Source organism: Hibiscus syriacus, unplaced genomic scaffold (assembly GCF_006381635.1).
Source record: "Hibiscus syriacus cultivar Baekdansim isolate YM2019G1 unplaced genomic scaffold, ASM638163v2 tig00113724_pilon, whole genome shotgun sequence".
Classification (NCBI taxonomy): Eukaryota; Viridiplantae; Streptophyta; class Magnoliopsida; order Malvales; family Malvaceae; genus Hibiscus; species Hibiscus syriacus.
This window is the reverse complement of record NW_024063470.1, coordinates 2,273,937-2,346,025: the sequence shown is the minus strand read 5'-3', so window position 1 is coordinate 2,346,025 and position 72,089 is coordinate 2,273,937. Positions and strand designations below refer to the sequence as shown.

General features: G+C 36.3%; 3 protein-coding genes and 1 pseudogene across 3 annotated transcripts in view; 1 reads left to right on the top strand and 3 right to left on the bottom strand.

The window, feature by feature from the left end:
• The first annotated feature begins 31,684 nt into the window (after positions 1–31,684).
• On the top strand, positions 31,685–38,823 carry LOC120187243 (annotated as a pseudogene).
• A 5,730-nt stretch (positions 38,824–44,553) lies between these two features.
• LOC120187250 (mitochondrial outer membrane protein porin 1-like) lies at positions 44,554–45,969 on the bottom strand. The gene is made up of 5 exons (XM_039191012.1): positions 45,885–45,969; positions 45,706–45,801; positions 45,565–45,626; positions 45,201–45,427; positions 44,554–45,107 (listed from the first exon to the last, which is right to left on the bottom strand). Exons 1-5 carry the CDS (start codon positions 45,925–45,927, stop codon positions 44,801–44,803), a joined length of 735 nt encoding a protein of 244 aa, XP_039046943.1. The 5' UTR covers positions 45,928–45,969; the 3' UTR covers positions 44,554–44,800.
• Positions 45,970–47,009: 1,040 nt separating this feature from the next.
• LOC120187242 lies at positions 47,010–47,732 on the bottom strand. The gene is made up of 2 exons (XM_039191004.1): positions 47,611–47,732; positions 47,010–47,524 (listed from the first exon to the last, which is right to left on the bottom strand). Exons 1-2 carry the CDS (start codon positions 47,708–47,710, stop codon positions 47,010–47,012), a joined length of 615 nt encoding a protein of 204 aa, XP_039046935.1. The 5' UTR covers positions 47,711–47,732.
• Positions 47,733–63,260: 15,528 nt separating this feature from the next.
• Positions 63,261–72,089, bottom strand: part of LOC120187241 (YLP motif-containing protein 1) — a 17,493-nt gene continuing 8,664 nt past the window's right edge. The window contains 9 exon segments of the mRNA XM_039191003.1: positions 63,261–63,444; positions 63,914–64,029; positions 64,849–64,874; positions 64,926–64,957; positions 64,960–65,055; positions 67,478–67,540; positions 67,959–68,003; positions 68,179–68,283; positions 68,452–68,502. Coding sequence (XP_039046934.1) covers positions 63,277–63,444; positions 63,914–64,029; positions 64,849–64,874; positions 64,926–64,957; positions 64,960–65,055; positions 67,478–67,540; positions 67,959–68,003; positions 68,179–68,283; positions 68,452–68,502 — 702 coding nt within the window. The 3' untranslated portion in view covers positions 63,261–63,276.

Sequence of the window (72,089 nt, the reverse complement as noted above, 5' to 3'; positions counted from 1 at the left end):
ACAATAGCAGATTTTAGGTCATCTAAGGTGGGAGCTAAGTGATCTAATAGTTTGTGGTCGAGCAGCATTCCCAGTATTTGGAATTGTCGTGACATTTAGAACTGTAGGATCATTCACCTAATATTGAACAACATGAGCCTCAAGTTCAATATACAATAATGGTTCTTTGGGTCTATTAGGGGCGACAACGTAACACCTGAGAAAGGTAAACACAAAAACAAGTAACTATGTACAAAGAAAAGAAATAAACGATGCAACAACTAACTCAACATCATCAATTGACAATCCCCGACAAAGACGCCAAAAACTTGTCTGCTATTGTGAGTACTAAATATGACGAAATATATGCAAGTATACACAATCAAATAAGTAATATAGTGTGAGTGAGTATCGTATCCACAAGGATTGGAGGGATCTTGAGTAAAGTTTATGAACTATTCTAAAGTAACTAAGTATAACTAATGGTATTCACAAATGAGAATGCTATGGCAAAATGAAATGGATGTTAGTGAATGGGATGATGGTAATATGGAGCAAATGGAGATGCGTGGCAAATTATTGTGTTCAGTGCAAACAAATGAAAATGTAAGGTAAAACAAAATGTAAATACTAAATTTGATTATCAGGACTTTAGACTCCTCACCCGACAAGCTACTATGGGAATGAGTGATAGGAGTCACTTAGGAAAATCTAAGTCTACTTCTCAAAATGGTCTTACTTCTAAGCCTTATCTGCCCGACAGAGTCTACTAGGTGCCCTATGCTATCTCTAGTAAGGGACTCGACAGATTGAATATGCCATGGCAAAACCGGTTGGCGTAAACCCTACAGTGATCCTATTGGTCCAGATAACATGATATATCTCGACAATACCTTTTTGCGGCAACATTAACATCTAACCTATCGCTCATGCAAAACTCCTTTTAGTCGAATGAAATCCTAGCCTTATCTCTAAGGTGGATTAGACCTATTTACTATCTAGAACCCCTTGCTTATGTGGTTTCCCTAGTTTCTCTCGAACACGAAGGATGTGCTACCTAGACATTCTCTTGAACACTAAATAATCTCCTAAGGAACGACTACTCTCGTAGCTCCTACAACCTTAAGGCACTAAGCTTCATAAACAAACAGAATATAACATAGAAAAAACAACCATTATTAAAGCAAATCAATATCCATAGGAACTCCCACCAAATAGGATTAGTTCATGGTGGGTTCGAAATAAGCAAGCACAAAGCAAGTTAATTCGTTCCTTACAACCCAAATAATAATAACGAAAACAAAGAATAAATGGAATGAGGAAAAGCCTTTGACGTGCACTGTCAGAGCTTCCCTTGGCCCCCACGAACTGTCCTAGTGATCTAGCTCCTCTCGGACGCCTAGTTCACCACTCCCTCTAGCTTGTCAACGGAGGAATGCCACGACAAATAGGATTGACGAAGAACTCTTTCTCCGAATTTTAGGCTCTTGGCGGCTGTCAAAAGTTAAAAAGTCTCCTAAGTGTGTTTTCTTCATTGTGGCTTCATCTTCTAATTATAGGGAGAGAATGAACCTAGGGTTTGTGTTAAAATTACCCTAGTAACCTAAAGTTCATTCCTTTTTGTGAAAGACGGTGCATAGATGGTAATGGGCCTCTCCTATATGACTGATTATAGAAATCACGCATAGTCAATGACAGCTGCCTCTTACTAAAATATTTCTTTATTTTTTTTCTGCCTAGAAATATTGTCTGAGTTGTTACGGCAATCGTGTTTTGCTCAGTAGTCTCATCATGTCATGGAAATTCCTTTTGCTTATCCTTGCTCCCAAATCCTACACATCATCAAACAAAACACCCTCCCCATAAAGTAGCACCGATTACAAATAAAATTCCCCGGCAAACAGAATTCCACCACAGCAACTATATGCTCCTAAATGCATCTATATGATCCTATATGAGCTCTTAGACAGTCAATACTTAAGTGAAAATGTCTCAAATATGACCTTTTACGGAGTTATCACAGGACGTACCCAGTAACTATTCTTCTGAGTGCTCTTTTATCCATCTTCGATGCATGTCAGGGATAAACTTGATACTTGATATACTCTAGAATATCATAGTACCATGGGTGTTCATCTGCCTCTTCTTCTATACTTTAACATGTGCTTGGATTTCATACATTTGCATTCTGAATGGTATCATATCAACTTTTTATTTGCTTTGAACATTGCAGCGAGTGTGGACAAGGTACCAACCATTTGATTATCCTTATGGGGAGATAAGAAAAAGTAATCTCTTCAAAATTATTTATTAGTTCAATGACCAAATTTTGATATTCAACTAATTTTGGATACTTTGTCTCCCATTCTCCGTAGTTGATAAACCACTAATGAGAATCTTCATACACCTTGAACACTTTAATTTTTCTCCAAAGTTGCTCTCAACCCCATGATACACACCTCATATTCTATCATATTGTTGGTGCAAAAGAATTCCAATCTACTTGTAAAAGTGTAATAGATATCCTCTAGTAAGATTAGCACTGCCCCAATTCCTTGTCCTAAAACATTAGAGGCTCAATCAAAATAAAGTTTCTAGGATTTATCATTCAAAACACTTTCTTCTTCAGCTAAGATGCACTTCAAATCCTCATCTAGAAAATTAAAGTTCAGGGACTCGTAATATTCTGAGGCACGACTTGCAAGAAAGTATGCTATGACACTTCCTTTTATTACTTTTTGGTTAACATACACCATGTCAAATTCATATAATAACATATGTCATCTTGCAATTCTGTCATTTAGAGTCGGTGACTCCATCAAGAACTTCAGGGGATCGAGTCTAGATATTAACCACGAAGTATGGTATAACATGTACTACATGAGCCTCTTGGTAACCCATAACAAAACACAACACAATTTCTAAATTGGCGGGTATCAGATTTCAAAATCAGTGAACTTCTTGCTTAGATAATAAATGGCTCTGTCATTTCTTCTAAAGTCATCATGCTTCCCCAATACACATCCCATTGAGTTCTTAAAGATTGGCATATATATAATTAACGGTCTATCAAAAACTAGTGCCATTAGGATTGAAGCGTTAGATAAATATTTATTAATAACTTCCAAAGTTTTATGGCACTCATCATTCCATACTTCGAGGTTGTTCTTTCAAAGTAGTATGAAAATTGGATCACATTTATCGGTTAACTGAGAAATGTCTCTCTAGGAAACCTCAAACCTCTTTTTATGTACGAGGTGGTAGGAATTCTTGAATTACCTTCACTTTATCCGGACTATCTTGATTCCCTTTTTATAACCACAAAACCTAAGATTTTCCCTAATATTACCCCAAAAGTGCACATAGTTGGGTTAAGCTTCAACTAATACTTCCTTAATCTTTGGAAAAGTTTTCTCATATTTAGAACATGCTCCTCTTCAGTTCAGGATTTGGCAATCATGTCATCCACAGAGACTTTAATTTATTTATGCATCATAAGGTCATCATTGTTCTTTGATAAGTTGCCCCAATATTTTTAATCTAAATTGCATTATTTTATAGCAGAAGGTGCCCCACATGGTCACAAATGTCGTCTTATCTATGTCTTTGGGACTCATTCTTATTTGGTTATACCCCAAGAAACCATCCATGAATGACCTGTAGTGTTATCTACTAACGAGTCTATGTGAGGCAGGGGAAAATTGTCCTTCGAGCTGGCTCTATTGAGATCTCTATAATCCACACACATACAAACTTTCATATATTTCTTTGGCATAGGGACTATATTAGCCACCCATTCTGAGTATTTGGCTACTTGGAGAAACTCTGTGTCGATTTGTTTCATTACTTCCTCTTTGATATTTAGTAATATTTGTAGCCTCATTTTCATGAGTTTTTGTTGGATAGGATTACACTCATGCCTAATCGATAGCTCATACACCAATATATATGTGCTTAACCCAGACATATCTTGGTAAGACCATGCAACTATGTCCCTAAACTCTTGGAGTAAACCTATCAAATCATGTCTTATTCATGTAGACAGTGCCAATCCTTATCTCTCTTCTTTCTTCTTAAGTCCCCAAATTCACAATCTCGATTTATTCCTTGTGAGGTAGAATATGTTTATCTTACTTTTTCCACAATCCTAAGTAATTCGTTAGGAACATCATATTCCACCTCGTCCACGCATTCATTAACTTTTTCCAAACATATAGGCTGCTCGAAATTTATCTCATTATTGGATTCAGAAATATTCTTGCTATTGATATTGTGACATTTGCACAAGAAAATTTGATTAGAATATATATTTGTTAGAGGCCAAAGTTTATGAAATGAATGTAAATAAAGGAGATTAAGGAATATGTTGAAAAAATGCTAAAAATGTAAAGAATGATTGCCATTTGAGAAATAAAAAGCATCTTTCATTAAGAATTAAGTAGTCTTAACATAATTACCCTTTATAAAAGATACCTTAATGCTTTCAGGAATGAGCATAAGGTTGGTTTTGAGTATTACTCTGAATTAGGTTTAAAAACTACAGGAAGATCCTATGCAGTTCATTTTTTGATTTTTTCACCAGGGACACAATGATGAATTCCAGCCAAAAACTTTCCAGGTTTGTTACCCTCATCGATCATGTTGATGAACAGTCCCTCCATTGCTTCATCAAACATGTCATGATCTTTCATCTGCTCTCTGGCTCGGATGGTATTGATCAATTGCTGCTCCACATCATACACCCCTCCAAAATTGAAAGATTGTTTTAGATGGGGGAAAGACATACGTTCCCAAGTAATATCTTCCCCTTTTAGCTTGGCCTTTTTTGCTTCGACTTTCTTTTTCATACCTCAGCTTCACTGTTGAAAAGTAGGCTTAAAACCGAACCCAAGACAGTCTCTTTTCATCTTAACCCTCCACGGGGCATATGATTCTCTGTAGGTTTTTACCTAAGCTTTTCCCGGTCCTGGCTCCTCTTTCCAAGTTTGCCTCTCCAACATCTTGGTAGAGTTGGATAACCTAGGGAGAGAAATTCCACTTCCCTTGGAAATGTAGGTTGTATTCATGAATTTTAGGGCCCTAAAAGGACACTCCAAGGAATCCTTATTGGTATCAATATACAGGGCATCAGTTGTTAAGAAAGCAATAATCTATTCTTTGACCCAAAGGCTGACTAGTTTTCCATCAATGAAAAATTTCACCTTCTAGTGCAGGGACGAGGGGTAAATGGTCCCATCATACTTCTCAGAGTCAAGAGATTGGAACTTCAGTGAAAGGACCAAGTCAGGGACCAGACTCAACTCTTTGGCTTCAAACCCATAAAATGACTTAATCACTTCCCTAGATTTTATCATCTCCTCTAAATTCTTCAACCATTGAGTGAATGTTTCCTTCTTAGCTAATTCATTTAAATTAGGGACCTCATTGTCAACAAGAAACTTTCTTAACTTCATCCCAAATGCAATACGATAGTTAGTGTGGAGCTAAGTTTCATCCTGATATTGTGGAAGGTTCTCAGCGACAAAGAAAGTTTAAGGTCGAGATTCTTGGTGTATAGGGGCATCCACAGTAATTTGAATGGGTGTACAACCCAAAGGATGCATGGGGTTTTAGTGAGATGATATAGGGATTTTAGTAAGAACTTTCTCAATAGCCGTGTGTTTCTTGAATATACCCTCTATCTTCTTCAGCATATTGAGATGTGAGTTTGCAATGTCGGCCTCGATCTTATCCAGCCTACCTCTCATATACTCTTGTATGTCTTTTTACTCTTGCTCAACTTTCCCTATAGTATGTCTTCCATTTCCTTATTCATCTTTCTTGTATTGTGAGGGCTTGAAGTATTCTTACTACTAGTAGAGGCCATGATCACTACGATCAAAAATCTTATCTTATTATTTAGGTGTTTTATTGAATGCATGAATGTTATAATGCTTCAATAAATGTAATTGCATATAAATGCAAATACATAGATGTAATGATATGAATTCAAATGCAAATACAAACACAAAATGGTATTGATCCCAACGATGAATATCATAGAAAAGGTTTCATTGGAGATCAAAGACTTCACTTTACAAAGTAGTCCATTTTAAAGACATGTTTTTGCTTAGTTGTTAGATCTAAAATAAGTTGATGTTTCAGCTTCTTCCCTAAAAATCATGTCCATCAAGTGCTTTATGATGTCTTGGACTTGTGTAGGGGCTCCATTCAACATATGGTCTATATCAGATAATGCTCGTGTGATGCTCTCGAATTTAGAATATCATTCTATCGATCCACTATGATGCATGATTCTTCAAGCGAGCTTCCTCCTTGTTCTCTTTGAGCTTCTCATAACCATCGATGTATATATGTGCATGTGACTACTTGATTAAAAACTTTTTACTCTCTTTGAAACATTTTCACTTAGATATTCAATTGTGAATCAACATCTTTGCATTATGTAATGTTGATATGATGTAAAAAGATAAAAAAAAAAGAAGAGGAAATGAGTTAGTATATGTAAGATACTTGATAAAAATAAAAAAAATGATATTCAGAGATGATTTAGCACCTACCCATCATAGTATCTACCCAACATGATTTATTAATATGAGTCATACCCATACATGATTTATTTCAAGAAATTGATCATAACCGCATGATATCTAGTTCACAAGCTTTCATTTGGAGAGAAATTTATTCTATGAATTTAAAGTAAAGTGTGAAGGTTTAAAGTCATTCGTCTTTTGTAAAGACGTATTTTGATACCTACTAACAGACAGAGGTTTGGCATGGCTCTACCTAAGGTGGCCAGTCTATGATTAACTACATGCATGGTTTTGGCTATATGGGAAAAGGTACTTGAATTGTCCTTGATGTCAGTGCCCCTTGGGCTGTCAAATCATCGATCTTCACCCATTATAGGCTTTAAACGGAACAAGTTCAATTTGAGGAGATCCACTTCCCTATACCTATACGAGGAAATAAATTGCTACATAGGTATAGGGCGTGTATCTCAGAGGTTAGTAACTATAACTCACACGGGGAATAAATTCACCATGAAAACATAGCGTTCACCCTTACTTAATTCGAAATGAGCTCAAGTATAGAGTTTATGTCATGTAATGGAAGTAATGTGTGTGAGGAGGAATTCACAAACCTTTGACAAAGACAAATTTTAGATAAAAACATTTTTGACAAAGTGAAATTCTGTAACGCCCCGAATCCGGGGTTAAAAGTATTGGGCCAACCCAAAATGGGCCTTGGTTTAATTTCTTAGCTTGTAGGAAGCCTTGACCAAAATTAAAGAGGATTTGGGCTTGAGGTCAGCCCAATAGTAAATAAAAAAAAGGTGCTTTTAATATGCAGTCAGAATTAGATAGACCAAAGAAGTAAGTATACCCTTATTTAAAAATAAAGCTAATTTCCATTAAAATTTAGAGATATCACCGTTTGAATTCCAACTTCTCTTTTTCTTTACATTTGCCTTATTCGTCCAAGTTTTCTTACTCTTCTTCATCATTCTATTAAGCAAATGTGGAGGCTTTAGTTTAGTTTCAGTCTATTTCATCAAACCAAGTGCAAGAGGTTAGAGCAGGCTCCAAAGCTAATGGGAAGGAAAATCTACTTTGCCTAGACGCTTCCAGTAGTATAGCATTAAAGGTAACTCACTCTTGACTCAATTATACCATATGTAAGTCATTTAGATGAAATGTGGTAGATTGCTGATAACTCCGTAAAAGGTCACATTTTGGGACCTTTTCACTTAAGTTATTGAATGTCTAAGAGCTCATTTAGGACCATGTAGAAGCATTTAGAATCATTTAGTTTCATGTGGTAGAACTCGGTTTGCCACGACATTTTATTTTTAAAGCGGCGATGCCTTATAGGAAAGGTGCTTGTCTAATGATGTGTAGGAATTGAGAGTAAGGAAAAGAGGAAAGGAAATGCCGTGACATAAGGAGATTGCTGAGCAGAATGAAAATGTCGAGTTAGACTGTCATTTCGAGAGCAAACAAAGTGAAAGAAGATATTTTTGAAGCCAGCTGTCCCCTACTTTCACGCGACCTCTGCCAAAGAAATCTGCCTCGAAGATCTGCCTGGAGGGATCAGCGTTGCTACAACCAATCTTGCTGACCACACCGCCTACTCTGCAGATCTTGTTTGTCCTTAGGCTCCTGCAGTGGGATCATACCGGGTACTTAGCCAGCAACCCAAGCTGGATCATAGCTAGCTCTGCCCGATCCCCAAGTGATTTAACCATAGTTTGGGGTGTTCTAGGAATTTCAACACCAAGCTGGGTTAATTTTCCCCTATAAATAGAGGATGAAGCCACAATGAAGAGAACTTTTGGTTCCACATCGTTTTGAGCTAAAACGTTAGAGAGAGAAGGTCTCACCTTTCTCCGTCAATCCTACTTTCCGTGCATTTCTCCGTGACAAGCTTGAGGGAGTGGCGTTCTAGGCATCCGAGAGGAGCTAGTTCGCTGGGGGCAGTTCGTGGTGGCCGAGGGAAGCTCCGACAGTTCACGTCGAAGGCCTTTCATCATTCCCTTTGTTCTTTGCTTTAATATTTTATTACTTGGGTTGTAAGGAACAGATAAAACTTGCTTTGTGCTTGTTTATTTCGAACCCCACCATGAACTAATCCTATTTGGTGGGAGTTCATTTAGGATGTTTAAGTGTTATTTCAATGAATGGTTGTTTTTATATACTATAATCTATTTTGTTTATGAAACTTAACAACTTAAGGTTGTAGGAGCTACGAGAGTAGCCTTTCCTTAGGAGGTTCTTAGGGGTAACACATCCTTAGTGTTCAAGAGAAACTTGGGAGAAACCACATAAGATAGGGGTTCTAGATAGTAACTAGGCCTAATCCACCTTAGAGATAAGGCTAGAATTTCATTCGACTAAAAATAGTTGTGCATGAAAGATTGGTTAGGTGTTAATGCTGCCACAAAAAGGTATTATCGAGACATATCCTATTATCTGGACCAATAAGATCACTGCAGGGGTTTACAACAATCGGTTTTGCCAGGGCATCTTCAATCTGTCGAGTCCCTTACTAGAGATAGAATAGGGAACCTCAGTAGACTCTATCAAGAAGACTAGGCATAAAAGTAAGACCATTCTGAGAATTAGGCTTAGATTTTCCGTAGTGTCTCCCTACCACTCATTCCCGTAGTAGCTTGTCGTGTGAGAAAGACAGTCCTATTAATCAAATCGTATATTTACATTTCATTTTACCTCAACATTTCCATTTGTTTGCACTCAACACAATTCAATTTACCACGACATATCCATTTACTACCATACTACCATCATTCTATTTCCACAACACCATCTCAGTTTGCCACATCATTCTCATTTGTACATACTATCACTAATTTTACTTAGGTGACAGAGTAAAGTGCTTTGTCAAAATTGTTTAATTTCCTCCAATCCCTATGGAGACGATACTCACTTATCACTGTATTACTTGTTCGATTGTGTATACTTGCACATATATCCACACCCATATTTAGTACTCACACAAAGCAAACAAGTTTTTGGAGCCGTTGCCGGGGATTGGTAACTGGAAGTTAATTTGTTTTATCATAGCATTTTTATTTTACTTGTTTATATTTCTTATATATATAGTTTTACTCTTTAGTTTTCTTTATCTTTTTCAGATTTTTCTTGGTGTATGACCAAAGGGCATCCTGACAAGCCATTAGAACCGGTTGAACTTGAGATCGAGAGGCTCTTTAGGAGAAGAAGATGTACTCAATGTGCAAATATGTATCAAATCGGATATCAAGGCATTGGTCATGAGGATGATCAGGATACCGAGGTAAATCCAAATACTGGGAATACAGCCAGACCTCGTGCCATTCGTGATCACTTAAACCCGATCTTAGATGACTTAAATCCTGGAATTATGGCACCAGAAATTCAGGCAGCCCACTTTGAGCTCAAACCTGTCTTGCTCAATATGCTTAATTCTATAGGGCAGTTTGGGGGCATGCCAAATGAAAATGCCATGCAGCATATTCGTAACTTCTTGGAGGTGTGTGATTCTTTTCGCCAACAAGGAGTGCACAAAGATGTTTTGAAATTAAAGTTATTTCCATATTGTTTGTGTGACCGAGCAAGGGCTTGGTTGAGTGGCGTTCCAGCGGGTTCAATAGAGTCGTGGGCTGATCTGTGAAAAAAACTTTTCATCAGGCTGATGACGAATCGATGTATGAGTGATGGGATCGTTACAAAGGATTACTTCGCAAATGTTAGAATAATGGTTTTCAAGATTGGACACAAGTGGTGATGTTCTATAATGGAGTAAATGCACCTACGAGGATGATGCTAGATGCCTCGGCAACTGGGACATTACTTGACAAATCACCAGCAGAGGTATTTGACATTCTGGATAAGATTACCACCAACGATTATCAATTTCCATCTATAAGGCTTGGCCTTGGGCAAAATTCACATGGAGCTTTCGAGCTAGATTCTAAGGATTCGGTGTCCGCCCAACTTACTGGTATCACCAATATGTTGAAGAATTTACAAAGGCCAAGTGAGGTGAGAGAAGTGAACTCAACATGTTTATTATGCCACGCCAATCATAATGAGAGTGACTGCTCAACCAATCAAGAATACATCAATTATGTAGACAACTTCAACCGAGGTAATAACAACCCCTATTCTAATACATTTAATCTTAGATGGCGTCAACATCCAAACTTTTCGTGGGAAAATCAAGGAACTGGCAATTCTCATCAACCAGCTCGTTAGCAGAATTTTAATGACTCCCATGGTTTTTAATCGAATATTCCATGGTATAATTCTATTAAGGGAGGGACATCTTCATCTAACACCAGTTCTTTAGAGGCCACAATGCAAGAATTCATAGCAACAATAAAGACAATGCTGCAAGACCATGCGACCTCCATCAAAAACCAAGGGGCCCTGATTAAGAGCTACAGTTCGTCATTAAGGGCGTTGGAGAGTCAGGTTGGTCAAATTGCCGCAGCATTACAAGAATACAGACCAAGACATTTACCGAGTGACACTAAAGTCACCAAACATCATGTCAAAGAGCAATGCAGTGTGCTAACTCTCCGAAGTGGTACACAAATTAATGTTGAAGACAAGTTTGGGAAAAGACTGAATGATAGTTCACCCCTTTGACTGTGCAAGCTGATCAAGAAATGCTAGAAGAAGCACTAGTGAAAGAGGATAAAGATGAGGGTTCATCAAGTAAAGTGATTGATGGGGCAAACAAAAATGCCAAGGCAACTTTTGTTCACACTCCGTTAGTACAGGAAGTCAGATCCCCACCTCCTTTTTCCGCAAAGACTAAAGTAACACAACGAAGATATTCAGTTTAAAAAGTTTGTTGACATTCTGAGTCAACTTCAAATCAATGTTTCTTTTCTGGAGGCTATGGAACAAATGGCTACATATGTTAAATTCCTCAAGGAAATTGTTACCAAGAAGAGAAATGTTGAGCCGTACAAGACAATTACCACGACAAAAGAATTTTGATCTTCTTTAAGCAAGCTGCCACTAAAGAGACATGATCTGGGCATTTTTTATCATCCCATGTTCGATATGAGACAAATTTGTTGGGAAGGCACTATGTGACCTTGGCTCAAGTGTGAACTTAATGCCTAAGTCAATTTTCATGAAGGTTGGGACAGGAAATGCGAGACCCACCTCTGTCATCTTGCAATTAGTCGATCGTTCACATGTTCATCCCAAAGGGCGAATCAAAGATGTCATTGTGCGGGTTGGAAAATTCGTTTTTCCAGTCGATTTTCTAATTCTGGACTGTGAGGTCGATGCCACAACACCCATAATCTTGGGGAGACCCTTCCTAGCTACCGGTCGTATCCTTATCGACTGCGAGAGGGGTGAGCTGACCATGAGAGTGGCCGACCAACATGTCACTGTGAATGTTTTCCGATCTCTCAAATATATGGATGATTCTGAATAATACCAGAGCATTTTCGAAGTGGAAACAGTGATTGCAAGAGAAGCATATCAATTTTACCAAGACAACTTCATTCAGCTAGAAACTGATGAGGTGTTATTCGATGACTTAAAGGCTGAAGGGCCTAATGATTTTTCCTCTGAGGAACAGTATGCTAGCTTCCTCAAAGCTAGCCTAGGTACGTGTTTTGAACCTTTGAATTTTGATGAGTTTGTTCCTCCTAAGCACTCATTACAACATGCTCCTACCCTAGAACTTAAAAATTTGCCACAACATCTTAAATATGCTTATCTGGGTAGTAATGAAACTTTGCATGTGATTATTTCCTCTGCCCTTACCCCTAACCAAGAATCTAGTTTGTTAAGTATTTTGTCACAGTATAAAAAAACGTTAGGATGGACGACGGTAGATCTGAAGGGAATTAGTCCAACAATCTGCATGCACAAAATCCAGCTGGAATAATGCCATGGCAAATCCATAGAACCACAGCGAAGATTAAACTCAATCATGAAGCAAGTTGTGATGAAAGAGATTCTCAAATGGCTTGATGCTGGAGTGATTTACCCCATTTCTGATAGTTCTTGGGTGAGTCTCATTCAATGTGTGCCAAAGAAGGGAGGTACAATCATGGTGACAAGTGAAGACAACGAGTTGTTACCTATACGTACTATCACTGGTGGCAAATCTGTATGGACTACCGCAAGCTCAATAAGGCCACCAAGAAGGATCATTTCCCTTTGTCGTTCATCGATCAAATGCTGGATCAACTTGCTGGCAAGGCATTTTATTGTTTCTTGGACGGATACTTGGGGTATAATCAAATTGCCATCACACCAGAGGACCAAGAGAATACAACATTTACGTGTCCCTATGGCACTTATGCTTTTCGAAGAATGCCTTTTGGACTCTGTAATGCCCCGACAACTTTCAGCGCCGTATGCAAGCCATATTTTAAGACATGGTTGAGGATTTTTTTGGAAATTTTTATAGATGATTTCTCTATTTCCGGCGATGACTTTCAAAAATGCCTCGGCAATTTGGCAAAGGTACTGAAGCGATGTGAGGAGGCCAATCTCGTGCTGAATTGGGAAAAATGCCACTTCATGGTAATCGAAGGCATTATTATAGGCCATAAAATTTCTGCAAAGGGCATTGAGGTAGACAAAGCCAAGATCGAGGTGATCGAGAAACTACCCCCACCAACTTCTGTCAAGGGCATTCAGAGTTTCCTTGGTTATGCTGGGTTTTATAGATGATTCATCAAGGACTTCTCCACGATATCCAAGCCCTTGTGCACCCTGCTTCAATAGAACCAACCATTCGTGTTCGATCAGAAATGTCATGGCCCATTCAAAGAGCTTAAGCAAATACTTATCTCTGTACCGATCGTAGTTCCCACAGATTGGAATGTACCGTTCGAGTTAATGTGCGATGCAAGTGATTTTGCCGTGGGAGCTATGGTTGGGCAACGGAGAGGTAAAATTTTTCATGTTATATATTATGCTAGTCGTACCTTGAAAGAGGCACAACTGAACTATACTACCACTAAGAAAGAAATAATTGTCGTGGTATTTGCATTTGACAAGTTTAGGCCATACTTGATAGGCACCAAAGTCATAGTTCACACCGATCACTCGGCCATAAAATACTTAGTGAACAAGAAAGATGTCAAGCCTAGACTGATTAGGTGGATATTACTACTACGGGAGTTCGACTTAGAGGTAATCGATAGGAAATATATTGAAAACCAGGTTGCAGATCATTTATCTAGGCTATAATACATTTCAGAATGCCATAATTTTTTTATATTAAAGAAGAATTCACTGATGAGAAAATTTTATATGCCACGACAATCCCGTGGTACGCTGACCTTGTTAATTTTCTTGTTAGTGGTGGTGTTTTTCCTTATGAATTGAACAGTCAGGGTAAGAAGAAGTTATATCATGATGCCAAGTTCTATTTTTGGGACGAGTCGTACCTGTTTAAATAATGTGCCGATCAAATGATTCGACGATGTGTCCTTGAAGAGGAGCAACGAGACATCCTACACCATTGCCACATCGCACCCTGTGGAGGGCATTTTGGAGGTACGAGGAATGCTGCAAAGGTCCTTCAATCAGGCTTTTACTGGCCATCACTATTTAAGGATGCCCACAAGTTTTGCAAAGCATGCGACAGATGCCAGCGCACTGGGAACATTTCCAGATGACACGAAATGCCGTTGCAAAATATTTTTGGAGATAGAGCTCTTTGACGTTTGGGGCATTGATTTCATGGGACCGTTCCCATATTCTTTTGGAGACTTGTATATTTTGCTTGCGGTGGACTACGTATCTAAGTGGGTTAAAGTGATTTCCATACCGAGGAATGACTCTAAGACGGTGCTCTAGTTCCTTCACAAGAACATCTTTACTTGATTTGGAGTACCAAGAGCCATCATCAGTGACGAGGGCACCCACTTTGATAACAAGCTAAATGTCATGGCATTACAAAAGTATGGAGTGCGACATAAAATTTCCACGACATATCACCCACAAACTAATGGGCAAGTTGAAGTGTCCAATCGAGAAATCAAGCAAATCCTTGAGAAGGTGGTAAACCCTATAAGGAAAGATTGGTCCCCAAATCTAGATGAAGCACTCTGGGCCTACCAGACGACATTCAAAACACCTCTGGGAATGTCGCCCTTCAAGATAGTATATGGAAAAGCCTGCCACCTGCTAGTTGAACTAGAACATAAGGCATATTGGGCGATCAAGAAGCTGAACTTTGACGCACAACTAGCTAGGGAAAAACGGTTGCTCGATCTAAATAAAATGGAAGAGTTTTGAGTGCAAGCATATGAAAATGCCAAGATTTACAAAGAAAAAACCAAGAAGTGTCATGACAGAATGTTTTTGCCACGACATTTTCATGTTGGTTAGAAAGTGCTATTGTTTAACTCTCGGCTCAAACTCTTCCCGGGCAAATTGAAGTCACGATGGTCAAGACCATTTGAATTCCACCATGTTTACCCTTATGGAACTGTGGATATCAAGAACATGTACGATGGGTCCATCTTTAAAGTCAATGGCCAGCGCCTGAAGGCTTACCAAGGAGTCCCACCATTACGTGACAAGTTTGTGCTTCTCTTGCACGATGTTGACACTGGCAAAGCATCTTAAGGATGTCGTGACATTTTATATTTCCTCCTGTGCATAAATAACTTTACTTTGCTATTATTTTATTATATTTTCTTTTTAAGTAATTGTTTTTATTTTGTTTTATTGCAAGAACTATCCACGCAGCCAGTACTGAGGCGTACGGTAGAATCTAATAAAATTTGGGCGGCAACAAGAACAATAAAAGGAGGGAAATTTTTTTACTTTTTCAATATTTACTTTTACATTAGGATTAAAATTTTTCACTTTTTGTTTTTTTTTCTTCCTTCCCATACCCCACCATCTTATTTAATACTTCCCCCCAAAATATTTCTTTTGTTCTTATCTCCTTTTCTTTTTTCGTTTTACTTCTAACTTTACTTTCTTTCATGTTCTTCTTCCCTCCTTTTTGCGCCTTCACTTATTCTTTGTTTTGTGCTATCATAATGGTGCAATCCCGTCCCTCCACTTCCGTTGTTACCTCTTCATCACGCTTCGTGGATGAGGTCGCCCGAGACCGGTTCCAAAACATCAAGAACCGACGGATATTTTTTGAGTTGGGATTTGTCTTCTCTATTGAGGAGGATGCCGATTTAGGCAGTGATGTGCTCGCAATCGTCAACACGCACAAGTGGCAAAAATTTGCCAAGCACCCTGCAAATGTCAACGAGTCTTTGGTGAAGGAATTTTACACCAACATCACTGAGCCAAACTAACATGTTGTTGTGGTTCGTGGCATTTTCATACGATTTACTGCCTCTGCTATTAATCGCTAGTTTAAATTATAGGCTGTTGAAGACCGTCATACGACTTTCGAGCAAGAAGCAGACGACGAAACATACCAAGGCATTCTGGAATACCTCTATCTTCCTAACACCCAATGGAATGGCCAGCAACTTAGCCGCAGGACGGTGGACCGAGAGAGGCTGCTTGCACAAGTCAAGTTATGGAATCACTTTATAAAGCATAAGCTTCTCCCCACTTCCCACAATACCACTGTCTCCTGTCAGCGGATGCTTCTCTAGCACTCAATTATATTTGGGCATCCCATTGACGTAGGGAAAATCATTGTGGAGCAAGCTCACTTATACCTGAAGCGACCTGCGAGTGCCCTGGTATTTCCAAATCTCATCACGGCTTTATGCCGTAAAAAGAAGGTGCCTGAAGAATAGTTTGACGAGATTTTACCTGGCATCGCTGGTGTTACCAAGGTTTAAATCCCTATGTTGTTGGGCTTGAAAGAAGCCAAAGGTAAAGAGAATGAGGCAACCACGTCTCGCGCTGCTACACCTTCACTTGCCAGGGCAAAACCAGTTGCCCTCGAGAAGGCTATTCGTTGTACTCAAGAGCAAGTCGGGTAGTTGGCTGACAAACTGATGACCTACTTTGCCTACGCTAAGCGTCGAGACGAGTTCCTCACCAATTCTTTCTTGGAGATTCTCCTGCATACCAATGTCAGCATCCTAGTCTTCCCTGAATCGCTCGTACCACTAACTCAGAATGCCAAAGCATCTGCAGATGCTCCCCATCCAGCCATTGAAGATGCTCACCAATCTGCCAATGAAGAAGTTACCCAGCCCGTCGAAAAAGAAGAGCCCACTAACCCTGATCTATTCCATATTGTGTCACCAGCTGAAGATCGAGAAGCCAATCTCCAACTCGTAAATGTTCCAGAATCCCCGCAATTTGTTGAACTCTTAGTGGCGGAACATCCTGAGATACCATAACCTATCGTGCCAATAAAAGAGGAGCACCCTGACATGCCGCAGCCCACTAAGTCCATGGAGGAGGCACAATCTAAGATACAACGGCAAGTTCCTTTGCGAAGGAGCAGACGTCGCCTGAAGAAGGAATCTAAGCACAAGGAGCCCCAGCTCTCAACCTTCCCAGAAAGTCTCAGTACTCCTCCAAATGCATCAGCTTCTGACTCTGAACACTCTAACCCTGCAAAATTGAGAAAATGCACCCGTCGTGCGACTAGTGCACCCGTCGTGCGACTGCTGCACCACCACCCTCATGAAGTCAAGGTACCTTGCATTGCATTGCATTCATAACATATAGTTTCATTTTCCTTAGTTTTAGTAATCACTGAGGAAAATGCTTCTCACAAGTTTGGGGGAGGTATTGTTATCAAATCATTCCATGATAGTATTAGTAAAATAAATATGCCATGACATTAGTAAGTGTTTGAATAGTTTTCTGGAATTAGTTAATGATGCCCAATGATGATGAATTCTTTTTGTCTAGGTTAGAATGTACATGACTGGTTGAGGAAGATAGAACTAACTTTAGGACTTACTTCTTTGAAACCCTTGAATACACGATTGTATGTTTTCCATGTTTGAGAAACTTAATTTTTTTTATAGAGAATTCTTAAATATCATGGCATAAAACTTTGAATGATGAAAACCCCACATAAAAAAATTGAATGAAGTTATGAATAAATGCCTTGGCATATCTGTAGAGGGACACTCTGCTATGCCATTGCATATGAGTAAATGAAAGTAGTCACGGGATGACTCTACCTGACTAGCTCGGGGGTATGCTCCCTTTTACCTAGAGTGTGGGATGGTAAAGTGATGGGTTGACTCCCCTCGTAGTAGAAGTAATGAAAGAAAAGAAAACAAGGTGGAAGTAAAATTTATAAATGTCATGGGAAATTAAGAAAGCTTTCTTAGAAATGTTTTAGGTTTGTCAAGCATGGACTGTATATAAATACGTACACAGCCACACAAAGAATCTTGCTCTAGGGGGAAGTACTTGAATTCTCAAACTAGCCTAGCATGTTGAAGCCAATTGCTGAGGGCTGAAATTTTATCCCTTAAAACTATTCTGCTTCTGAACTTGTCATGGTATTTTTTTTTACTTCATACTATCCATTGCTTGAGGACAAGCAATAGCTTAAGTTTGGGGGTGTGATAACTCCGTAAAAGGTCATATTTTGGGACCCTTTTCACTTAAGTTATTGAATGTCTAAGAGCTCATTTAAGACCATATACATGCATTTATAAGCATTTAGTTACATGTGGTGGAATTCAGTTTGTTGCGACATTTTATTTTTAAAGTGGTGCTGCCTTATGGAAAGGTGTTTGTCTAATGATGTGCAAGAATTGAGAGCAAGGAAAAGAGGAAAGGAAATGACGTGACATAAGGAGATTGCTGAGTATAATGAAAATGTCGAGTTGGACTGGCATTTCGAGAGAGAAAAAAGTGAAAGAAGATATTTTTGAAGCCAGTTGTCCTCTACTTTCAAGTGACCTCTGCCCAAGAAATCTGCCTCGAAGATTCGCCTGGAGGGATCAGCGCTGCTACAGCCGATCTTGCTGACCACGCCGCCTGCTCTACAGATCTTGTCTATCCTTGGGCTTCTGCAGCGAGATCATGTTGAGTACTCAGCCAGCAACCCAAGCTGGATCACAGTCAGCTATGCCCGATCCTTAAGTGATTTAACCATAGTTTGGGGTTTTTTAGGAATTTTAACACCAAGCCCTTGGGTTAATTTTCCCATATAAATAAAAAATGACGCCACAATGAAGAGGAGCTAAAAAGTTAGAGAGAGAAGGTCTCACCTTTCTACGTTAATCCTACTTGTCGTGGCATTTCTCCGTAACAAGCTTGAGGGAGTGGCGTTCTAGGCATCCGAGAGGAGCTAGTTTACTGCGGGCAATTCGTGGTGGCCGAGGGAAGCTCCGGCAGTGCACGTCGAAGGCTTTTCCTCTTTCCTTTTGTTTTTTTCTTTAATATTTTATCACTTGGGTTGTAAGGAACGGGTAAAACTTGCTTTGTGCTTGTTTATTTCGTACCCCACCTTAAACTAATCCTATTTGGTAGGAGTTCATTTTGGATGCTTAAGTGTTATTTCAATGAATGGTTGTTTTTATATGGTATAATTTGTTTTGTTTATGAAACTTAACGCCTTAAGGTTGTAGGAGCTACAAGTGTAGCCTTTCCTTAGGATGTTCTTAGGGTTCGACAGAATACCTAGGTAACACATCCTTAGTGTTCAAGAGAAACTTGGGAAGAACCACATAAGTAAGGGGTTCTAGATAGTAACTAGGCCTAATCCACCTTAGAGATAAGGCTAGGATTTTATTCGACTAAAAGGAGTTGTGCATGAACGATAGGTTAGGCATTAATGTTACCGTAAAAAGGTATTACCGAGACATATCCTGTTATCTGGACCAATAGGATCACTGTAGTGGTTTACGCCAATCGGGTTTGCCAGGGCATCTTCAATCTGTCGAGTCCCTTACTAGAGATAGCATAGGGCACCTCAGTAGACTCTGTCGGGCAGACTAGGCATAGAAGTAAGACCATTATGAGAAGTAGGCTTAGATTTTCCTTAGTGACTCCCTACCACTCATTCCCATAGTAGCTTGTCGTGTGAGAAAGATAAAGTCCTATTAATCAAATTGTATATTTACATTTCATTTTGCCTTGACATTTCTATTTGTTTGCACTCAACACAATTCAATTTGCCACGACATATCCATTTGCTACCATACTACCGTCATTACATTTCCACAACACCCATCTCAGTTTGCCACAACATTCTCATTTGTACATACCATCACTAACTTTACATTTCATTTTGCCTTGACATTTCCATTTGTTTGCACTCAACACAATTCAATTTGCCACGACATATCCATTTGCTACCATACTACCGTCATTCCATTTCCACAACACCCATCTCAGTTTGCCACAACATTCTCATTTGTACATACCATCACTAACTTTACTTAGGTGACAGAGTAAACTGCTTTGACAAACTTGTTTAATTTCCTCCAATCCCTATGGAGACGATACTGACTTATAACTGTATTACTTGTTCGATTGTGTATTACTTGTTCGATTGTGTATACTTGTACATATATCCGCACCCATATTTAGTACTCACACAGAGCGTACAATTGCATAAGCTTAAAGCATCCCCATGGTATATTTCATGTTTTAGAGTTATAAATATGTTTAAAGCCCTATTTATGTTCCTTTGTATCTTCATGAAACATTAATAATGTTTGGGGACCTCACTAAGGTCTTTGGGATAATATAATATAAGTTTGTGCACCTATTTTATGCTCTCTACAAGTTGAGTTTTGATACTATAGGGATAGTATCGAAACTTGTTCTTCTTCTCGGGCAAACTTGTGAGTTTCTGGGCAAGAGTATCGATACTCTTTTAAGAGTATCAGTACTTTGGGTCATAGTTTCGAAACTCTGAGAAAGTTTCAGAACTGGGTAGAACATAATTTTTAAAAGTATCAGTACTTATATAAAGTATCCAAAGTTTTGCAAGAGTATCGATACTCTTGGGCTAGTATCGATACTTTCAGTCTATTTTGAACAAAAAGACCAGTTTTTAAGGGAATTAGACTTGATGTACCCCAATATTTCAGTATATCCTCAAATAAGACTTCAAACGAGAATAATAGTTAATATCATAACAGTAGAAACAAAAATAGCTAGGTTTACATAAAACTAGCATTATTTGACGCTCGAGAAACGATCAAAACACCCGAGTTCCTTTTAGCAAAAATATGGCAGTAAGTGGATCCAAGTCAGTGCCACAACACTACAATAACTGACTGGGCACCAGATGCCCCAAGACTTGACGGAGTAAGTCGGTTGGTGTAAGTTCCGATGTAAAATTCAGGATCTCACCCCAGAATACCCGATAGTGCTTCAGTAGTGTTAGAGGGGTGCGTGAGCTCTGAGATACAGAATCCCTTAGTCACACCATGATGCTAGCTATAGATTAGTAGTCTAGTAGTTGTATACTCAGACCTGTGCCACTTGCCATTTCAATTAGTGAATGCATATAGTATAGTACAGTTTTTAGTGAGGCACTGAGCTTGTAAGCTCAACAATCAGAATGTGTTTCCGTACGCAGTTCATAGGGGCAGATTGTGGGGAGCCATAGTCATCAGATATTCAAGTGCAACAGAGCAAATTTCCAGAGACCTTTTAGAGTACGTGTCGAGTAATCTTTAAAGGGTGTGAATTATTATGGACCTTGTTATGTATTCGGTCATAACTCTTTTGAAACTCAATATTTTGTATTATTTTGTGGATGTATTTTGGGAGCTCCCCATTAATTTTAAAACCAATTTATTTCTATGTTTTTATATTACATTATTAATGCTTAAAATTCATAGATTTACAAGCAGTTTTAAAGAAATTGTTTAGGTCACTATTTTGGTAGTCCCATGTAACATTGTAATCTGTAGATCTTCGGGTCTAATTGGACTAGGGTGTTACAAATTCAATAAAGCTATAAACATGAATTCAAACATTAGTACAACTATTTACATAAATAAATGTTCAACAAAAAGGATCGTAATATTTTTTTTACTTGATTCCATAATTTCCACCACTAAGACAACATATAAGCGACTGATGGTCTGACTCTCTAATCATGTCCCCAGCAGAGTCGTCAAGCTATCGTAACATTTTTAAAATAAAAATAGTACGTACGACTTTCGGGAAATGATGAGGTTTCGAAATCGATTTGAATTTGGAGTCGCCATCGACTTTTGGATTAGGTAGGTCAAATACCTAAAAGCGTTTTTTTAAAACAAGTTTAAGAAAAATCATTTTAAAGCAAAAAATAGTATACGTTAACCAAAGATTCATTTTTAAGGGTTCGATAGTCGGTTAGAGTAGGGAATGACTAACACCCCCACAATGCCCAAAATTGATACGTGATTGCTTATATATTATCGTAGTAGTGGAACTTGTAGATTCGAGTTGAAATTTAAAATATAATCTTTTTGTTGAAAATTTGTCAATTTATTTTGAATTCTTTATTTAAAACCCCACATTCAACAAAACTAAATTCAACAACATACCAACAAGCACATTGTTATTATTAAAACAAAATGATGATTTCATTTTTATTATTTCATTTTTTTATCAAAGCATACTCGATTATTTTCAAGTTCACTTTTCATCCGTATGTCATATTGAATTGTGCTACTTTTAACAAGTTGCACTTTTCATACCCATTCCACAAAAGGCATTCTTGAAAATTCATACGAGTACGGAATAAGCTTAACAATGATTATTATCAAATCTTAATGGTATTCTACCATTTTAAACAACAATAGGTGGTGTTATACTATACATATAAGGATGGCCATGGGTCAGGTTGGGTTTTTGGTCCACCCAACCGAGAATAAAGGAACTTCCACCGGAGACCTGACCCGACCAAAACAAGGTTTCACTAGACCCGACCCGAATATATGAATTAAAAACCTGACCTGACCCGAAATAATAAAAAATATTTGTATTCAATAAAAACAATGACTTAATTGAAAAAATTATATATAGAGGGGTATTATTGTAATTATTCCTAAATATATAAGGTAAAATTATATTTTTTTCGGGTCGGGTATTTTTCACCCTAAACCCAAACCCGACCTGACCCGAATATCACACTTAAAAAACCCGACCCGGCCCCGATTTTGTTTTTTTAAATCCAACCCGATCAGGTTGGGTCGAAACCCATCGAGTTCAGGTTGAGTGGCCATCCCTATATACATATAATAGTACGAGGGCCAAAATAAAATAAAATAAAATAAGAAAACATGGGCCGATTCATAAAAGTCAAAAAATCTAAATTAAAGGTCGGATCTTCATTGTTGAGAAATTACAGGGGTTGTCATGGATTAAAATAATTAATTTGATCAAACAATCCATCCAACTATCTAAATGTTTTAATCAAGCCACCCATCGTTAAAAATTAATGGAACATGTGACGTGCAGTTAAAAATATTTAGGTATAATTAAACAATTGGTATAGGTTACTTATATATTCCTTCGATTTGGTCCTCATTTTAATAAATTAAAATAATCTGGTTGAAAAAAATAAACCAACACTATCCACCTGTCGTTAACAATTAACGGAACATGTGACGTGACAGTTAAAAACATTTAGGTATAATTACACAATTGGTATATGTTACTTGTATATTCTTTCAATTTGGTCCTCATTTTAATAAATTAAAATAATCAGGTTGAAAGAAAATAAACCAACACTAAAAGGGGGCCGGAAGGATTTGAACCGAAGAACCCTTAGCTAGGGTAGAAAGCACCAAACCATCAGGAAAATGCATCCACTTACCTTTGTACAACAAATAATATATATTTTGTATTTTAGTAATTTTTTCTTTATACAATAAATAATATAATTAATAAATAAAAATTAAGAATATTTTTCCATAAATGAAAAAATACAGATGTAAAAATAATATTTTATTTTAACAAAAATTTACTATTCATATTATATTAATAAATATATGAATATCATATTTTATATTATATATTCATATTATATTAATAAATATATAATATTAAATATTAACAAAAAATATTAATATGTTTTATATATTTGTATTTTTTTATTAATGAAAAAAATATTCTTAATATTTATTCATTAATTATATTATTTGTTGTATAAAGAACAATTTACTAAGATACAAAATATATATTATTTGTTATACAAAGGTAATCAAGTGGATGTTTTGGCTTAATGATTTGGTGCTTACTACCCCAACCAAGGGGTCTTTGGTTTGAATCCCTTAAGCCCCTTTTAGTGTTGGTTTATTTTCTTTCAACCAGAGGATAACACATGTCATCCTTTGATTGGAGGAAAGTAAATTTATTAAATTTATTCCTCCAATTGAATGAAGACACATACCATTATTTTAATTTATTAAAATGAGGATCAAATTGAAAGAATATATAAGTAACATGTACCAATTGTATAATTATGTCAAAATGTTTTTAACTGTCACGTCACCTATTCCTTTAATTGTTAACGGTGGGCGGGTGACTTAATTGAAATATTTAAATAGTTAGATGATCGGTTTGATCAAATTAAAATATCAATGGTCAAAATAATTTTTGATCATAGTTAAGTAGCCACTCATATAATTTACCCATCAATTTATATGTGCGAGGGTAATACGCGGAAACATGCATTTCCACCATATATGGCCATAACGCTCGCTCAAATCCACAACGAAAGGCGCAAAATAGAAATGACTTCTCTTGGGAAGTTCTGCGGTGCGCGATTAAAAAATGGTTAAAAAATAGTGTGATCGGTTAAATAAGTGATCGGTTAAAATTTAGACCAATTATGTTATATCATTTAATCGAAAATATTATCAAATACAATAACATATTAGGTACCGCTTATATAATGTAATAGGTAACGCTTATATAATAAAATAGATTAATTACTAGAAATATTATCAAGCATAATAATATAATAGGTAGCGCTTATATAATGTAATAGGTAACGCTTATATAATAAAATATGTTAATTACTGGAAACATTATCAAGCACAATAACATATTAGGTAGCGCTTATAAAACGTAATAGGTAGCGTTTATATATTAAAATAGGTTAATTACTTAATTTGTTATTACAACATATTATGTAAACGCCTAAAATGTTACCAAGAATAACATAATCGGTTAATTATTGGAAACATTATCAAGTATAATAACATATTAAGTAACGCTTATGTGACAAAATATGTAATTACTTACTTAATTTGTTATCAGTTATAATAAAGTTACCTTATGAATAAATGTTAATAAAATTTAAAATATCTATTACATTAAAATACCTACCATTTGTTTAAGGTAGTTAATAATGTAAACGGTAAAAAAATAGGTGCTACCTATTATATTAAACTACCTACAAGGTATGTTGAAAGTATCGATTTCATTTAAATAAGTATCGACACTTTTGGAATTTAAAAGAAAGCAGTAATAGCGCCTATAAAGTATCGATACTTTATAAAAATCTATCGATATTTTACAATATAACAGGTAAAAATATGATAAAAACAATTTCATTATGAAAAAACCGGTAAAATTTACTTGATATGTTGAAAGTATCGATCCTTTTATAAAAAGGATAAATACTTTACAATGTAACAGGTAAAAATATGACAAAACCAGTTTCATTATGACAAAAACGGTAAAATTTACCTGATATGTTGAAAGTATCGATCATTTTATAAAAAAGATAGATACTTTATAATATAAAAGGTAAAAATATGACAAAAACAGTTTCATTATGACAAAAACAGTAAAATTTACCTGATATGTAGAGAGTATCGATCCTTTTATAAAAAAGATAGATACTTTACAATATAACAGGTAAAATATGACAAAACCAGTTTCATTATGACAAAACCGATAACATTTACCTAATATGTTGAAAGTATAGATACTTTTATAAAAATTATCGATACTTTTTTGAAAGTTATGTAATTTATGTTTCAAAATTTTTTAATAGTGTTTCATGTTTTCTACCTACAATATTAATTTAATAATTTCATTTACATAAAAAATTATTTGATTGTTTTGATATTTTATAAAATATTATTTAGAATTTAAATTTAACAATTTTAACCAAAGATAATAATAAATATGTAATATCTATGTTTATTATTTTTAATTTAATAATAATATATATCGTAACATAAAATAAATCATTAGACGTGTATAATTACTAAATTAATATCTTAAATCTCACTCAAAAGATAACCTTAAATTAATGTTTTTCACAGTGAATACCTACTTATTACATTAAACTACCTACCGAATATGTTGAAAGTATCGATTCCATTTAAATAAGTATCGAAACTTTTGGAATTTAAAAGAAAAACAGTAATAGCGCCTATAAAGTATCGATACTTTATAAAACTATATCGATGTTTTACAATATAACAGGTAAAAATATGAAAACACCAATTTTATTATGATAAAATCGGTAAAATTTACTTGATATGTTGAAAGTATCGATCATTTTATAAAAAGGATAGATACTTTACAATATAACAGGTAAAAATATGACAAAACCAGTTTCATTATGACAAAAACGGTAAAATTTACTTGATATATTGAAAGTATCGATCCTTTTATAAAAATGATAGATACTTTACAATATAACAGGTAAAAATATGACAAAACCAGTTTCATTATGACAAAAACGGTAAAATTTACCTGATATGTTGAAAGTATCGATCTTTTTATAAAAAGAATAGATATTTTACAATATAACAGGTAAAAATATGACAAAACCAGTTTGATTATGACAAAATCGGTAAAATTTACCTGATATGTTGAAAATATATATATATTTTTATAAAAAGGATTTATACTTTTTTGAAAGTTATATAATTTATGTTTCAAAAGTTTTTAATAGTATTTCATGTTTTCCACCTACAATATTAATTTAATAATTTCATTTACACAAACATTTATTTGATTGTTTTGATATTTTATAAAATATTATTTAGAATTTAAATTTAATAATTTTAACCAATGATAATAATAAATATGTAATATCTATGTTTATTGTTTTTAATTTAATAATAATATATACCGTAACATAAAAAATAAATCACTAGACGCATATAATTACTAAATTAATATCTTAAAACTCACTCAAAAGATAATCTTAAATTAATATTTTTTACAGTCAAATACCTACCTATTACATTAAACTACCTACCGAATATGTTGAAAGTATCGATTCCATTTAAATAAGTATTGCAACTTTTGGAATTTAAAAGAAAAGAAGTAATAGTGCCTATAAAGTATCGATACTTTATAAAAATGTATCGATATTTTTACAATATAACAGGTAAAAATATGACAAAACTAGTTTCATTATAACAAAAACGGTAAAATTTACCTGATATATTGAAAGTATTGATCCTTTTATAAAAAGGATAGATACTTTACAATATAACAAGTAAAAATATGACAAAACCAGTTTCATTATGACAAAAACAGTAAAATTTACCTGATATGTTGAAAGTATCGATCCTTTTATAAAAATGATAGATACTTTATAATATAACAGGTAAAAATATGACAAAACCAGTTTCATTATGACAAAACCAGTAACATTTACCTAATATGTTGAAAGTATAGATATTTTTTATAAAAATGATCGATAATTTTTTGAAAGTTATGTAATTTATGTTTCAAAAAATTTTAATAGTGTTTCATGTTTTCCACCTACAATGTTTATTTAATAATTTCATTTACACAAAAAATTATTTAATTGTTTTGATATTTTATAAAATATTATTTAGGATTTAAATTTAACAATTTTAACCAAAGATAATAATAAATATGTAATATCTATGTTTATTATTTTTAATTTAATAATAATATATACCGTAACTTAAAAAATAAATCATTACACACATATAATTACTAAATTAATATCTTAAAACTCACTTTAAAGATAACCTTAAATTAATGTTTTCCACAGTGAAATAAGTATGAACACTTATATATATGTATCGATACTTACCGATAAACAAAGTTTACCGGTTACTAAATTTTTTAATAGTTTTTCATGTTTTCTACCTAAAACATTATTAGTCTGTCAACATAATAAGTAGCGTTAAATCGAATTTATTAAATATCTTTTAATATATCCGGTAACGCAGTATATTAATAGTATATTAGTATGCCTTTACGCAACCATTTGTTATGTTTTGGCAACCATATGCTGTTTTCCCATACCCATATTTGTATCGTATTTTTATGTTATCGTGATATCTATATTACTTTATATTTATATAATTTTATAAGTAGACTAATTAGATAATTAATGAAATATATCTGTAATTTTATTTTGAGCATCGAACTAAACAATTAAACTATTCGGTTGTTAAATTAATATCAATTAAGTCACCAACCTTTAATAAATTAACGACATAATTAATGTGACTTTTCCTATTATTTTTTGTCACGTTGGAGATGGATATTTCAATCAGGGATTCAAATAACAATCAAGTAATATTATAACGGTCGTTATATCACGGTCGCGACGATGTCCAAAATCGTTATATCATAAAAGAGCATTGTGAAGCGAAATCACACCAATAGCGGTGGGTTGCGGACGTAATTTAGCGGATAACGGTCAATCATACTACGATACCCGTGATGATCGCAATACAATCTGTCATATTCGTAACCGCGTTAAATGCAACGTGGCCAAAAATACAATCACAACCGCAATTTAAATCCTTTATTCTAATATCATTATGCCACACAAGCACACAAAAAATGGTAAAGTTATTTTATTATTATTAATATGGAGTAAGTACAAAGTAATATTTGTTCAAAAATCCTGCATCCATTCCTGCATCTAACTATCCTTTATTGAGACAACTCATACAATCTGTTAAAGTTTAACTCAAATTTATTGTGACACATGAATCGTATAGTCAACAACCTGTTTTCAATCTCATTTTCATTGGCTTTTATTATTGCCTTTAATGCTAATTTACCTCATCTTTCCTTCATACCCGATTGCTTATTTTAGTTTAATAAAAAGAACTTCATAGATTTTATATATTTATCATACTCGTTTTCTCTGAATTTTTGCAATGTGAGTTAGACAACTATCAAAGGGTGGCAATGTATGAATGTAAATAAATGCCACAAAGTAAATGGTCCCAATTTTATAGGTTATAAGCCACACAATTTGGAGATTTTCGAAAGGCACATCGGTTTTCGTGTCCACATAATCAGCCGAGCAAAGTGAACTTTCAGTTGGCCTACAGAGGAAACCGGTGGAAAAGGTAACACCTCCATTGGATTAAAATATATACCTTTCACTCGAATACGGCCTAATTCGAGAATCATATACACTCCACTGGATTCGAGAATTATATGCTCACCACTTGACATGAAGAGCATATTCTTTCTACCTAAATCCGATCCGATCCAACTAGATCTAACGTAAAATTAGGACCTAATAGGAAAAAAAACTATAGAAAAAGGAGGTATTATAACAATTATCCCTAAATTTATAGAAAAAATATAATATTACCTCTTGGTTGGGTTGGGTCAAAAAAATTTCACCCTCTACTTAAACCGACCTAATCCTACATAAAATCCTACTTGAACCTGAATTAAAAAATGATCTAATAGGTCGGATAGAATCAAAGTCTGTCAATTTCAAGTTAAATTGTCATCCTAAGTGCATACCTTAGATCAAGATGGTCTAAGAGAAACTAGTGGTCACCATTTTAAAAAATTCAAATGTTCATATAATTTATATTTTCTTTGTATTTTCTATTGATAATTTATTTTTGTCCCTTAAAAATTTATATATTCATTATTTTAACATAAAATCCTACATCATTCCTTGTATCGAATGCCTTCTCATTGTAGTAACATATGAGGATTGAAGCTGAAAACACAAATGGGTAACATGAAGAGAAAAAAAAAAGACAATTTCACATGTAAAAGATGGTGATTACAACATGACACGAGATTGGGCTTTTGTCAGATTAGAAACTGAAGCAGCCTAACCCAACTGAAAGTCAAAATATGGGATCCAATATGATAATACAGAGATAATGAAGGTAAAAAAAGGGCACTCATTTCTCTCAAGATTAGCTTTAAAGACACGGTGACATTGCCACTAGGAAGGGTGAGTGTCTGTGGGACATGTACCAACAAAAGCAAGGACCTTAGTTGCACCTTAATCAACATCATATCATTACAACTTCATTTAATCTAATCCACTTGTTTGTTTTATTGTTATTCATATCTCAATCTCAGATACCCCATTCTTGATAAAAAGAAAGAAAGAAAGTAAATACCATTGGTGATCTATATATTGCACAGTTTTGGACTTTGGACAGGCAATCATCTCACACCACATTCATTTCCAATTCCAACCTAATATCAACCAGAAAATCATCTCCTTACACATGTATAGACGAGTTCGAATCGAACCGGACAATTAGTCATATTGGTATATAATGGCATCTAGCAAGTCCCATAATAATAATAATCATAAATAAGAAGTTTTTTTATTAGAAAAATAATAAGTTCAAATGATATTGTTGGTGTTGTTTTTAGATAAATAAGAAATTAAAAATAATTTAAAATATTTATGGTATGGAAATAAAAAAAACATAATGTCAAAATTAACCTCTAACTTTAACTGAATATTTTATTTTGGATTTTACTCTTTTTTTAAAAATATTTTAACATTCAACATTTCATTTTGGTTCACAGCCTCTTGTTGCTTTGACTCTACCACCAATGCAAAGAACCTCATGCTTAATTTGTTATGGATTGTTTAAAGTTTTACTAGTTCTGAGAGGTAATTGAAGTTTCAAGTTATCCATCAAGTCACATAGAGCTATATTGTTTGTAGAATTGCGTGTTGAGATATACTGACGAGCTGTATATTTTTGGGTGTATGAGAATGCTAAGACTACAAAAATGTATTGCTTTTATTTGATTGTTCTTTATTCAGTTATATGGTATTCTTTTCCAATCTACAATGATCTTGTTCTCAACCTCTTTTTTTTTTCCTTACGAATTCATTATTTAAGGCTTACAACTAATAAATGGTTAAGTGATATTTGTTATCTTTAAAGGTCTCGGGTTTGAGCATGACGTTTGAAGGATTGTTTGAACATTTATTGTCAAATTATTGAGAGTTTCTCGAATTTATTGCTTGTCATTTGATTGTTCTTTATTCAGTATTCTTTTCCAATCTACAATGATCTTGTTCTCAACCTCTTTTTGCCTTTTTTTTCTTTACGAATTCATTATTTAAGGCTTAAAACTAATAAATGGTTAAGTGATGTTTGTTATCTTTAAAGGTCTCAAGTTTGAGCATGACGTCTGTATGAGTGTTTGAACATTCATTGTCAAATTATTTAGAGTTTCTTGAATTTATTGCTTGTCATTTTATTGTTCTTTATTCAATATTCTTTTCCAATCTACAATGATCTTGTTCTCAACCTCTTTTTGCCTTTTTTTCTTTGAACTAATAAATGGTTAAGTGATGTTTGTTATCTTTAAAGGTCTCGAGTTTGAGCATGACGCCTGTAGGAGTGGTTGAACATTTATTGTCAAATTATTGAGAGTTTTCGAATATATACTATTTTGTAGTCACTTATACTGATAATATAAAGCTTACCCAAAAAATTTGAGCTTAATTCTCATTACCTCTTAATTATATGTTGTCGCATGTCACCATATGATTGATCGTACTTAATTTAAAAAAAAACATAGCATCATGTTTCAATCATCATAACAAGTGTGCAAACAAGTATTGATTCCTAATCTATCATGCTTTCCATTTTTATCCTTAAATCTTCCATTACGATTCTCTATAACCAAGTGATCTTAGATAAGAACACACCTCCAATAGTGTCTCTCTCTCTCTTTCGCTTCTTCAATCTATTTGCCTTATTATACAAATTGTCAACACAGAAAATGTAGGAAGGAATGAGTAGTCTTTATCATCGAGTCTAGACCTTTCTCTCAAACTTGGACCCCATATTTTCTTTGTCTATATAAATGACTCAACCCTCTACTGCCTTTTATTCAATAAATTATTCTCAACTAGAGAGATCCCCCACTTTAGTTTAAACACGCTAAATATATACTAATAAAAGTTTCCATGGTGTGTCATCTTACGTTTTTTAACTTTATCTCGGGGATTTACCACTTGTTTCTAATCCGATTCTTGGTCCGTCGTTGCAGGAAGAAGGACGACAGGTGAACACATGGGAAGGGTATGTAATAGACCTGCCATGAGAAACCAGCACGGTGGCATGCTTGCAGCCTCCTTTGTCTTAGGTCAGTACTCGGTAATATAGCTTAATCACTCGTGTCTTGTGCATGTCTTACTTTTACGTTGATAGTAGACAACTTGGTTTTTGATAAACCAACAGTATAGATATTTTAAATTCAATAAAAAAAAACTTGTGTGATGCTTGTATAGTGGTGGAGATACTGGAGAATCTAGCTTTCCTGGCGAATGCGAGCAACCTGGTGCTGTACCTTTCTGTTATGTATGGCTCATAAAAAGTCTCGTTGTGGGGTTACGAATTATGTGGGTTAGGGGTGTGGGGGCGCAGCCCCCGCGGTACGGTATAGGGTTGATTTTGTAATTATGTACCAGGGTTTTCTATTATAAATAGAGATGTAACCTAGACCTAAAAAATCATTGAATAAAACTTCTAGCGCCGCCTAGGCACCGAGGACGTAAGCACATTGCCGAACCTCGTAAAATTCTCGTGTTCTTTCGTTTTCTTTACCCGTTTTCGTCAACAATTGGTATCAGAGCTCAGGAGCAAAATTCGAAGTCGCGAAATTCGATGGTCAGGGTAACTTCGGATTATGGCAAACGAGGGTGAAGGATCTATTGGCGCAGCAAGGGATCTTGAAGGCTTTGCGACCTACAAAGCCGGCGTCGATGGATGAGGAAGATTGGGAAGAATTGCAGCAGCGAGCGGCAGGAACCATACGATTATGCTTGGCGGACGAGGTCATGTATCACGTCATGCATCTATCGTCTCCAGACGAAATTTGGAGGAAGTTGGAAAGTCAGTTTATGTCCAAATCCTTAACGACAAAACTGTATCTGAAGCAGCGGCTGTATGGCTGAAGATGCAGGACGATCACGATTTGGCGCAACACGTGAATGTCTTCAATCAAATCGTTTCTGATCTGGCTCGGCTTGATGTGAAAATTGAGGATGAAGACAGAGCGATGATTCTGTTGTGTTCGTTGCCTTCCTCTTACGAACACATGGTGACTACTCTTACATATGGGAAAGAGACTATCAACGTTGAGGAGATTACTGCAGCCTTGTTGGCTCACAACCAGCGGAAGCAGAATGCAGGGGAAAGCTCTCAAGCCGATAGCTTATATGTCAAGGGTAATCGAGATCGTGGACGGAAGCCAGAGAAGGCAGGGTCCGGGAAGCGGAATTCCAGATCCAAATCCAGGGATAAGAAGACGATTCACTGTTACAAGTGCAAGGAGGCGGGACATATGAAGCGAGACTGTCCGAAGTTGAAAAAGCAGACTGATGAGAAGCGTGATGGCTCATCCAAGTCTGTGAACGTGGTCGAGGATGATACTTCTGATTGCAGTGAGGGTGATATGCTTTCTATTTCAACGACACAATTGACGGATGCTTGGATTCTTGATTCTGGATGTTCTTATCACATCACGCCAAATAGGGAATGGTTTTCGACATACAGGCCGGTTAATTCTGGTTCGGTTTATTTGGGTGATGATCGATGTTGCAATATTGTTGGTATTGGTGATGTCAGAATTAAGATGCACGATGACTCTGTTCGGACGTTGAGTGGTGTTCGACATATCCCAGACTTGAAGAAGAATTTGATTTCCTTGGGCACTTTGCACAAGAATGGTTTTATCCCTAAGGCTGACGAGGATAGGGAAACCATTCGGATTGTTAAAGGAGCATTGACTGTGATGAAAGGCAAGATGACTGCAGGGAATATCTACAGATTGTTAGGGAGTACCGTTGCAGGTGGAGTTCACTCTGTTGAGTCCTGTGATGATACGACAAAATTGTGGCATATGCGCCTTGCTCATCTTAGTGAACGTGGTATGGCAGAATTACACAAGAGAAACTTGTTGCATGGTGTCAAAAGCTGTAAGCTCGATTTTTGCAAGTATTGTGTTCTTGGTAAACAGACTAAAGTCCGTTTCAAGACTGCGAAGCACACAACTCAAGGGATTCTTGATTATGTGCATTCTGATGTATGGGGGCCTTCCACGACATCGTCTTTGGGTGGATCTAGGTACTATGTTACTTTTATTGATGATTTTTCACGGAAAGTTTGGGTGTATTTTTTGAAACAGAAATCTGAAGTTTTTGAGAAGTTCAAGCTGTGGAAAGCTGAGGTAGAAAACCAAACAGGACGAAAAATCAAGTGTTTGCGGTCTGATAATGGTACGGAGTACACAGATTCACAGTTCCTACAATTCTGTAAGGAGCATGGGATTCAGAGGCATTTTACAGTGCGCAAGACACCACAACAGAATGGTGTTGCGGAACGAATGAACAGGTCGTTGAATGAAAGAGCCAGATGTTTGCGGTTGAATGCGGGGCTACCCAAACACTTCTGGGCTGAGGCTGTTAACATGTCGTGTTACCTTATCAACAGATCGCCAAGGGCATCGCTGGCTGGGAAAGTTGCAGAAGAGGTATGGACTGGTCATGATGTTAGTTTTGATAACTTACGGATTTTTGGTTGTCCTGCTTATGTGCATGTACCTGCTGATGAGAGATCCAAACTTGATGCAAAATCGAAGGAGTGCATTTTTCTGGGTTACAAGAAAGGTGTCAAAGGATTCAAGTTCTGGGATCCAGTTGCGAAGAAAGTTGTGATTAGTAGAGATGTCATTTTTGATGAACAGTCTATGTTGCAGCAGAAGCAAGACACGACAGTGGTAGATTTCGAGCAGTTTCCAGTTGAGAAACCAGAAACTTCTCAACCGACTTCTGGTGGTTCCACTACGGATGATTTGCAGGATTATAGTCTCGCCAGAGACAGGGTGAGACGGACGAATATAAAGCCTCCGAACAGATTGGGTTTTGAAGACTTGGTATCTTTTGCACTTACTGTTAGCAGTGATGATCCAGTTACTTTTCATGATGCCGTTACTAGTCAGGAAAACGACAAGTGGATGGCAGCCATGGTTGAGGAGATGGAGTCTTTGAATCACAATCGAACATGGGAGTTAGTTCCCCTTCCTGAGGGTAAGAAGCCGATTGGTTGCAAATGGGTGTATAAGAAGAAACCAGCAATAACAGAAAAAGAGGGGGAGAAGTTCAAGGCTCGTTTGGTAGCGAAGGGTTTTTCACAGCAGAAAGGAGTTGATTATGATGAAATCTTTTCTCCTGTGGTCAGGCACACTTCAATCCGAGCAGTACTTGCATTGGTGGCTAATTGGGATTTGCATTTAGAGCAGATGGATGTTAAAACTGCTTTTTTGCATGGTGATTTAGAGGAGCAGATCTACATGCGGCAACCTGAAGGTTTCACTCAACCTGGAAACGAGCATTTAGTTTGCAGATTGAAGAAATCTTTGTACGGGTTAAAACAGTCTCCGAGACAGTGGTATAAACGGTTTGACTCCTATATGATCAAGATTGGCTACAACCGATGTGAGTATGATTGTTGTGTCTATGTTAAGAGCCTTGATGATGGTTCTTTTATTTTTCTATTACTGTATGTTGATGATATGTTGATTGCTGCGAAGAACATGGATGATGTTATCGGTTTGAAAACTTTATTGAGTCAGGAATTTGATATGAAAGATTTAGGTGCTGCAAAGAAAATTCTTGGAATGGAAATTTGCAGGGACAGAGACTCAAGGAAACTGCGGCTATCTCAACGGGGTTATGTTGAGAAAATGCTAGAAAGGTTTGCGATGAGCAGCGCGAAACCAGTTAGCACTCCATTGGCGAATCACTTTAAGCTCTCATCAGAACAGTGCCCTAAGACAGATAAGGAAGCTGAAAATATGGAAAAGGTTCCGTATTCTAATGCTGTTGGCTGCTTGATGTATGCGATGGTATGTACTCGTCCTGATTTAGCTCATGCTGTTAGTCAAGTTTCTAAGTACATGTCTAAACCTGGTAAGCAACATTGGGATGCAGTCAAGTGGATCTTTCGGTACTTAAAGGGTACTGTGGGACATGGAATTGTTTTTGGGAGTCAGCGGGATAATCCTTTGGTTGTAGGATATGTGGATTCAGATTATGCAGGTGACTTGGATAATAGAAGATCTACGACAGGGTATGTGTTTACTCTTGGTGGAGGGCCTATTTGCTGGAAGTCTACTGTTCAATCTGTCGTGGCACTATCTACAACTGAAGCTGAATACATGGCAGCGGCTGAAGCTGCAAAAGAAGCTTTATGGCTTACTGGTTTAGTGAAGGAGTTGGGTGTTCAACAAGGTGGAGTTCAGTTGCTTTGTGATAATCAAAGTGCTATTCACTTGGCTAAGAATCAGGTGTATCGTGCTAGAACTAAACATATTGATGTAAGGTTCCACAAGATCAGAGAGTTGGTTGCATCTGGAGAGGTTTTGTTTCAGAAGGTACATACTGATGAGAATGCCGCTGATATGTTCACCAAGCCAGTTACGACAGACAAGTTCAAGCATTGCTTGGACTTGTTGAATGTTTCGAGTTGTTAAAGAAGCAAGGTAACCCAACCCACATTGAAGTTTCCAAGGGGCAGGATATTCGCCAAGGTGGAGATTTGTTATGTATGGCTCATAAAAAGTCTCGTTGTGGGGTTACGAATTATGTGGGTTGGGGGTGTGGGGGCGCAGCCCCCGCGGTACGGTATAGGGTTGATTTTGTAATTATGTACCAGGGTTTTCTATTATAAATAGAGATGTAACCTAGACCTAAAAAATCATTGAATAAAACTTCTAGCGCCGCCTAGGCACCGAGGACGTAAGCACATTGCCGAACCTCGTAAAATTCTCGTGTTCTTTCGTTTTCTTTACCCGTTTTCGTCAACACTTTCCAAATTCATGCACTATTGTCCATTGAGCTCTGCAAACATTGTTAACAATTTCATGGAAACAACATTCCTCCTTGCTCTCCTTGGTGGCTTTTTGTCAGATGCTTTCTTCACCACCTATCGACTCTATTTGATCAGTGCTGCAATTGAATTCGTGGTAAGAATCTAACGGTAAAGATTGAAACATGAGAATAAAAAAAGCTGTTACCAACCGTGTTGCTTCGACTCATATTTAACCTCCAAATACACGTAAAAGCGTAAAAAACTCGCAATAGAGTCGAAGTAACATAGTCTACAGGTGCTTTTTTTCGTATGGTGTAGAACACAGTTGAGGAAATCGGCATGTGGTTATTATTTCAAGTAGGATGAAGCATCTATCTACAAGCATGTGTGAACAATACTGCAGTGTCTCTAGGCCCACCTGATGATGTCCCTACCTGCAATTAACCCATTATCTATTGGCTCACCAAGACATAGCAAGCCTTACCAATAATGTGGCGGGGAAGGGGGGAAAATATTGAAAGTGTTAATTTGGCCTGTACTAGCATTGTGCAGGCTTGATCCCACAAATGAATCTTCCTTTCCCTTTGAGAAATCTGATTGGTGGAAGAGAAAAATTCCCAATCTAACGAGTCCACTTCAATTGAATGCTGGTGGTAGGGACTTTTTGTGTTTTCCTTTTTCTCTGATATTGTTTACTTGACTTCAACAGGGCCTGTTGATACTACAATGCAAGCTCGCATACCGTCATTGAAACCACCGGTTTGTGCTTTAGCAAGCACTCAAATTCCATGCGAGAAAGACGATGGACATAAAGAAACCATATTGTTCATCGGCCTTTATCTGGCGGCACTAGGCGTTGGTGGAATAAAAGGTTCACTCCCCCCTCATGGAGCTGAGCAATTCGATGATACCACCCCGCAAGGGAGGAAGCAGAGGTCGTCGTTCTTCAATTACTTCGTTTTCTGCCTTTCTTATGGAGGATTGATTGCGGTTACATTCGTGGTATGGATTGACGACAACAAAGGATGGAAATGTGGCTTTGGTGTTGCTACTGTGGCGATACTGACTTGGATCCCGGTTTTCCTTCTTGGCTCTCCTATATACAGAACAAAGATTCCTGCAGGAAGCCCCATTACCACAATGTTTAAGGTAGAACTTGAACGAATTATTAAGTCTACGAAAGCACTGCAAGTTGCAAAGCTTGAACTTGACGGATTGATATGTCCTACAGGTTTTATTTGCCTCTGTTTACAACAATTGCAACTCTAAGAATCCAAGTAATGCAGTCATTGGCATGGAGACAACTACAAGTCCATTGCCTGATAGTACCGAAACCAGTAAAGAAGAGAACGATAACCAGGTGAAGGTCCCGAGTCAGACTCTTACAGAAGACCTCAAGTTCCTAAATAAAGCAATCGCAACAAGACCGGTTAGCCTGATGTTACAGTGTACAGTAAAGGAAGTAGAAGATGTGAAGGTAGTGCTAAGGATAATCCCAGTTTTTATGTGCACTATAATGCTCAACTCAGCTCTCTACGTTTTCTTCCCAACAAGCAGCCACCATGAACACCAAGATCGGTTCCTTAAAAGTTCCACCAGCTTCTCTGCCCGTCTTCCCCGTCATTTTCGTGATGATCATTGCACCAACGTATAACCATGTCATCGTTCCATTTGCCAGGAAAGTGACCAAGACTGAAATGGGAATCACTCATCTCCAGAGAATAGGAACAGGACTGATTCTATCTATTGTTGCAATGGCAATAGCAGCTCTAGTGGAAATAAAGAGAAAAAAAGTAGCAGTCGAGTCGGGACTACTCGAATCTGCAGAGCCTCTACCGATCACGTTCCTCTGGATAGCCATCCAATACCTGTTCCTCGGATCAGCTGATCTCTTCACCTTAGCTGGAATGATGGAATTCTTCTTCACCGAGGCCCCGACAAGCTTGAGATCACTGGCCACTTCCCTTTCTTGGGCTTCACTTTCCATGGGATACTATTTCAGTTCAGTCATTATATCAATAGTCAACAATGTTACCGGCATCTTTCGAGACACACCGTGGCTTGCAGGTAGCAACTTGAATCACTACCACCTAGAGAGGTTCTACTGGTTGATGTGCGTACTCAGTGGCCTAAATTTCTTCCATTACCTCTTCTGGGCAAACTGTTACAAGTACAGAACATGAAGCTCGGTTGATGGATCGAAGATTCAAACTTTGAAAATGTCTAGAGGCCTACTAGTTGTAGTCAACAGAATTCATCAGATGTACAATCCATATCATGTGAGTGATTAATGCCATTAGACGGACATGGAAGTCACGCCAAATCAATGAGATAATAAACTAGTAAATAATTTGCCATCACATATATCTTGCTTTGTAGTGAAATCTACCAATAACCACAGAACAACACACACAACCAGATTCTAAACACTGATCAATTCTAAACACTGATCAAGATCAAGAATCAAAGCAATAATCAAGAACACCAAATATTTACATGGTTCGATCAATGTGACCTACATCCATTGGAGAGAATCAAAATTCACTAAGGCAATCAAAACAAAGGTTTACACGATTACAAACCAGAGATAAGAATTCTGAATCTCTCAATACAATTTGTTTTTCTTCTCTTGAACCCTCTCAACTCACTTACATCTTTATTTATAACTAAAGACCCTTCCAAGTTGATCGGTTCAACAACCAACTGTCAAAGTCAATGACAGTTATAACCGAGTTAGTTTTTGGCTCCTAACTATCGCAACCACCTTCTGATTTATGGCATTGCCTTAGTCCAATAAATTGTGAGTCATTACAACAATTCTCCACCTTGACTCTCAATTACAAACCTCAAAAAATGATTCCCTCCTCTCAGCCCCAAAGGGCTTTCACTTCTCAGTTGAGTTCACTAAGTCTAGACAGTGTCTGAACTTAGCTAATGGGAGTGCCTTTGCGAGCATGTCAGCTGGATGTTCTTCAGTGGGTATCTTCTTCACTATTATTGAACCCTTAGCAACAACATCCCTCACAAAATGGAGTTTCACGTCTATATGCTTAGACCTCTCATGAAAGACCTGATTCCTGGTCAAGTGAATTGTACTTTGGTTATCACAAAACACTGTTACAACCTTCTGTTGTATGCCAAGCTCTTCAATCATTCCCTTTAGCCACATAGCCTCCTTAATTGCTTCTGTCATATCAATGTATTTTGCCTCTGTTGTTGAAAGAGCCACAAAATATTGGAGATTGGACTTCCAGCTGACTGCAGTACCAAAGACTGTGAAAATGAATCCGGTCAGTGATTTCCTAGTGTCAATGCTCCCTGCATAATCGGAGTCCACATAGCCAACCACCTTCTCCCTTTCATTTTCTTACTTCTGAAACAAAAACCCCAACTCAGTAGTACCCCTTAAATATCTCAGGGTCCACTTCAAAGCTTCCCAGTGAGCTTTTCCAAGATTTGTCATGAACATGCATATGATACTGACAGCATAAGCTAAGTCTGGTCTGCTGCAAACCATTCCATACATAATGCTGCCAACCCCACTAGTATAAGGAACACTATTCATGTATCTTTTCTCATCTTCACTCTCAGGTGTTTGAGAGTTTGACAATCTAAAGTGTTGACCAATTGGTGTTATAACCTACTTGGCCTCATGCATATTGAACCTTATTAATACTTTCTGTATATATGACTTCTGAGACAATAAAAAGCTGTTCTTTTTTTTATCTCTTGTGATCTTCATCCCTAATATCTTCGTGACATGCCCCAAATCATTCATATCAAATTCTGAGTTGAGCATTCCTTTAATCTTCTGAACTTCCTCCTTGCTCATGCTTGCTACTAGCATATCATCCACATATAGGAGAAGATAAGTGTTTATTTCATCATCTTGTTTCTTCATATATACACATCTATCGTAATTGCTTTTAGCAAAACCAATCCTTAACATACACTCATCAAATCTTTTATACCATTGTCTTGGGCTTTGTTTAAGTCCATACAATGATTTCCTTAGAAAACAGACTTTGTCTTTGGTTTCAAGAGTGCAATACCCATCTGGCTGGTCCATATAGATGGTTTCTTCCAACTCTCCATGTAAGAAGGCAGTTTTGACATCTAACTGTTCCAGTTCCAAGTCATATTGAGCCACTAGTGCTAAAATCAGCATCTAATTGAAATCGATCCCTTCAACCTGTGTAAATCCCTTTGCAACAAGTCTAGCTTTATACATAGCCTTTTCAACACTTGTTATGCCCTCTTTCTTCTTGAATATCCACTTACAACCTACTACTCGTTGGTTCTTTGGTTTATCCACAAGCTCCCAAGTTTTGTTTTTCATCAGAGATGTTATTTCCTCATCCATTGCATCAGCCCACTTGTGCCTCTCCTTACTCTTCAGAGCTTCCTTGTAGTTGTTTGGTTCAGCCTCTTCCATTTCTTCAGCAACACTCAATGCATAGGAGATCAAGTCTACATGGCCATATCTCTCTGGTGGTCTGATGGTTCTTCTTTGTCTATCTCTCACCAAATTGTAGTAATCCAATCTGGTTTATGGTTCAGTTTCTTGATGGTTTTCTACCTCTCCATCTTGATCATTCACTCCAATCCCTTGATCAGCTAATGTTTGTTATTGTTGCAGTTCCACCTCAATTGGAGTACCCTCCTTTGTAACACTGTTCTTAGTAACATAATTTTGTAGATTTGCCATTTTAGACTCATCAAACACCACGTCTCTACTAATGATACATTTCTGTTGGCCAGACTCCATACACCACAGTTTACAACCCTTGGTTCTGAGTGGATAGCCAATAAAAATACACCTCAAAGCTCTTGCCTCCAGTTTATCTTGTCTGATGTGAGCATATGCCAAACATCCAAAAACTTTGAGATTGTTGTAGTTGGTTGGTTTCCCATACCACATTTCCAAAGGAGTCTTCATTCCAATAGCTGTTGAAGGGCACCTGTTAATAAAATAACAGGCTGTTGACACAACTTCACCCCAAAAACTTTTGGGTAGACCAGCATTCAACAGCATGCACCTCATTCTCTCTAGGAGAGTTCTATTCATCCTCTCAGCTAATCCATTCTGCTAAGGGGTATTTCGAACTGTCTTGTGCCTTGTAATACCATTTTTCCTGCACAACTCATTAAACTGCTCTGAAAAATATTCCAGGCCATTGTCAGTTCTCAAATGCTTCAATTTTGTTTCCATTTTATTTTCAGTGAGAGTTAACTAGTCCTTGAACCGTTCAAAGGCTTCATCTTTTGTTTTTAGAATGAAAACCCACACTCTTCTACTGTAATCATCTATGATAGACAAAAAATACCTCCCACCTCCATGTGTTTGTGTTCTAGCAGGACCCCATAGATCACTGTATACATAATCTAATGTTTTCTTTGTTGTGTGAATTCCAGTAGAGAATTTTACTCTAGTTGCCTTCCCCAACACACATTGTTCACAAAACCCCAATTTACTAATTTGGTCATCACCCAACAGGTTGTGTTTAGACAATTCTTGTAGGCCCCTTTCACTTACATACCCCAACCTCATGTGCCAGAATCTAGTTTTGTCAATTTCAGATTGAACTACATTAGAGGAGTTACCATTCACAGTTCTCACGATTAGTGAATATACACCATTTTTCTAACTCCTTTCATTGCAATTAAATAGCCTTTAGTAACTCTAATACAACCATTTTCATCATTAAAAGAATATCCACTTGATTCCAGCATTCCTAAAGAAATCAAATTCCTTTTGAGTTCTGGTATGTACCTAACATGTTGCAGTATTCGTTCAGCTCCATCAAACATCCTTATCCTGATTGTCCCACTACCAACCACCCTGCATGGTTTATTATCTCCAAGCAACCACTGACCAGTTGGAGTGTCTCAAACCAATCTTTATGAGGACACATATGGTAGGAGCAACCTGAGTCAAGAATCCATTCTTTGCTTGATTCTGACTCAATAATTACCAAAGCTTCAGCCAAATCATAGCCATCAGAGACTACACTTACTTCTCCAGAATCTTTTGGCTTTTCTTGATACTTTCTTTCTGTCATGACAATTCTTCTTGAAGTGGCCTTCCTTGTGTCAATGATAACACTTGAACGGTCCCTTTGATGATTGATTTCCACTTTTCTTTTATTGTCTTGATTTTGATTTGTTCTTATTATTCCTCGAATCTCTTCTGTCTGATATTCCTCTAACAGTAAGACTATCTCCATTGTTCTCCTCCTTCATATCATTTTTCTTTTGAAGTTCTTTAGCTTTAATAAGCGATTGAACCTCTTCCATCGAAATTGTTTTCACCCTTCCATAGAGCATTGCATATTTGAAACGCTCATAACTCTTGGGAATAGAGTTTAGCAACAACAAAGTCTTATCCTCGTCCTTCATCTTGACATCAATGTTTTCAAGATCGTCTATGATCTTATTAAACTCATCAGTCTGCTCTGAGATTGATTTCTCTTCATGCATCTTGAATGAGTACAGGCCTTGCTTCAAGAAGAGTCTGTTGGCCAGGGATTTCGTCATATAGAGTAATTCAAGTTTAGCCCAGAGTGCATGAGCAGTTGTCTCCCTTGACACTTCCCTCAATTACCTAGGCTCAGAATTATCGCGCTGAGAGCTTTATCCAAGATATTGTTCCTTTCTTTCTCGGGCATCTCAGCAGGCAAAGCCGTTGGTCCTTGCAGTGCTTCCACAATGCCCTGTTGTACTAATAAGGCTCTCATCTTTACTCGCCATAGGCCAAAGTCATTCTTTCCGATTAATTTTTCGATGTCGAACTTGGCATATCCCATAATCGTGGTCTGAGTTCCCACAGATGATGCCAATTGTAGTGAAATCTACCAATAACCATAGAACAACACACACAACCAGATTTTAAACATCGATCAAGATCAAGAATCAAAGCAGTAATCAAGAACACCAAATATTTACGTGGTTCAGTCAATGTGACCTACATCCACTGGAGAGAATCAAAATTCACTAAGGCAATCAAAACAAAGGTTTACATGATTACAAACCAGAGATAAGAATTCTCTCTGAATCTCTCAATACAATATGTTTTTCTTCTCTTGAACCTGTCAACTCACTTACATCTTTATTTATAACTAAAGACCCTTTCAAGTTGATCGGTTTAGCAACTAACTGTCAAAGTCAATGACAATTATAACCGAGTTAGTTTTTGGCTCCAAACTGTCGCAACCGCCTTCTGATTTATGGCATTGCCTTAGTCCAATAAATTGTGAGTCATTACAACATGCTTAATGCACAAGAGCAACATCATCCAATAAAAAAGCATTCGCCTACTATACTTGTTTCTAATAAGATACAATCATAGATACGTGATACAATCTTTTAAAAATGTCTAAAATATTAGTATCTGAAAATGAGAAAATATTAGTAATAAATTTGGTTGTGGTCCTGGAATTTCAATGTACTCCCCTGGTAAATGACTTCGTTTTCCCTTGCTTTCTAGGGAACTAAATAGTTCATCATTAATTGAAACATTAACACTTGCATGTGTCTGACACACAAAAACAACACATTGGCAACTTGCAAGTGAATAAAGAAGAGAAAAAGAACTACCCAAACCCAAAGAGTTGAAAAATGAAGTACCCATTTTACTTGGCGACGTAGACATACCGAGTGTAAGCCAGGAACGTGGAAAATTGAACACAATAAGTAACAGCACGAGTCCCGATCAACACACCGTTTTGGCTTTCAGAAAGTTCGCGTCGTATCATTAACATAAGACTCAATGTATAATTATTGTAACATGATTGAACACGTCGGGGATGTAGCTCAGATGGTAGAGCACTCGCTTAGCATGCGAGAGATACGGGGATTAATACCTCGCATCTCCACAAGAGAACCTTTTTCATTCCATCATTTTTTATGTTTTCGCCTGTTTACTTCTTGGAGCCTTTTTCTCTTGCAGTTATGGTTGCCATCAATGAGCATAAAAGAAGATATATGCTAAGGAATATCTCAAATATGATTAAAAAAAATTGATATAACACGAATACAATATAAACACAATGCACCAACCAATTGCCTGGTTTCAGTCATTCAGTTGATGACTTCCTCTCACTGCAAATCTTGTCTCTTCTCCATATGAACACTTCTTTTTAACTGCAAAACATTAGCAGCTGCATGCTCAATATGGCTTTACTTCTGATGAAATCCCTCATCGAAAAAACATCCACCAACTTTGATTTTTCTTTCACATTATTTATCAATAATACAAAGGAATCTGTATGCATATTCCCACCATTTCTTAGTAAATACTATGTTTTTTGGCAACAGAATCAACTTAGATTGTATATTCTAGTGCTTGACAGCCATTGAAACTCCAATTCTTGGAATACTATTATGGTCCCTTAAATCCAGCTCCCCGGAAACCGAGACATACAGCTTTTGCCAAATTTCCTGCCGAAGAACGCCACTGACTTTGCCATCAGTATTCATACGGGCCTTCACCAATGTAAATGGTAACAGTGCGTGCTGCGCTCCGAGTGTAAGCGTGGTCGCCTCCTCCGACATCCTATGCTTCAACTCGGCTGCGACTCCGGTCCTCGTCGGGGGGTTCAGGGGATGGTAAATCGATGCTTTTAAGCTGTCAAAATCATCACTCCTGCATTGTCCACAGATGCTACGGTTTTAAATACACATATATTGTAACAGAAACAATTCTGTTCTTTTCTCTAGATTTATACTAAATACTCACAGGGTCAAGGAAGCAACAAGTAAGGCACAATCCAAGCTAAAACCAGCACTGAATTGGTCGAGTTTCCTTTTCGTTAGATCAATGCCCACGTCGGCTCCGAGTGAGAAAAAAGAACTTCCTATTACACCGGAGATGTTTGCAATCGGATCGAATCCGTTTCGTTTGTTTGCCTTCATCCCTAATCCAGCACTAAATCCCACACACTCACGCAAGTATTGCAGTTCTGCCTGTTAGGTGCAATCACCATTGCTGTGAGAATTAAGCACCCTGCATACTTATTATAGGACTTTATCTGATATTTATTGTGCATTAAATTGTTAAAGATTAAGGAGACAAGTAAAGTCTGAACATATTAAGTACCTACCTTGCTCGAATCCGGAATGATAACGCTAAAAACCGTGTTCAATCCCGGTAAAACCTCTTCAACTGTGAATGGCCAAACGGAGATCAGATTACCAGAACGCATACTTGACAGATCGAAGAGATTAAGAGTGAGAAAAATTACGTTGACATGAGAAATTAAAACTCCAATCATAACTTTGGTATCGACCATGTAGTGGCTGATGTTGTTGAGCTCGACCATAATCCTTGTAAAGAACATCTAGCAGAAGATTCAAAATGGTAAACATGAATGAAGAAGATGAAAATTTCTAAATCTGCATTAAACAAATGTTATAATCATACCTCTAGCTTTTCTGCCTATGGCAAAGTATAAACCAGGATTCATGATAAAATCTGGTGTTTCAAGCTTTTAAACACCGGATTTGAACTTGTATATTAAGATGGTTTAATATTAAAATACACATATTTTAATGTTCCAAGGAAATTATATTGAGAATAATGAGAAGAATGTGCCAAAAGGGAAGCTTCTAAAGTAATGACAAACAAAAAGATAACCCTGTATATGACGAAATTTCCAGGTACCGATAATACGAGTCCATGGAAAATGGCAGGTTAAATCATCTCTCTCTCTATCTGGGATTTGCCTTTACTTTTGTTCTAAATTCACTGGCAGCTTATTTTGGACATACTATTTGATTTACTTTTCAATGCCAAAACCCAGGTAGGAAAACAGGTTCTTCTACTTTTCAAGTTGATTACACTCGTTAGACATTTAGCAATTTCTCATGTTTTCAAGATACAGTAACATATTTTTTTAATTATATTACTTGGATTTGAGGTGGATACTGTTACTAAATACTGTTGTAAAAAATATTGTTATAATGATGAAAAATAAAATAATTTTTTAGGAGGCGGTAGAAATCATTGTCCTATAAGTAATTTCGTTCAGATTGGTATAATCGGTTATATAGACATTCTCTACAAGATTCAGATAATCTTTTAAATCTCTTACTTCCAGAAAAGAAGGGAACCATAAATTATATTTTCTAATTAAAGAGAGAGACTATCAGAATAGTATACTGGTAAAATTATCAAATGACAATTACTCATTTTAATCATTTGGTAATCCTCTCCTTACGGATAGTCAACTATTTGCATTTCTAATACATAAGTGTATAATTTATTGAGTATCTTCAATGGTAGAAATAAATGTTGATATTTCTAGAGGATCTATGTTTGAGCAGTTGCATGTGCAGTATATACGCGCACGTTATCAAAAGTTTAAAGAATCTTTCAACATATATTTTTTAATAATCACCTTATACTATTAAAAAAATGAGGTGAATAATCTCAAAATGTAAGTTATTTTCAAATTATCGATTTTAATATATACATGAGGAGTTTATATATAAATATATATGAAGTTATTGCAAGTTGCATTAACAACAACATTCTAGGATGATAAATCTATGAACAGATATGCAAACCAGATTGCATGTTTGATCCAAACCACCGAGACACAAGAACCCCCAAAGAAAATGCCAAAACAAACGTTACGGCCATATTGTTGTTAAGCAATTTGATAGCCCTCTCCAATGTTCCCTCCTCGTTTCTCATCCCATCATGTGCATCGATAACATGATTATCACTTATCTTGCTTTGTTCTTCATTCACAGGAGGATGGCAATCTCCTTCATATTCTCTTTGATTTTCTCCTATATTGATTACTTCTTCTGCTGAATGCTTTTCTGCAGTGGTACTGGAGTCGTGGTCTTTTTCATCTCTTACTATTCTCTTGGGAAAAGTGAGGCACAGCGTTTCGTCCTCGAAAGATTGATCCATCTTATTCATGTCTAGATTGTCTGGTAATTTCAAAGCTTGCCCGAAATATATGGATTTCTCATCATTTGCTGTTCTTTCTCCACTGATTGTCACATAGCCTGGGTAAGCAACCCCAACCATCACGTCCTCCTTTTCGAAACCTATATCAAGAAACATACGACGTCGGAAGGAAGAAGGAAGAAGAAGAAGAAAAGGAAACATAGAGATAAAAGATGTTGGATTGTACCAGGAAGATGAACTAATAGATAATGTCCCACGGAGTCTTCAATCCAATTGAAATGGGGAACCAACTCTTGAGTTGTTCTTGTTCCATGAACATCACCCATTATTGAAATTATGAACAAAAGTTCCAAATGAAGCATGATTAATATATATAACAAACATTACAAGGTATAAGAAATTATTGGCCTGGGACTGAAAATATGCTACTGTACGTGTGTACATGTCATCCAACTTTTCTTGTGAACGTCAAAGTATTAAATCTTTATTCCAAACTTGGTCCATTGTTGTCTTGGTTTCCTATAGAGTTTATTCTTTTACTGTGCTTCAAGATTTTTTAATGGGGTACTTGGTTATTTGCCGAGGGGACAAGAAAAAGTTTCTAAGGAAAGAACTCAAATGGTCCCTTGGTTAGTGGATAATATTTTATTAAGTCTCTCTACTATTAAAAGTTACAAAATAATCCTTCTACTATAGAGTGTTGTTTGTTGAGTCTATCAACTATTAAAAGTTACAAAATGATCGATCAACTATTTATCATGTTTCAAACTCATTCTTTTCCGTTAAAAAAATTGATGGTATTTTGAGTTGAAGATTAATTTGTTGACTATGATATGATAAAATAGCGTACCCAATTCATCTTCTTCAAAAGCTCGTAACAGACTCAAAGACTTGACTACTCTACTCATTCCCTCCCTCGTAAATTCTCTAAGTAAAGACAAATTCATCTCCTATGTAATCTTTGGTACAACCTCATCTAGAATTCGTTGATTTACCGATGACGAACCTAAAGTAAATAACTCCTTAAAATAACCGCGCGTTACTTCCTCCATGCCCAAGTCCTCTTCGATAATAATTCCTTCTTTCGTCTATAATCGCTGAATTTGATTCCTTCTCCTTCTCTGGGAGGCATAACGGTTAAAAAAATAGTATTTCGGTTACCATTCTTTAAACAATTTACTTTTGCTCTTTTGCTTCCAATATGGTTCCTCCTTGTCTGCTTCAAGATTAAGTTGAAGTTTGGTATCCTAAATCTCCCCCAAAATATCATCAGTAGGATCCATATCAACAAGAGTATCCAGCTTCTGCAGATCTCTCTCCATCAGTTTCTTCAGTGTACAAATCCTCTTAAACCACATGTGCAAGCCATGGCAGACTTGATCCAGTCTCTCTGGCACTGTTCCAGTCGCTTCGTCCCAAAGTCTTCGAACCTCTCATTCACAAGAATTTTCTAAAAGCCACGCAACCTCAAATTTGAAGTGCCACCTTCTGTTAACTCCCTGTCCATTATCCATCTCAAGCAGCAATGGAAAATGATCTGAGAAGGAATGTTACAAATGAGAGACACAATAATGAGGGAACTCACTATTCCAAACAGAATTTACAACACCTCTGTCTAACCTTTCTCGGATAATGGTGTCAGCCTTTCACCCTCGCTCCCAGGTATACCAAGGGCCTTTGAACCCTGCATCTGTCAAACCATAGTCAGCCAAAGCAGAATAAAAATCATCCATTTGTCGTTCATTACGCAAAAGACCGCCCTCATGAGAATAAAGAATTTCGTTAAAATCTCTTCAACCAGCCACAGGAGATTCGGGGTATCATTTAATTGACAAAGCAAACTCCACGATTCTCTTCTTCTGGATTCTTCCAGCACTCCATAAAAGCCTGTACAACGTCAAGGACTGTCTTTCGAAAGATCATTCACTATTACATCAATATGGAAACACGAAAAAGAACATAATGTCACCATACAAGAATCACGCCAAGCCAAACACAATCCTCCACTAGAACCAGATTATCTACCACTATACTATACGGGTAACCATACATCGATTGAACTTTCTCCATTCTAGTTCTTTGTAGTTTTGTTTTGATTAAAAAAAACGACAGCGGTGTTAATCTCTCTCAGCAAATGCCCGAGACGGCGAACTGCCCGAGGTTGCCACAAACTCCGAACATTACAACTTAAAAGTTTCATTGTGACCGTCAAGCCTGATGCTTCAGTCCTGCCAATAAAACTAGAGTCGAGTTACTCGAAGCATTGTCCTTAAGTTGACTTGGAACTACCGAACCTCCCCCTGCCTTTTGGCTTCATCCTGTTTAACAATACAGACATCTTCTTCAGTTATTGTCATAGTCACATCGAACGAATTCATTAAACTCTCGGTGCGCTCACTGGCCCTCCCCATCAAAGCACCCTTAAAACGATTCCCCCAGCCCAACTGTCACCCCCCCTTTTTCTCGAATACCTTCCACCCCACCATCTTCTCTCAACCAGGGACTAGGACCGTAGGTTCTACCTCTCGGTGAGGCCCTCAAAATAGCATCCCACTGTATTGTAAAATCCATTTTTGGTTTTAGCGTGCGCATAAGATAGAATCCTTCTCCATGACCAAGGTTTTCACTAAGGAAGCAAAACATCTTTAACTTCTCATATTGAAAAGTAGCATATGAAAAACCTCCCCCAGCAATGCCAACTTTTTCTTCCGCTTGAGTGGTTTTCGTACATCTAACGTAACCCGTATGCGTACATCTAACGTAACCCATATGCGTAGACTGTCCTTGTATCCCAAAGAAATCGTAACAGCATCGAACTCTACATAGCTTCCAAGGAAATTCCCCAATTGCTTTGCTACCTGGTCTAAAACAAAACCAATCGGAAAATCATTCCCTAAAATCCACGAAATTAAGGGCAACAGACTGCAGATCCTCCTGTTAGGCAATTCGGTGAAGGATCAAAAGATGGGAGTTAAAATAGCAAGGTCCTCCAATTTGTATTCGTTCTACATCCACCTCATGATAATATATAAAAAGATAATGATCCCTTCTAATTCAATTATCGAAATACCTTCAATTGGGTGCGACAAATTTGTCAAGATAGTTTTCATCGCTTCAAAATTATTACTCCCAGAAGTAAGAAACGTCCCCACAAAGCAGTTTTCATAAGAGACCAAAGCGGGTTTTGCTCGCCCGGGGGCCCCACCCCAAAATGAATCCCCGTCCCGACGGATTTTTTATCGGGGTGCCTCGTCGAAGATTTTTTTTGTCCCGTCCTTGAACCGAATCAGAACCCGAACCCGAAAATATTTTATATATAATTAATATAAAATATATAAAATATTATATATATATATATATATATATATATATATATATAATCGGGGCGGGGATACCTTGCCACGAACCTGTACCCGACCCGAAAAAATCCCCGAAAAAAATCTCCGATACCTGACCCGACCCAATACATTCAACCCGACCCGAACTTGATCAGATTTTGGGTTTCCCCATCGGATTCGGGTCATACTGCCATCCCTACCCATTACACTCGAACGCAACAAATTGAAAAGAAAGGAAGAAAAAAACACTAAGCATAAGACGGCTAAAACCCTAATACCGGGAAGATGTAGATGTCATATAAGTGACGTAGAAACTATTATTGGTATAATTGAAATTCATGAATATGAATGCTTTAAACAGCCATACAAATTTATTTTTTCCTGAAAAATTCATATACATTTATGATAAATATAAATGAGACTTCCCTTTTAAAACATTTTTCAACGAGCGCCGGAAGCGGCCAATTCATTCATCGGATTCGGACCTCTAATGAAGTAAGAATAATTTTATTCCAGCTTTTCACATTTTTTAAATAATTATTTTCTATTATATTAGTATTTGATATGTACATAATGTTATGATATATTTGAAAAGGAAGTGTGCGAGTGTAATTATAAGTGTAATGAATTCTTATAAATAATCGTGTTTATAAATTGTGTATTAGTAAATGGTTAAAAAGATTATAAATTATAGGGTAAAGTATAGTAATGGTCATTGAACTTTTCTAAATCTTTCATTTAGGTCCCCAAACTTTTAAAACTTACAATATAGTCCCTCAACATTTAGTCCGTTTGTAATATGGTCCTCCAACAGTTACGTCGGGGACCATATTGCAAATGGACTAAATGTTGAGGGATCATATTGCAAACAGACTAAATGTTGGGGGAATGTATTGCAAGTTTTAAAAGTTTGAGGACCTAAATGAAAGCTTTAGAAAAATTCAGTGATCATTACTATACTTTACCCTTATTTTAAAATGAATTTCTCTCGAGCGAGAGGAGGAAGGATTTTTCAAAGATCGAGGGTAAATCAACATTTTTGTATATGAAATTTGATTTAAAGTTTAATTCGGTATCTATATTTTTTTTGTACAATTAGATATTTAAATTTGGTTTAAATATTTAATTTAATTTTTTTATCCAATTAAATAATTGAACTTGGTTTTTTATTCAACTTGGTATAATCATGACTCATCGGTTCAGATTTATAAAAAATCATAAGTACCCAAATTAATTTAAAAGTCATATTCATATATAACTAAAAATTCTATATTAAATTAAATCTTAAAATCACATTTAAATACATACTTGAACCAAAAATTTAGATATCAAATTAAACTTTAATACTAAATTAACATATTAAAATATATCCTAAAATTAATCTTAGAATAATTTTAATAGAAATTTTAAAATCAAATCGTTTATTGGTTTAATTCAATATAGATGAGTTTAAACGTGTTTAATCCACGTATAAATCAAGCAACTTCAATAGTTAAATATGTTATTGTTATTTTTAGAAATGTTTGAGCGTTCATTATATAATGATTAAAAACTTTTTAAACATATATTACCTTATAAGCATCTAAGATTAATAAAAAAAAATGTGTTCAAACACACAAAAGATAAATAACTATGAGGCTTGACTTCCCAAGAAAGAAACATCTTTAATCTTTTAACAAATTTTGCCAGAAATAAAAGAAAACGACATCTCATGCAGACATACCAAACCCAGCCGATTGGTCCACGAGTCGAACTTAAAAGGACTTAGCAACTTCAGCTACTTTTCCTATTTAATAATCCAATAAATAAAATAAAATCAATTTAGTCACTAAAAATTTGGATTGTGAATTGATTTTAGCAGTAAATTTTAGGGTAAAGTATAGTAATGGTCACTGAATTTTTCTAAAGCTTTTATTTAGGTCCCTAACTTTTAAAACTTGTAATATAATCCCCCAACATTTAGTCTGTTTGCAATATGGTCCCTCAACATTTAGTCCGTTTGCAATATGGTCCCTGATGTAACTGTTGGGGGACCATATTAAAAATGGACTAAATGTTGAGGGGCTGTATTGTAAGTTTTAAAAGATGGGGGACCTAAATGAAAGAATTAGAAAAGTTCAATGACCATTACTATACTTTACCCAAAGTTTATAATATTCAAATACATTTTTAATATATTTTATATATAAATATAACTTTAATGTTTTTAACTATCATTTAACATTGTCATTGACTATCATTGATTGTCCTAAGTGGTAAACAAATTGTTTTTAGAGAATTCAAGTTTGAACGATTACATATGCAATATTTGTGTATTTTCAAGATTAAGAAATATTTTTAAATAAATACAACTTTATAATCATCCCATATTATTTAAAAAAACACTAATATAAATTTAATTTTAATTTATACTAAATTCTAGATCAAATATGAGAATGAATAAATATTATTTTATTATATATTCGACATTTTTTAATTAAATGTTTGAGTAAATTATAAGCTTAGTAGTACAATTATTATTTTTCTTTTGTTTTGGTCACCTAATTAATATTTTTTTAAATTATATCTAACATTGCCTTTTGATTTTATTTTGATCACTCACCATTAAAAAGTAACAAAACTACTGACATGATATTCTTTTAACTTTTTTCCAATGATGACGTGATATTACCTTATAGTGGCACGTCAACTTCATCGTTAATATTTTAACAATGGGTGACCAAAATGAAATTAAAATATCATGTGAGATATGATTTTGAAATAAAAAATAGTTTGATGATAAAAAAAACAAAAGTTTAGGATTCTAATCTAAAGGAAAGATGGTTGGCAGCAAATAAACAAGCTGAGAAAACTTTGGCTTTGGGAAAAAGTTTAGCAATCCAAATAATAGGAGATGGGCTAGAGGTGGTGAAGGAATTTGCATTGCTAGAAATGAATTGAAGTTGGTCTGACCGGTGATAGTTTCGTAGAGGGTGGATAGTAGTTCGACAAATTTGATCGTTTGTCTCATGCATTTTGTCTCGTGATGGTATCAGCACTGTGAAAAGTAGTTCGTTTTTCATATGTTGGAGCTGTTATTTTTTCAAGAAACGTAAATCGAATCGATGAGTGAAGAAGTAATGAGGAGAAGTTGGTATGATGTTGTATTTGTATTCGTTTCACCAAGTACAGTTAGAAGATCCGATGGCTTAGGTTCTAATTTCGGTTACAGCTTCATGGTGTTGCTACTTTTTGAGGATTTTTAGGCATTTTAGAAGTATCCAGGTATTTTTTTATACTGTATGGGTGGGATGCTTTGAAGTATTTCATCTCTGGTGATTCATTTCATGTCTATCATGCCATGTTTTGATTCTTTTGTTATGGTTGCATAAGGTTGTTAATATTGCATTTAGAAGATCCATAAGGAATACATAATGCTGATGATTTTGAGCTTGTTGGGTTTTATTTATTGTAGGATTTGCGTTTAGGAATTAAAAAATTATCGATCCTTATATGACGATTAATGAACTTTGTGGTGTTTATGTGATTTTCATAAAGTTGCATTTAAGCGGTAGTTATAAGGACATTTTTAGTGTTGAAGTCTGATGGTTAAAGGTCTTAATGTTTGGTACTACAAGGTGATATATATTGCATCAGAGGAGCTGAATGAATTCTTTTTGGTATTTCTATGAATCGAGGGTGGACGTGAAAGGTGATGATAGGATTCTCCTATGGTTGTTGTTGTTAGTCTTGTGATGTTGGCTTGAAGTGTATTTTTTACTATTAACACGGGGCTAGACTGTTGACTAGCCGGTCCGTACGACCCTTAGTCATTTTGCTCGGTTGCTGGGCGCTAAGGCGGCCTTGAATACCTAAGTTTGGTTGCTTAACTTGTTGTGAAAGTAAGAACAAAAGAGTATTTGGCTTGAAAGTCAAGTTAGTCTTATTTCTAAGAGAAAATAATGAATGAATACAATAGGGGAGGCCCCTTTTATAATGAGAATTCCCTAGGAGTTAATGACTAAGTCTACTTCTACACTAACTAAAAGTACATTCCTACTTTAGTTAAAAGTCTAAAGGTTGAATCCTACTTAAAAAAGGATGATTAGCTTTGTCCCTTTTCTTAGAGAGGGTTGGTCTTGGCTTGGAGAGGGCACGAGTCATGGTGTGCTCGGCATTATCCGAATCTGATGCGGGCTTGGCACATCGGGCAGACTTGGCGCGCCGCCTGATGCGTCTGGGTCTGGGAGTGCTTTGGTGCACGCGGGTGTGCGCTAATGGATGTTGGACTCGCCCTCATGGTCACGGTCCATGATATTCTCTCCCACTAGTTCTATCGATGCCCTTGTTGCTTGGCTTGAATAAAATTGCTCAATTTTGTCCTTGAATTGCCATAGGGCTTTGACAGGTTCCTAGCTCCCCTCACTTTTGGGAAACCCCTTCCATTGGATAAGGTATTCGTGCCTTGGTTTTTGTCCCACTTGGTGATTGAGTCTTTCAGCGTGGATGGCTTCAACTTCCCTTTTGTAAGAGGTTTTTATTCCAATTGGAGCCCGTTGGGAAATACTTCGATCGGGATCATCTTTGTCTGGATGAAAAGGCTTGAGTAGGCTCACATTTAATACATGGTGAACCTTGATGGTTTGTGGCAAGTCTAACTTGTAGGCCATGGTTCCTATTCATTTCTTAATTTTGCATGGTTCTTCGTATTTCACACTAACCCTTTATGTCTGTCTTGGTTGCGTAAGATGTTATGAGTTTGGAAAGGATAGGTCTCATTCTTGGAAATTTATATCCATTCGATTCTTTTTGTCCACTTCTCAGTACGTTTTCATGCTTTATATAGGCAGGCTCTGGCTAACTTATAGTTGTCTTGCCATTCATTGGTAAATTGATACGCTGACGGATTGGGTCCTTGGTACCCAGCTATAACTATGTTGGGTGTAAGCGGTTGGTTCCCATTTACAATATCGAATGGGCTTTGGTTGGTGGCTTTGCTCTTTTACAAGTTTTATGAAAATTGTGTTACGTCCATAAGCTTTGGCTAGTCGAGTTGTGTAGCATTTACGTAGTGCCTAAGATAAATTTCTAGGAGGGTATTGATTCTTTCGGTCTCCATCGGTTTGTGGGTGGACTGTAGTTGAAAAGTTCAAGCTTGTCCCATTAATTTGAATAGCTCGGTCCAAAATATGCCGTGAATCGGGTGTCTCGATCACTGATGATTGTTATTGGAATACCCATATTTTACTACATGTTTAAGGAACAGGTGGGTTACTTCCTTGTCTGGGCATACTTAGATGCGGGGATGAATGTTCCATAGTGGAGAACCTATCAACTACCACCATGATGCTTGATAGTCCATCCGAGTGTGGGAGTCCAATGATAAAGTCCATTAAGACGTTTTTCCCATGGTCGTTCGGGAATAGGCAAAGGTTATAGCAACCCTGCTGGTTTTTCATGTATATATTATCTTGTTAACACACAAGGAATGTTTTCACGTAGGCCTCTATGTCTTCGTTCATGTGTGGCTAGTAGTAATGTTTGTTTAGCAATGCTATTGTTCGATGGATCCCGGGATGTCCCGCCCATTTGGAATCATGGCATTCCTTAAGTAGTTATTTGCGTAGCTTTGTGTACTTGAGCACATAGATACGGTGCCCATGGGCATATAGTTGATATCTCTCGAGCCAAAATTTTCTGGATTTTCCTTCTTTGACGTATTCGATCAGCGATTTGGCTTCTGGATCATTCAATAACCCTTCATTTATGCGTTCTAACATTTGTCCCTTCGATGAGCTAATGACTTCGATGTTGTATCTTCAACTTAAGGTATCGGTGACACAATTTACTTTTCCTGACTTGTGTTCCATGGAGAAACCAAATTCGGCAAAAAATTCTTACCAACGAGCTTGTTTGGGGATAACTTTTTTTAGGTCAGGAAGTAGCTATTCGCGATGTTGTCGGTGAACACTATGAATTTTGATCCAAGTATATAGTGTCTCCATAGGCATAAACAGTGTATTACAGCAGTAATCTCTTTTTCATGGATTGGGTATATTTTTTCAATCTCATTGAGTTTTCGACTTTCGTAGGCAATTGGATATCCATCTTGCATAAGAACTCCCCCGATGGCCACATCGGATGTGTCGGTGTGAATCTTAAAAGGTTTATTGTAGTTTGGCAGGCACATTACTGGCTCGCTCATTAAAATGAGTTTGATCTTGTCAAAAGCCTCTTGGCATTTTTGTTCCTAAACTCATGGCTTATTTTTCTTAAGTAGTTCGGTTAAGGGTGTGGCGATCATGGAGTAGTCTTTTAAATCTTCGATAATAATTGGCTAATCCTAAAAGGGATCTTAGTTCGGTTACCTTGGTGGTGCTTCCAATCTTCAATGACTCAGATCTTGTCCTTATGATGTCCCATCTCCTATGATATGGCCTAGGAAGGGGACTTCTCTTCTTTGACGTATAGTTCGTTCTTTCGTAACATGGAATATTTGCCTTAGGTTGGACATGTTATTCTAATATCTTGCAATATATATGATGTCATCCAAGTAGACAACAACAAATTGATCAGAAAATGTTGTTATACCTTATTCATGAGGGTGCAAAAGTTGCGGGGCATTTGTAAGGTCAAAGAACATCAAGAGGAATTTATAGGAACTGTAACGTGTGACACATGTTGTCTTTGGTTCGTTTCCTTCGGCAATTCTAACTTGGTAGTATCCTGAACTCATATCTAGCTTAGTGAACCACCTTGCATCACCAAGTTGATCAAACAAGTCTGCAATGAAGGGGATTGGATATTGTTCTTCACAGTGAGCTGTTTAGGGCTTGGTAATCTATGTACATTCGAAGTGTTCTATCATGTTTCTCTTGGAACTACTGGTGCTCCATAGGGTGCCTGGGAGGGCTTGATGTAACCTTCATCAAGGAGTTCCTTCAATTGTCTGCGTAACTCTTTAATTATAGTGGAGTTATTCGATAGGGTGCTTTGGAAGGTGGTTCTGCGTTTGGAATAATTTTTATTTATGGTTCACTTTCATTTTCGGTGGTAATGCCTTGGGCAGTTTGGGAGGCATTATGTCTTTGAATTCGGTTATAGTTGTCATACTTTCTGTATGACATCTTGGTTGCAATTTGTGTCTCTCTTACTATTGTTGTCAGGAAGGTCAACTCCTTCTTATGCATGGCTTTGGAGAATTGTATTGCGGATAGGACCTTGGCCCCTACTCAGGTCCTCGATTAACTGTGACAATGCATTGATGTTTTGGGTCCAAGATACATTGACAATTAGCAAAGGGGATTATTTGATAACTTAATTACCGACTTTCGATGTTGTATTTAACTCCTTTAGAGATTCCTATGATTGAAACTTCTTTGGCATTCACGGTTTTGATGAAGTCACTCGGCCTATCTAAGTGAAAGGCGAGTCTACTTGCAATTTGGTCGAACATGAATAGTTCTGAGGTGCCGGTGTCCACAAGTGCACTTAGTTTCTGTCCTTTATGGAGATGTCCACGAACATTAGACCTTTTTTCTTTCGACCCTTCTTGACTTCCATGGTACTAATGATGGATCTAAGTTTAAGAGTCTCAACTTCTTCTTCTCCTCTTATTTCTTCGATGACAGAAAGTTGATTTTTTAAGGGCACTCCCTAATCATACTTTCGACCCCAAGTTCTATAGTGACTAGCGTTGGTCAAGGATTTGGCGTCATCTGTGACTCCTTGACGTTCTAGCTCGTTCTTTGCCCATGGCTTCAGCCTATCCATAAAGGTGAAGAACACGTCCTCTTCACTTAGACTCGAGACTTGAAGGCTTAACTCGATAAGTTATCGAACTGCTCTTTCAGTGGGCCTTCATGCCAAGACACTTAGTTTTGATCGTGCCTCGATCTCGGCATGATGAGGGTAAAGTATTCTTTAAATTCAGTCTGAACTCCACCTAGGTTCCTTAGAGATAGGATTTGGGCTTTGACAATATATTCTTGTTGAGAACTCTTCGTATAGAATCCATTGAGTGCTGCTTGCACATCCTCCAGGATGTTCTCCAAGGCTTAAAGCTTCTCGAGATCTAGTGATCCCTGCTTCTCAAGATTGAGTTCTGCTTGCACATCCTCATTGGTCTCTCTCGTAGAGTCCTCAAGTCTGGTGATCTTACCTTGGAGCGATGCGAGCATGTCCTTCGACGTTCCTCGCTTCTTCTCTGCGTTGCGAGTCTCGACGCCCTCAGATGCGGCTATCACACCACGTTGTGAAGCCATCTCGTCTAGTCACGAACCTGGCTCATGGCTCTGATACCACTTAACACGGGGCTAGACTATTGGCTAATTGGTCTCTGCGGCCTTTAGTCGTTTTGCTCCGTTGTTGAATTCTAAGGATGCCTTGAACACCTAAATTTGGTTGCTTAACTTGTTGCGAAAGTAAGAATAAAAGAGTATGAACAGAAATAAGAGATACACAAGAGTATTTGGCTTGAAAGTCAGGGTAGTCTTATTTCCAAGAGAAAAGAATGAATTAATACAATAGGGGGAGACCCCCTTTTATAATGAGAATCCCCTAAGAGTTAATGTCTAAGTCTACTTCTACTCTAACTAAAACTACATTCATACTTTAGTTAAAAGTCTAAAGGTTGAATCCTACTTAAACAATGATGGTGGCTTTGTCCCTTTTCTTAGAGAGGGTCGGTCTTGGCTTGGAGAGGGCCCAAGTCATGGTGTGCTCGACCTTATCCGATTCGGGTGCGAGCTTGGTGCATCAGGCATACTTGGCACACCGCATGATGCGTCTGGGTCTGATAGTGCTTTGGTGCGCGAGGGTGTGCGTTGGTGGATGTTGGACTCGCCCTCATGGTCGCGGTTCATGACATTATTGTGATGTAGAGGAGTTCAATGAACTACTTGTTTTACATGTTGGTCGAACATTGTCTTGGGGTTATTCATACTGAGTTTGTTGGTAGAAAAAAATGTGGTGTGAAGCGGATAACTTTTTGATATCTTGGTGGATTTCTTTGGCCACTCTTGCTAGGTAAAGATGTATTTAGTCTTGGTTTGGTGCCTTTGGGGTATTATTGGTTTTTGGATGTTGGTTCTCGGTTAGTATCTTTTTGAATTGGTTGTAATTGTGTGTCTCTTTCATTCATATATGTTTAAGGAGGTTTTAACAAGGCATACAACTTAGGTTTTAGGATGTTTTGTTTAAATCCTTAATAAATAATTATAGAGCAAAAAAAAAAAGAACAAAAATGATAGGAAGTAAATGTGTAGTTTATCCTAAATAGTGTAGGACAGTTCTAACTTTTATCTCACATAGTTGATGTCACCATGATTAGGGTTGTTAATATCCTCATGATTGAGCCATAAACTGCATTTGGATCGGGAGTAGAAGTGAGCATTTGATCGAGTCAAGTTGAGTAAAAAACTTTCGAGTTGAAAATCGTATTTTACAACTCAAACTTGAAGTTTTTTTTCGATTCGAGTCGAGTTATTTGAGTTTCTGTACTAATTTTATTATAATTATTTATAGTGTTATGACAATGATTTGTTCCAATTTTTTTGACTTTATCTAACCATAATATATATATATATATATATATATATATATATATATTCTTTCATATTATAATGTCATTTAATATATCAAATATGATCTAAAATTATGAAATATATTCATAATATTGTATTTTAAAGAAAGTATTTTGAGGGTAAAATATTATTAGAGTATAAATGAGTCAAGGAATTGATGAGAATAAAGAATTTGCAAACAATTGTGGTCAAAAGATCAAATGAGTAAAATGCAAAGTTTAGGGACTAAATAAAAAAATAGTATATCTTAGTTAAAAAAATAACAATTAAAGTTATATAGGTATTCTATTGTGGTATATGAGCATGTGGTTCAAATTTGGTAAAAAATTGACTTAAATAAATTACAAATTGAAGGAATAAGGAGGTATGAAAAATTGAAGGACTAAATTGAAAAAAAAAAATTGTTATAAAAAAGAGGAATTGAAAGTAGACATGTATTCTACTATGGTTTAGGAGCATGTGGCTCAAATTTGATAAAAATGACTTAAAATAAATGACGAATTGGAGAAATAATGATATTATGAAAAATTGAAGGACTAAATTTAAAAATAAAAAAATTATCAAAAAGTGGAATTGAAAGTACACATGTATTCTACTATGGTTTAAGTGCATGTGATTCAAATGATAAAAATGGACTTAAAATGAAGGAGGAATTGAAAAAATAATGAAATTAGGGACTAAATCGTAAAAATATCAAAGTATTTGGTCAAATTTTTTATTTTCAAGTATCTCAAAAATTCAAAATTTCAACCCGACTCGAATTTAAATAACTCACTCAAAATAACTCGAAATGAAAAAAAAAATCAATTTTTCGAGTTAAATTAAATTTTGATCAACCCTAATCGGGAGAACGTAAAAGACAAGGAATGGAAGTTTTCTTCGGTTGAAGTTCAGTTTTGTTTTATTGTGTGCATACATACAGATTCAATCAATCAAAAGTTCGACAAATGAAAACCCCAACCGAAATGCAATGATAACCGAAACAACGGCCCCTCTATTTTCCTTAATAAACTTGATAGCCATCTCCAATGGACCTTCATCTTCCCATTTCTTCATCTCTTCCTCCGGAAAGCTCGCAACTTGGCTACCTTCCTTGCCGGCTTCATTGACGCCCCACCACCACTCCGTCGCTCGTGATCCTCATGTTTGCTTTGGTTTTCACCATGGTTAACGTAGGTCTCCGATGGAACACTCGTTTCACGTATGCCATCGGCTGCATGATTTTCTTCTTCTGCAACAGATAGCTTGGGAACTGTAACGTGAAGAAGATCATCTTCGAATTTCCATTGACCTTATCCGTATCCGAATTAGGCAATGGAAGCTTTGCTCGAAATATATGGATTTGTTGTCATCAACTACTCTTTCTCACTGATGATTATGTGACCGTTGAAAGCAAGCTCAAGCCTCAGATGCTCCTTTGTAAAACCTTATTCAACATACCACACACATAAAGAATAGATATGAATATCGACCAACACAAAAATTTTACGTAGAAACGAATTATAGAGTTTTAGTGATGACGAAAATAGATTATCAATAAAATTATCTAAAATATATAAAAAATTCCTAATATATAAATGAAAAAGAAAGATTTTGAATTGTCCCAGAAAGATCAAGGAAAAGATAACTGGCTTTATTGTCATGAGTCCAATCAGAGGAAGGCTCAAACTAGTGAGATACACGATTACCAGAGCGCCTTTGATCTCCTACATTAGCCATTGATAAACTATTTATGGGAATGTCGATAAGCAAATTGCTGCTTGTTTTTCTGGGTCTAATAAAACAATCGAGATCTATTAATTCTCTATAATTTTTTGAGAATGTACGAGGATTTATAAATGGGGATTGTTTGCTTTATAATATTAGATGTAACTCTAATTTCTGTGAATCTATAGGTGTCTTATTCCAAGCTTCACCTATAAATCTGGACTTTGCTGTTCTTCATTGCATTAGCTACCTTAGCTTCCTCCTACACATGGTATTCTTGCACTATCCAACAAGGTACGTGTACTACAAATTGTTGCTCAACTTATATTTTTTAATTTGTTTTTACATGGTATCTAAATTATTTGGATATTTCTTGTTATTTATAGATCAAGGGATAGAATATGTTTAAATAAGTTCAAACTCGTGTATTCTTAAATGTTGTAATATGAGATCGACTCAATTAAGACTCAAACATATTCTTTTATATGTGATAATGATTCAATTTATATTACTATCCCTTAGGTGTATAATTGCTATTTTAAGTAATTGATTAAAAAAAAAATATCTATCTTCTATGATAAAACAAGAAACGCTACAAATGAATTTAAATATGTAAATAATACGGTAATTATATATATGACTAAATTGATTTATAAAACATAAATTTGGTTGAATTAACCAACAAATGGATTCTTTTTAATTCAATAAATAAGATATAAAATTTGTACATATACGATCGTATTAATTTGTTTGTATTATGGAGTTAAAGTTTTATATTGTGATTTGTGAATAAAGAAAGATCGTTAGAGTTATAATATTTATATAATTCGAATTACTAGACGCATAATCACATATTCATCCAAAAAAAGATAGCCGAACACAAAATATAACATATACACAAAAATAATATGTCAAAAGTGTTTAGAATTATCTTTCAACAAATATTATCTTGTACTTCGTATTAATAAAAAAAATTGATCAATCGTAATATGAGAATTAAAAGTACAGAAATTATCCATAAAATCGCAAAATATTGAAACGATAATGACCAACAAATTGGCCACATAACAAGAACGACTTTGTGAGAACGTCATGGAATGCATGACAAAAACTGACGACGTTGGAACCCATACAAAATAATATATCTACCATAGGAGATATCGACTATGAGTTCTCATTCTGAATTACAAAAAAACTGAATCACCTCTACAAATATGGCCATGTCTACTCAAATGCAGTCGCCTAACGACTCTACAAGGCAATAACTCACCTGGCTTTTTCGACTTACTGATCCTCGTCAAGATCAAGCCCGCCAATCCTCTTCTTCCTGTCAAAAACAGCTTTAAAGGATTCCTGCTCTGCACGGAGCCTCTCTTGGAATGAACTTTGCTTCTTTGAATTGCCAATGCTGTTGGATGTATGACTCTCCTCTCTAGGTAATGGGTTGGATTTCTGCAAGTGAAGAGGTGAAAGCACAAGTTACAAGAAAGTTAAAATTTAGCTTCTGTAACAACTATTGAACTGAAAGGCCAAGGGTATTCAATTAATCAAATTGAATATAAAACCAGAAATTAATAGTCATTCACTGGCTTCCTAGTGGGAAGCAATTTGCTTTCATGAAACTGGTACACAGAGCTAACAGTCGACTAACAGGAATGTAGTTCTTTTTCCATTTAAATCAAACCGGGTAAAACTGAAAGAATAGATGTGAAAGTTGTGTAACTGACCAAGTTTCAATTAATCAAATTGAATATAAAACCAGAAATTAATAGTCATTCACTGGCTTCCTAGTGGGAAGCAATTTGCTTTCATGAAACTGGTACACAGAGCTAACAGTCGACTAACAGGAATGTAGTTCTTTTTCCATTTAAATCAAACCGGGTAAAACTGAAAGAATAGATGTGAAAGTTGTGTAACTGACCAAGTTATAACCAGCTCCTGGCCCAATCACTAGAGACAATATCTTGGCCTTCTTGGCTGCACCTATTAAGAACCCAGTGTCGCCACCCTGACAAATAACCAAATAAATCACAGGTTAAAATCCACCAGGAAATACGTTAAACCAGAAAGCCTCAGAATCAATGACACAGACACCTGATATGACTAATTGACTATAAAAGTCACTGGAACAACGCTAAATGCCACCGAGATCACATGAAAATAGAAAACCTGTTAGAAGGGTCTTTGGTTTCTATCAAGTATTAATGCATATTCTTTTCACTGGTTTATGGATCACCCAAGACGCAGGAAAAAGGCAGCCAGAGTTATAGAAGTCCTGAAATCATGTTTTCCTATCATTTCTAATATAGAATTAAGATGGTAAGATTTAAGGCAAAATTCTAAATTATTAAATTAAATTCAACATTAACACTTAAGATCTTTTTAATTTATAAATAAAAATTAAACCATTATTTAAAATTGTACAAAAATAATAAGGGGTCAAATGCAGCTCAAAGCAAAAACTCGAGCCAAATTGCACCAAAAAAGAAGTCAAGCGTCAAACAGCAGATCATAGCCAAAGTCAAAGGCCAAAAGTACATTACCCTTCCCTTTTCTATATTACCATACAAATAGCTATACTACTTGAAATATAGTTTTACTGCCATACATATCATAATTTATTTAAAAAGTTTCCCTGTTGTATCATGTTGTGCCCATAGTGTCTGTACTCATGCTACATAGTGAAGGAGGGACTGTGGCTCCCTAAGATACATTGTACGTACAGGTTGAAATGTTCATAACAGCCACATTCATCAATATGGACATATATAGAAATGCATGCCGAGCAATTGTTTACCCAGTAAATAAAACATGAGCTTACATACTAAAAATATTGTTTTGTTATACAAGGAATACCTTTATCACTCCAGTGCACAGATTTCCTGTTCCCATACACTTGGATCAACCCAGAGAGCATTCAAGTTCCTCTTCACAGCTTTGATCCTTCAGTTTCATCTTCGTCCAATTACTTGACCATTTACTCCTACTTAATTCCTTCACCTCTGCAGGATGATCTTCCTCTGCATCCCATCTGTTTTCATCCTTTGAAATCTCTAAAGCTCCAAATCATAGGAAAATTGGATGATTTAATAGCGTGTCAAACAGAAAATATTGAACATCACTACATAAAAAACGTGCTGTAGGAGCTTACTAGATGACAAATACCCTCATTACTTCTAATAAAATTCTGTTGTAAGAATTAATGTCAGTTTGAATTTTCTTCAAGTAAGGTAAGAATTTAATTGCATCAGTAAACTTTTTTGTTTACGCACAATACTAATTTATTGAATGGAAATTAAGATGCTTGAAACTATTAAACTTATAATATAGAAAATGATCTAAATGATAAACCTATATTCTTAAGTGAAAATTATTATGCACAAGGCGCAAAGGGTCCCAAGAGCATAGGCGAGGCACACTTTTATACTAAAAACCTATAAATCAATATAGAACATATTTTATACTCAAACAACATTATAATAATATTATAAATACTTAAAAATCAAATATTCAACATCATTCAAATATTTAATAGGCCAACATCATTCCTAGGAGATTTGACAATTATGATCTAAACCTAAAACATGATCTGATTGATAAATCATAATTCGATCTAATTGAACTTAACTATAAAAAAAATATGATTTAAATTTTCATTCGTAATAAAAAACCAAAATTTGAAGGATCAAAACTGAATTATTCTCACAATAATTTGAATAAATAACTTGAGATGATCTAATTTAAAAGGTTTAATACTCGATTTAAATAATTAAAAAATTAAATGATTAAAAAAAATAACCAATGCCACCAACCGACACAGAGATCTGTAGCCCTTCTTTTCTTCTGATTTCTTCTATTTTTGGGTCCAAGTATTTAAATACACTCATATTATAACCACCAAAGGAGATTAGTGAAAAAGCTCTTTTTCTCTTCTGAATGCTTTAGTTTTAACAGACCAATTAATGGAGAAGAGAAGGCATATCTGACGGGTGGCGGTTAACAGAGTGCAAAGGTGGTCTTGGAAAGCTCCGGTGGTGTTGTGGTGTAGCGAAGGAGGTGGGATTGTGCTGGGGTGAGCTGGTGGCCTTCGTTTGAATTTTCTTTCTTCAAAATAAAATGGAGAGGCTTGGGGTGTCGGTTTAGCTTTATTAAAACAATTAAGAATAATTTTATTTAAATCTCAAAAAAGCGCCCAAACAAGCGCTTTGGTACTGCACTGCGCCCACCACATCAGAGGTGATCTTCTTCGCGCTCACTGCACCCCGTGCCTTAGGCGTGCTTTTAAAAACAAATAATGCACAAAAATTGCCAGTACTGTACACTAAGTACTTAATTTTCATTTAATTATCCTCTGCCCTTGGGTTTCTCTCAAGTATTTACCTCCTAGTTTATCTTCAAATTGTTTGGGAATGTTGCTATAGTAGCTTCAATCAAACAGCAAAGAATTTCATAGGCAATCATGAATTACTGGCATTATAGAATCCTCAAACTTTCATGGCCTAACCAATCAATAGATGACAACTCCCCAGACCAGCCTATAATAAGGAGTCTTGGATTTATGGCAAGATTTAATATGATACGATCCTAATTCAGTAACGAAAATCTCTGATCCTTATTGTTCAGAAACTCCACAGCAACATTTCAAAGTGGTAAACGATGAAGAGTTATTCATATATACAGTAACCAATTAACCATTATCCAAGAATGCATAATGATGTGGTTTAAGGGGGAAGCAACAGTAAATAAATAGAATTAAGGCTGAACAAATGAGTATGAAAGATGGAACCTTTGAAAACTTAGGGACTAGGGTTACAAAAATCCCTAGTATAAGAATATGTGGCTGTAAAGATTGTACAGCTTATTTTATCCCCTTACCCTAGATTTAAACCCGAAAGAAAACTTTCTCCAAAAAAAAAAACCTGAAAGAAAACTAATAATCCTAGCCCTAGATTTAAGCCCAAAAGATAACTAATAATCCTAAACCTAGATTGAAACCCTAAAAATACCTTATAATCTTAGCCGTCCATAAGGTCTTACAATTAATAAATATTACTGAAACAAAAAATAATATAAAATAGCTAAAGCTCCTGTTTCAAGTAACCTAGCAAATATATACACAATCTACCAACAAATATGTGAAAATTGTAACTAAAAATCTCTTGCGTTTGAGAAACAAAGTACATATCAGTGTCAGATTCACAACAGATTCCGACACCTACACCCAAAGTATCAAAACTCATTTGAGATACAAATTAAAATCATAAAAATAGATTGCCAAAAACCCAATATAACAGATAATATTCTTAACATAAACAAGTATTTCCATGTATCTTGTGTGCGTGGATGTGCTTGTAATTCATGATGGAGGTTGAAGTGATGGCTAACCATGATTTGAGTGGAAAATGATGCAGAAGGCACATAAATGAATTGAAAAATATACCTTCACGAGCATGGTCTCTTACGGCTGGTAAGTTCAATTTCTCAGTTTTTGTTCTTGCTGTCCTGATAATCCTTCTTCACTATTTTCATCTTCCATGTCCATGTCGACCTGGCAGATATAAAATGAGAAACAAGGTTAAACTATTTAGAATTCCAGCTACAAATCAAAATATTAATGTGTTACCACAACCCTTGCAGAGTGAAGAAAATAGCAAACTGCAGTGTGGAAACAAGTTATAAAAGGCTACTACAAAGAGATTTTCCTAGTGACTTTCTAACTACAACCCATCTTCCTCTTGTCAGATAAAAGAAGTTAAAGATACATTTCAATTTAGGTGCAGTAACAAATTCTACTTGCAAAGAAACATTTGGACTAGAAGTGATTAAGGTAAGTACTAATAAATGAGCAAAAATAATTAGTCATACATGCCATTAACAAACTAAAAAACTTATTCTCAAGTTGCAAGTAGAAGGCACAATCAGAATTAAGATTACAATTGGACTAGCATGATATGAAAGTCAATTACCTCCTGAATATCACTTTCCTTCAGGTCATCTCCATGGATTAATGTCTGTCATATTAGCAAAATACACCATTCATAAGAAATGATGTTTTTTGTTATATAATGTCAAAGTAACTGCGATTCAATGATTCCAAGTTCTATAAAATTTCCAACTATGACGAACTTTCCTAGAATTTCCAAAATTTCAACCATATTTAGAATTGAAAGCTGAGTAACAGCAAACCTTTATATCAAGTTGTATGTATAATGACGGAGTTTCTTCCCATTGTTCTGCCATCTGTTGGACATCCTCTAGAGTAAAACCATGCACGTTCCTAGCTGCACATCCCTGGAATTCAACCTAATTATTAGCTTTTTGAAAAATTCAGGAAGAACTCTTGTTCAATTTATACAAAAGCAACAACTTGTCAAGTCAACATTAGAAATGAAACAATGAACATATATCAGCCAATGTGACAGAAGTCTTATAAAGGAAAGACATTATGCACACACTCACCACAGGATCCTTATATGTAGCTTCTAACACGTAAACTTCATAACCCGATCTCTGAAAAGAAAGGAACAATGAGAAGAAACAGTCAAAAAGGAAAGAACTAATGCAACAAAATAGTCACCATCATTAAAAGCATAAAGCAGAGCACAGCACATCCGTTATCTAACATGCAAACAAGGCTCCTGTTAGTAGTTTTATCATACTTAGCCTTCAAGGTTTAAGCTCAAAATTATGTATGCAAAGGGTCAGATTAGGATTTGAATTCCTGCAGAACTTCTACGGGATAAATGGAAATTCCATGAAAAGTTTTCAACAGATTCAATTCAACTGTGACAACTAACTCAAAAATGCATTTTAGAATAATAAAGTTGTTCATTTTTTTATGATAAATGCAAAAATAATTGAGGTGTCAGAACCCAAAAATATTGGTCAACACACCAACATAAAATCCAGCTCTTAAGAACTTCATTGTTCTGTCGAAAACATTCTTATCTAGAAAACAAAAGGTATATACAAATGTAAATAAGCATTTGAAATGTGTTCATGACCATAAATGAAATGGCCCATCAATGATAAATCATAAAAACCATTTGACATAAAACTTTTATAAGCACATACATTCACGCTCAGACCGAGAAAGTAAGGAATGCCTTAACTAGATCTGAAAACTAATAGCACTGGCAAGTGTCAAGACAAATACTAGGTCCTTAATATAGGCTCTTCCACGCCTCAAATTTGAAAGGGCAACACATGGCATACGGAATATCAATAACGACTTAGTATGCTTAAATTGAAATTCTAGATGATATTATAATATTTTGACATGAACCTATGTATTCAATTTTGGTATGGGGAACAATATGTCAAAAGCTTATTGGGAACTAATGGAAGAAAAGAAAATAAGTAATAACTTAAAATAAAGATTTATGATCAACATTGCAGAACAGGTCTGAACCTTCTGAAGATGACACAACTGGCCTTGAATTACAATTATAACAAGCATGACCGATAGCTTCCTATTTTCCCCTTCTTTTGCTTTAATTTTTTAAAACTGAATTACTCTTGACCAGAGAAATGAGAGTTACAAAGAATGACGATTCTTTCGTACAATTTACAAAGAATTACAGTTTTCACCAAAACATCAACCACTTTACATTTTCAAACCCAAACCAGAACCTCCAGTTAGGGGAACAAGAAAACAACACTAATGATAAAAAATGAATGAATGGAAGAAACCAAGACTTCCAAGTTCCAATCCAAAAGGATTACATAACATGTATATTTATTTCTTGGAAGGGTAAAACTATTTTTCGCATGCAGTAAAAGAGGACTTATATCATAGAGGGAGAATGAATGCGTTAGGTAGAGAGAGAAGTAGAGAAAAATCGAAAAAGTCCATTGCTTCCGTTGAGGAATGGACTGTGTTCATTAATAATCTCAGTAAGAGGGTGTCAAGACGTGTGTTAAGGGATTATTTTAGTCCTTCTGGTCGGATTCTGAGGATTTTTATTCCACGGTTTTTAGAGAAATCTAATTACAAGTCCTCGACGTTTGCGTTTGTCCAATTTGCGGATGAGGACAGTAGGAAGAAAGCAATCCAGTTTGTGAATGGGAAGTGTTTCGATGGGAGGAGAATCTTTGTAGGGGTTGCTAAGTATCAGAATGCAAATAGGAAGGACATTGTTGATGGGAAGAGTTCGTCGATGATCAAGTCAGGAAAGCAGGATACGTCTTATAAGGGGAGCAATGCATCGTCGATGAAAAGCTTCAGGGATGGCAGGTCGTATAAGGAAGTTGTGAAGTCTGATGTAACAGGAGAAGAGAATAAAGCCAAAGATTAACGTGGAGGGTATCAAACGGAATGCCAATGGTGTGAGGAATGTGTGGGAGATGCATATTCCGGCAGATAACTTGGCATGGGTTAAAAGATCATTGACAGGAATAATGAAACCTTTTTTGAGTATGAGTCAATAAAGGAAGCATTGGAGATTGAGGGTTTGGGAGTCCAAGTTTCGAGATGGGGTTATGCTTGGAAGGCTTGTATCATTACTTTTGACTCGGTTGATGAATTCACATATATATGGGAGAACAAGAAGGAAGAGCTTTCCATCTGTTTTGATTGGTTGGCTCCATTATTAAACGATAATGGAATTCCTTTGGCTCTATGTCAGATAGAAATGTGTGGTTTGCCTCTATTATGCTGGAATGAGGCTTTCATAGAGAAACTGTGAAATGGGGAAGGTTTATTTGTTTTAAGGAAGAATCAAAGAATAGAACTGATCTAACGTCGGCAAAAGTTCTGCTCAGGGTGGAGAGCCCTTTCGATGTTCCAGAATCGATTACTATTGGTTCTTATGGTAGATCATTCAAAGTTAAGATTTCCATGGGTCGGTGTTCAAGCAACGAGAGGAGTTGGGGAGGAAGATGAATGAGAAATTTTCAAATAAGCTGAACAGTGATTATGTCTTATCCGTGGAAGAGGATGATCGTGTTCCTGCTCTGGCAGTTGACAGAGAAGAGTCAGCAGAGATATCTAGGCAGAAAGTTAACTCTTGGTTGAATAATGGCCAGAATAGTGGTTTGAATGGAGTTAGTGGGAGACAAGCTACATCAAGAAAGTCAACTGCAAAAACCTCTCATTGTGGGCTGTCAGGTTTTATGGAAAATAGGACTACACAAGTGGGAGGTCATGTGGGGCTGGGTCTGAGAGAAAATGTTTTACCGGATGAAAAAGCCCAATTTGATGATAATGAAGTTTCTTTTAATACTACTAAGAGAATTTGTCTTTCTGAGCCTGCTTTTAATATAAAATGGATTGGAGATAAATTCATACTTCAACCAATCATATGATACTATAGAAGATGTTGATCCTAGGCTGGTGACTTTAATTACGGGGGGAGAAGGAATTGGTACAAGATGGTCAAGGAATAGGCTTGGATATTGAGCAATATGTTCGACAATGGAGTACTCATGGGGATCTTGGTTTAGGTTCTCATACGCATAAATGTTTATAGAGGGATACTATTTTTGGTGACCAAGCGCTTGGTTCAAAGAAGAAGGTGGTTATGGAGGATTACCTGGGCAGCCTTAAGGAGGGTAACAGTTCAAATATGAGTGTAAGAGATCGAATCTCGGTATTAAGAGATGGAATCAGTTCAGGAACAATGATGGATGACAGTAATCTAGTAAAGGAAAGCAGTTTGGATTCCTCAAAAAATTCTGCTCAGGGCCGATTTAGAGCAACTAAATTAACGAATCAGAGAAGGTTAAGAATTGCACCCTGTTATTCGGGTAGTGTATGCTTGGATGGCGAAGTGGATATAAGCTTTTATGATAGAGTTTATAGAAGGGTGATTAATAGTATGGTCAGGGAATCCCTGGAACATGTTAGGGAGCTCTCTCAGCCTTCTCAAGAGTATGTTCAAGCTAGGTTTGAAGCTGCAGCTACTAGGGAGCTATGTGACATGCTGGGAATTTCTTTTAAAGGGGGACAACGGATTTTAGAAGAAGAGATTTTCAAGATGCAGATGCGGGGGTCTGAAAAGGGTTCCTGATTGTTTCTTGCGGATGGTTTTTGGCGTTTATTGATAATCTAATCAAATGCCATCACTAAAAATTATTACATTGAACGTTAGGGGGCT

Bases quoted from the DNA above. Each gene is read 5' to 3' on its own strand.
- LOC120187250 (XM_039191012.1), bottom strand. From the start codon at position 45,927: ATGAATCCTGGTTTATACTTTGCCATAGGCAGAAAAGCTAGAG. The intron at 45,802-45,884 runs GTATGATTATAA...ATCTTCTGCTAG, and splicing joins CATAGGCAGAAAAGCTAGAG to ATGTTCTTTACAAGGATTAT. The intron at 45,108-45,200 runs GTGAGTATTTAG...TGGACAATGCAG, and splicing joins CTTGTTGCTTCCTTGACCCT to GAGTGATGATTTTGACAGCT.
- LOC120187242 (XM_039191004.1), bottom strand. From the start codon at position 47,710: ATGGGTGATGTTCATGGAACAAGAACAACTCAAGAGTTGGTTCCCCAT. The intron at 47,525-47,610 runs GTACAATCCAAC...TTCTTGATATAG, and splicing joins TCTATTAGTTCATCTTCCTG to GTTTCGAAAAGGAGGACGTG.